Source organism: Triplophysa rosa, linkage group LG5 (assembly GCF_024868665.1).
Source record: "Triplophysa rosa linkage group LG5, Trosa_1v2, whole genome shotgun sequence".
In the NCBI taxonomy this organism is placed as follows: domain Eukaryota; kingdom Metazoa; phylum Chordata; class Actinopteri; order Cypriniformes; family Nemacheilidae; genus Triplophysa; species Triplophysa rosa.
The window spans coordinates 23,690,074-23,762,162 of NC_079894.1; the positions used below are offsets into that span (position 1 = coordinate 23,690,074).

General features: G+C 44.4%; 1 protein-coding gene across 5 annotated transcripts; it reads right to left on the bottom strand.

Annotated features, from left to right (window-relative positions):
- Positions 1 to 31,949: 31,949 nt before the first annotated feature.
- LOC130553787 (C-type mannose receptor 2-like) lies at positions 31,950 to 35,181 on the bottom strand. Of its 5 annotated transcripts, none has more exons than XM_057332934.1 (6): positions 35,097 to 35,181; positions 34,296 to 34,387; positions 33,961 to 34,219; positions 33,442 to 33,671; positions 33,166 to 33,266; positions 31,950 to 32,777 (listed from the first exon to the last, which is right to left on the bottom strand). In XM_057332934.1, exons 2-6 carry the CDS (start codon positions 34,366 to 34,368, stop codon positions 32,745 to 32,747), a joined length of 696 nt encoding a protein of 231 aa, XP_057188917.1. In that variant the 5' UTR covers positions 34,369 to 34,387; positions 35,097 to 35,181; the 3' UTR covers positions 31,950 to 32,744. The 5 variants fall into 5 exon arrangements, with proteins under 5 accessions (XP_057188917.1, XP_057188916.1, XP_057188915.1 ...); XM_057332933.1 differs by having other exon boundaries at positions 33,857 to 34,219; XM_057332932.1 differs by having other exon boundaries at positions 33,442 to 33,768; positions 33,857 to 34,219.
- Between the last annotated feature and the right edge of the window lie 36,908 nt (positions 35,182 to 72,089).

Consider the following 72,089-nt stretch of genomic DNA (forward strand, 5'->3'; position numbering starts at 1 on the left):
AGCCTAACTATTTCCCTGCAATTATCGCATATAAAACCCTCGCAGCTGACAGAGAAGGCTAAGCTAAACATATGACATGAGGTGCAACTAACAATAATAGGAATAGAAGCCATAACTCACCAGGGATGAAGAGCAATTCCAACTTACCAAGGTTGCTCGATGAATCGTAGTATATACGCTTAAAGAGAGAAACAGTTAGCACACAAGACAAACTAGAGGCAAGATGATATTCCACAAGTGTAAACAGACACAAACACGCTAATGCTATGCTAACGGCGTTAAGTTAACTATCAATTTTGGTTTAGAATCTTCAAGTAAATAACAAGAACAGGGTTATTGAGATATCAGGATAAGTTAGCAATGACAGTGATAAGTAACAATAATAAAATACACTAATATTAAAACGAAGTGCAAGTGCACGGATACAAACAAACCACCCACAGCGATGCAGACAGGAACCGGATGCGGACAGGCTCCAGAACTGTGGTTCTTTCCACGGCAGCTGAACGTCTTGCAAGGGTAATGTTGTCATTAAATAAAGATCTTGTTGTTTGAACAAGTACAGTGTTTTCTTTATTCAAGAAACATTATGTCTAAAATGTTAATTTTTATGTATTTGAGGTCTGAGATATTTGGACTAGCATTTGCCTGCACAATAGCCTGTGCACACAGTAGCATTTCATCTTTTATAAATTAGATTTTGGCCAAATGTATTTTACAACAGGAAAACTGAGCACCCATATACAACAACGTTGTATCCCGTTGATTAATATGGTGATGTCTGTGTTTTTATGATGACGGACAAAAAGCACATTTGCACACATTCTCTGGTCAAAAACCTTGTAACGTTAACTGCATTTGAGTTTGATACAAAGGCCACTGAGTGATCTTTGTGACCTTTGTAAAATATATCTAAGAAATTTCTTTTTTAATTTATGATTGATGATACACTTCATTTATGAATAAATCGTATTGTATGGTTGCATGGTTAATTCATGTTCACGCTGTAAAAACTTGGATTTGGAAGTAGCTTTTTTACATGTAATCAAAACTTGTAATATGTACAATTTTGCCATGTGATGGGTTTTCCCAGGGGCCCGTTTCAATAAGGAGGTTCAACCAACACCGGGTTAAAATGTGGACTCCGAGTTGTTTTAAACTGAGATGCGAAACTTTGAGTTTTTTGGTTTCAGAACAGGTGATTTGAGTTAGTTCTGTCAACTCTGGGTAGACTTACCTTGAGTTAAGCACTTGCACCACAATTACGAAAAGCCATGATCAATGGAGCGCCGATATTACGATTCACCATGGCAACGGCACCAAAAAGAAAATCAACATGGCGGCAGAAAGCACTTGAGAGCGAGGCGCTCTGCATACAGTGGATTTACTAATGTGCTTTAATGTGTAAATGACTTAAGTTTAAATTGATAAAAAGATAAATGTACCAATAAACAAACAAATTAATCAGTAAATGAATGAATAAATGAATGAAACAAAAGAAATAAATGCGAAATAATAAAAAAAATCTTATGTTCTCACTCGTCATGAGTACTCTCTAGTGAGGCTTCTCAGACATCATGGTGCATGGGACATTTGTTAGTGTGTCAGACTCTCGTGTCAAAATCAGAGTGATCATCGGTTTGAACCCTGCTCAGAGCAGTTTTGGGTAGGAATGCCTGCACGTCTAAATTAATTATTTATTACCTTTATCACTGCATTTGTCTGTATTTATTAATTTCTTTATTCATGCACTTTATTTGCACACTTTATTAAGTCATTTCTTATCCTCTATAGAAAACTAACATTTGTGAGGGCATGTAAGGGAAAGAATCTGCTCTGATGTAATACACGGCCACGATGGCTGATGTTATTGATGTAAGGATGGATGAGATATATTTTGATATATCTAATTCACTGTAAAGAAAAATGGTACAGTTTTAATAAAAATGCACAGGGAAATGACACAATTCCACTCGGGTCCTAAATTCTTCTCCTGAAATCAAAGATCATCCATATGAATTAATGCAGCCTCTTCACATACAGGATCTTAAATAAAAGCACATATGACATTTTAGTCACTGAGATGCTCTGTGTGATCAAAATGCATGCCATGAATGACTGTATTAATGAATGAGGTAAACCACTTGCGCTTTAAAAAGGGGGTGGAGATCGAAAGAAACTCTGGGTTTACCAAAGAAAACGTCTTGGCTACGGATGTAACCTCAGTTCCCTGATGGAGGGAACGAGACATTGTGTCGAGCCGACAGATGGGGTTCTTCCTTGAGAACCTATCGCTTCCAACTACTTTAGAAAAGGCCAATGAAATTGGCGAATGAAATTTGCATGCCGGACTCCGCCCCCGGATATCCGGGTATAAAAGGGAGACGGCGTGCTGCATTCATTCACCTTTGGTCTGAGGAGCCTGAGAACCTCTCACGACTGCTGCAGCGGGCAGCACGCGTTGTGGCATAAAGGACACAACGTCTTGTTCTCTCCATCAGGGAACTGAGGTTACATCCGTAACCAAGATGTTCCCTTTCTGTCGGTCTCTCGACGTTGTGTCGAGCCGACAGATGGGGTTCCTTAGTGAAAATGCCACGGCGCTGTGCCCTGTCACAATCTCTAGCGAAGCAACGGTGACTGGCCTGGGCGTGTCAGACGTGAGCGCTACTGCGAAATTTTAACCTACCAGTGGATAGGTAGGTATAAGCCGCCCGGTACCATAAGGCCACTGGGTAAGCGCTACTTCCTCAAATGGGGGATGCGTTACACAGACCACTTCCTTCCGTAGGGAGGAGTTTAGTGGAGATACCAACATGGTCTCGCCCTTTAGGTGAGAACTCATGGGAGAAATGTGCGGACTGAAGGAGTTTACCGCAAGGTGGAGGTCTACCTAGGGAAGGTCATGGGTTGCCAAGGTGGGAACCAATCATGAGGATACACCACCCGATTTGGGGGGGTTACAACATCCGGTAGCACTAGTTCTGGTTAGAACTATGTTGTGGATAACTCAGTTGGTGCCCGGCCTAAGGGGCAGGGCTGCTCTGCCCAGCCCGCCCGCAGGAGGTGCTTGCTTAGTGATGGATGGAGTGCCTGTTCTTCACCCAGTGGGGGAAGAAGAGAGGCTAAAATAGCACGCTGACCCACCTATAGAAAAGGGGGAAGGTGCTTTCGCAGGCGTACGCCCTACCGGCTGCCTGTCCTACATGTTGTCATGCAGGACGCGGGTTGATACCGGTTCTACATAGAGGTTGTAGAACCTCGCGAAGTTGTTGGGCGTAACCCAACCCCCAGCTCTGCAGATGTCTGCAAGAGATGCGCCCCGATCCAGTGCCCACGAGGAGGCTATACCCCTGGTGGAGTGAGCTCTCACTGTCAGTGGGCACGAGTGGTCTTGGGATCAGTACGCCGTCGTGACGGCGTCCACAATCCACTGCGCCAATCTCTGTTTGGAGACAGCCCTCCCCTTTTGCTGACCTCCAAAACAGACAAAGAGCTGATCAGAACTCCTGGGGCTCTGTGTGCGGTCTAAGTATAGGCGCAATGCGCGTACTGGACACAACACGGATGGGGTTTGGTCTTCCTCCCTGGTGGGGAGGGCCTGCAAGTTCACCACCTGGTCCCGAAAGGGAGTGGTGGGAACTTTGGGCACGTAGCCAGGCCAGGGTCTCAGGATAACGTGAGAATCACCGGGCCCGAATTCTAGGCAATCAGGGGACACGGAGAATGCTTGTAGGTCCCCTACCCTCTTGATGGAGGTGAGCGTCATCAGGAGAACCGTCTTCATCGTGAGATGATAAAGAGTGGCATCTCCCAGGGGCTCGAAGGGGGGCCTGTTGAGGTCCGCCAGGACCACATCAAGGTCCCAAGAGGGTATGGAGCGCGGACGAGGCGGATTCCGCCTTCTCGCGCCCCTTAGGAACCTGATGACCAGGTCGTGCTGTCCTAGAGACTTTCCAGCAACTGGGTCGTGATGAGCAGCAATGGCGGCTACATACACTTCCAGTGTGGATGGGGAGAGGGTGGTCTCAAGTCTCTCTTGTAGAAAGGACAGCACGTTCCAGATCGAGCAACTCCGCGGGTGTTCTCTTCGAGAAGAGCACCAGGACGAGACGAGGCGCCACTTATAGGCATATAGCCGCCTAGTGGCCGGGGCCCTAGCCTGAGTGATGGTCTCAACCACCGCAGGGGGTAGGCCACTCAGGATCTCCTCGTCCCGTTCAGGGGCCAGACATGGAGGTTCCAGAGGTCTGGCCTGGGATGCCACAACGTCCCTTTCCCCTGGGAAAGCAGGTCCTTCGTCAGGGGAATCGGCCAGGGGGAGCAGTTGTCAAGAGCATTAGCTCCGAGAACCAAGTCCGGTTGGGCCAGTACGGCGCAACTAGTAACACTTGATGCTCCTCTTCCCTGAACTTACACAGGATCTGTGCCATGAGGCTCACTGGGTGGAAGGCGTACTTCCGCTTGTCCCGTGGCCAGCTGTGCGCTAGAACATCCGTCCCGAGGGGAGCCTCGGACAGGGAGTACCAAAGCGGGCAATGGGTGGTCTCCAGGGAGGCAAACAGGTCTACCTGAGCCTGCCTGAACTGCACCCAAATGAGCTGGACTGCGCAGGGGTGGAGTCGCCACTCTCCGCAAGGCGTCAACTGACGAGAGAGCGCATCGGCTGTCTGGTTCAGGCCGCCTGGGATATGTGTGGCTCACAGGGAGTGGATCACTTGTGGACTCCACAGGAGGAGGCGTCGGGTGAGTCGTGTTAACTACCGTGAGCTAACGCCACCCTGGCAGTTGATATACGCTATGGCAGTTGTGCTGTCTGACCGGACCAGCACGTGCTTGTCCTGCACGAGAGGTTGTAGCCTCTTCAGTGCAAGTAGCAGTCCACAACTCTAGGCAATTGATATGCCAGCGCAGGCGGGGGCCCGTCCATCGCCCCGACACTGCGTGCCCGTTGCACACTGCACCCAAACCCTGCAGGGAGGCATCTGTCGTCACCTGCCCGAGAGGGACCCCTGCTCGTAGAAAGGTCATGGAAGACCAAGGGGTTAGGGTGTGTCGGCAGAGAGGCATAACTACCATCCGCCTGCTGCTGGTGTGCCACGCTCTCCAGGGAACTCGACTCTGTAGCCAGTGTTGGAGCGGTCTCATGTGCATCAACCCGAGGGGTATCACCCCCGCCGAGGATGTTATGTGTCCCAGGAGCCTCTGAAATTGTTTCAGGGGGACCGCTGACTGCTTGAAATGTTCCAGGCAGTTCAACACTGACTGGGCGCGCTCTGTAGTCAGTCGCGCTGTCATGGAGACAGAGTTGGGTTCCATACCAAGAAAGAGGATGCTCTGCACAGGGGAGAGCTTGCTCTTTTCTCGGTTGACCTGTAGTCCCAATCGATCTAGGTGCCGGAGCACTAGGTCCCTGTGTGTACACAAAAGATCTCGCGAGTGTGCCAAGATAAGCCAGTCGTCGAGATAGTTTAGTACCCGCACACCTCTCTCCCTGAGGGGAGTGAGGGTGGCTTCCACGATCTTCGTGAAGACTCGTGGGGACAGGGACAGACCGAAAGGGATGACTCTGTACTGATATGCCTGACCCTCGAAAGCGAACCGTAGGAACGGGCGATGACGAGGGAGAATCGAGACATGAAAGTAAGCGTCCTTCAGGTCGATTGCCATGAACCAATTTTGACATCTGATAGACGTCAGGATGCGCTTCTGCATGAGCATCCTGCACGGCATCTTGTGTAGGTGCCTGTTCAGGGTACGCAGGTCTTTTTTGGGGACAATGAAGTACGGGCTGTAAAACCCGTTGAATATCTCGGCTAGAGGGACGAGCTCGATCGCTTCCTTTGCCAGAAGGGTGGTGACCTCTGCCCGTAGTACGGGAACATCCTTGCCTCTGACCGAGGTTGAGAGGATGCCCCGAAACTTGGGCGGGCGTCTGGCAAATTGGATCACGTAGCCGAGACAGATTGTTTCCCGTAGCCACCGTGACGGTGTGGGAAGCTCGAGCCAAGCTCACAGGGACCGAGACAGGGGGACTAAGGGTACGATCTGCTTCATCGACCCCCCGGGGGTGGTTTGATGGCTGGCAGTGCGGACCCCTCGCCGCGGGGAGTCCCCCGGGGAGGAGACCGTCTCTGCTGGTTTTCCTGCCTGGCGATGCAGCTCAACGCACCGTTGATTTGAGAGTGCTAAGGGCTGCAGTGTATGTTCGACATTGCGTCTCGCCAAGACGCAACATTGAGTTGCCGAACACCGTCATGTAGAGGGTGAGAGCGGCTGTAAGAAACACCCAGGGAGATTGGCGCTAGGCCCCCGGAGTGTCGCCAAAAAGCCCATCTTGTGCGATGGGTGTGTAGAGAAAGCAACTAATGCAGAGCACAAATTCTGAGTTTGGGAAACGGTACTTGGCCACACGTCACTTCTAAGAAAGAAATAACTACATATTTATGGTAGAAAATGTCTACGATTAGTATTCCCAGTTGAGACCTCTATAGGATCTCTGTGTAACCCAAACAGTTGAAGCAACTTGTTGTCATGGTTCTGCCTCACCTAGTCTTGGATTTCCTGGTCCTGAGGCAGAGCCATGACAAAGCCTTTGGTTATGTGTGGAGAGAAACATATTATTGTCCTTTTGACAATAATATGCATTCTCTCCAGTGTGCCCCTCTCGTTTCATGTATTGCTTCCCTGCCGTTTCTATTGTTCCTCACCTGCCCTGTGTCATTATCCCTCGTTTGTCTTGCCTTTATATACCCTCATGATTCATTGTCTTGTTGCTCGTGCATTGTACATGGTGTCTTTGGTGTCGTTCCTCGTTGTTGGTGTATCCTGTGCTTACCTGTTTCCCCCATGCTCGTGTTCCCGTTTGGATTGTCTCGTCAAGTTTACTAAGTGTTTCGTTTAGTTTGTCAAGTAATGTTTTGCTTAGTTTAGTGTGAGTCAGTCTATGTCCTGTTTAGTATCCTGTTTGTTTAGTTATACCCCCTCGTGGGTTTTTGTTTTGATGTTCTGTGTTTCAATTGAATAAAAACCCTTGTTAACCCCTTCATCCCCTGCTGCCAGCATTTGGGTTCTTCCCACGTATACCGTGACAGAATGCACGAGCCCCATCGAACCCAGCAGGCGGCTCCCAAGGACGGCAAGGCGTCGTCCCCATGAGCCGGCCTAGCCCACTTGCTGCTGGGGTTCCGTCAGGGGAGTTATGGGGACCAGGAGTTCGCCAGAGCATTCTTGGCGGTGGCAGAGGCGACCGGGTTCAGTGAGGCGGAGTTGAAGACGATCTTCAACTGCTGCCTCACCCGGCGCATCACACCGTCGGAGAAGAGGCTGCCGGCTCCTCTCGGGTTCGCGGATATGGTCAGGTATGTGGCCAACCGGGATGATCCCGGTGGGGTTCCATTTTGAACTTCCGCTCCACGGTCGAGCATCCCGGGGGGTCTCGTCCTGGCTGCCGCTGCCCGGGGGGAGTCAGTACCCTCTGGCTGGAGCTCGACGGTTCCCGGTTCTCCTGGCGGCGACCGTGGCGAGTGGGGGAGGAAGGACTCGGGGACGACGTCTGGGGGTTCCCTCGACGCAGAACTACCTCCGGTCCCCACGGGTCCGCCAAAGATGGCTGCAGACCCGGCGGTGCGGAAAAAAAAGGGAGGAGCGTCATGGGGGAACGTACCACTCCGTGGCAGCCGGCATCCAGTCCGGTGCAACCGGAGGACCCAGCCGGTGATCCAGCCGGCGTCCAGTCCGGTGATCCAGTTGGCGTCCAGTCCGTTGATCCAGCCGGCGTCCCAGCCGGTGATCCAGCCGGTGTCCGGTCAGGTGCAGCCGGCATCCAGTCCGGTGCAACCGGAGGACCCAGCCGGTGTTCCAGCCGGCTTCCCAGCCGGTGATCCAGCCGGCGTCCAGTCCGGTGATCCAGCCAGCGTCCCAGCCGGTGATCCAGCCGGCGTCCCAGCCGGTGATCCAGCCGGCGTCCAGTCCGGTGATCCAGCCGGCGTCCCAGCCGGTGATCCAGCCGGCGTCCCAGCCGGTGATCCAGCCGGCGTCCAGTGCGGTGATCCAGCCGGCGTCCCAGCCGGTGATCCAGCCGGCGTCCAGTGCGGTGATCCAGCCGCCGTCCAGTCCGGTGATCCAGCCGGTGTCCAGTCCGGTGATCCAGCCAGCGTCCAGTCCGGTGCAGCCGGTGTCCAGTCCGGTTTCCAGTCCGGTGTCCAGTCCGGTGTCCAGTCCGGTGCAGCAGCCGATGTCCAGTCTGGTGCAGCCGGCATCCAGTCCGGTGCAGCCAACATCCCAGCCGGGGGTCCAGTCGGCGTCCCAGCCGGTGATCCAGCCGGCGTCCCAGCCGGTGGTGTGGCCGGCGTCCCAGCAGCCGGCCTTGCAGCCGGCCTTCCAGCCGGCTTTCCAGCCGATCACCAGCCCTGTGCGGCCGGCCTTCCAGCCGGTCTTCCAGCCGGTACAGCAGCCGGCCTTCCAGCCGGCGTCAAGCCCTGTCCAGCCGGCCTTCCAGCCGGCGTCAAGCCCTGTCCAGCCGGCCTTACAGCCAGGTCCCAGCCTTGTCCCGACTTAAGCGTCTGCGGTTCCCCCCAGGACTTCCCATAAGTCCCCCAGATCTCTGCGCCCTCAGGCGCACACGGGGGCTAGGACTGTTCCCCCCAGCCCCTTTGGACTGTCCCCTATGAACCCTTGTTTTGCCCCACCCTCCCTCCCATGTTTGTTATTTTTATTGTCCCATCCCAATCCTGTTATTGTCTTGTCATGTCTGCCCTTGATTTTATTTTCTTTGTTTTGCCTTGTTTGGTCTGTCACCCAGTCTGTCTTGTCTCGTCCATCTACCCCTTGGTGAGCACCTGGAGGTGCTCATTAAAGGGGGGGGTCTTCTGTCATGGTTCTGCCTCACCTAGTCTTGGATTTCCTGGTCCTGAGGCAGAGCCATGACAAAGCCTTTGGTTATTTGTGGAGAGAAACATATTATTGTCATTTTGACAATAATATGCGTTCTCTCCAGTGACTCGTCATTGGCCCCGCCCCTCTCGTTTCATGTATTGCTTCCCTGCCGTGTCTAATGTTCCTCACCTGCCCTGTGTCATTATCCCTCGTTTGTCTTGCCTTTGTATACCCTCATGTTTCATTGTCTTGTTGCTCGTGCATTGCACATGGTGTCTTTGGTGTCGTTCCTCGTTGTTGGTGTATCCTGTGCTTACCTGTTTCCCCCATGCTCGTGTTCCCATTTGGATTGTCTCGTCAAGATTAGTAAGTGTTTAGTTTAGTTTGTCAAGTAATGTTTTGCTTAGTTTAGTGTGAGTCAGTCTATGTCCTGTTTAGTATCCTGTTTGTTTAGTTATACCCCCTCGTGGGATTTTGTTTTGATGTTATGTGTTTCAATTGAATAAAAACCCTTGTTAACCCCTTCATCCCCTGCTGCCTGCATTTGGGTTCTTCCCACGTATACCGTGACACTTGTCCTATGCAGCAGCAGCACTGTGTTCTGTCATCTTGTGCATCATGCATTGTTTCACAGTGTAAAATGTAAATGGCTGAAATTACACTAATGCTGCTCTGACTCTGACAGTTAAAGAGCCATTCATCTGACTGAAAGGGTACATACAAATGATTGAGACCTCCATAATTTTCTCCTACAGTAATATTTTAACTTAATGGACTCCTCAAAGTTTGCTCTTTTATGCATCAGTGAGTGACAAACACCTCTGCACATAACCTGGGACAAAAATACAACACGATTATAGTTTTTCATGGCTCTAAATTATAAATGGAGGACAATTTATAGATTCGCTGGACGCATATGGGCCTGGCCCAAAGGCTGGTGTGTGTTTGTTAATCAGTCTGGCTAGTGGTATTGTTATTAAATTTATATTAACATTAATTAACATAATTTTTATTACATAAATCTTAGAAAAGATTATATTATACATATTTTATTAGAATAATCGATACCTGTGATAAAATATTACATTATTAATTGTGTAATCATATTTTAAGTATATATCTATTAAGTAAGTAATCAATCCACCCATCCATTCATCCATCCACGCATGCATCATGGGAAATCAGATATTATGAATCTGATATTTTAAAATGTAAGCTATCTTTTTAAAAGCATGGCGCGCAACGAACGTTTGTTTAATCCAAACGGCGCTTCAGTAGGTGAGTGTACAGAGCATGTTTTCTTATTTAGTATTATCTTCATGTGTTTTTTGCGATTAGTACTAAATTAAGATGCGACTGGATATTACATTACCTTATATTGACGTGTTTTGAAGTATATTTTACATTTAAATCTAGCATATAGACAGGGTAAGCATATTTCAGCTGAAATCTAAAAAGTATATTGATATTTTTTAACCTTCAGAAAGAGCAGTAAAATAAGTAAAAGTTTCATTATCGATTTCAGTCACTCTTTTCTTTTATTGAATACTTTGTTGAACTTGGAGCAGGGCACCAGTATATGAATTTGGTGATTCGTGCTCGCTGATAGCAGATCTGTTTGACCTGTTTGAAGAGTTTTATGTACTTTGTTGTTTGCGGTTTATGATATTCTAGAATTTGCATGGCATAGGAACATGTTTATGTTGATTATTTATCATTTTTGACTGATCATTTCCAGCTATTTTTTGTTTCTTTCCAGAACGTTCTGGGAACGTTCTGATAAGTTTAGACAGCAAAAATAATATTTCTTTTTGCTCCAACGGTGACAGCTTTGAAGGTGTAACGTTAGAAAAAATGGAGTCTGGCTTTGGTATGTTTAAAGTTTTTTACTTTAAGTTTTATGGGGGTGGTGACTGACAAAATGTCATTACAACAAAAATACAATACCCTTTGGAAGAGAGCTAAAAGAGACCAGGAAAATCAGCAAAAAGGTCTCGTGTGGAATCTGAGACAACCCCTAATAATCTGGAGACCAATAATAAACAGCCTCTTGGGGTAGCTCAGCATGTTGAGGTAGCACAGAATGCTGTTGAATTTGAGTGAGCAAAAGCAAATTGTGATTCCGATTCTGTTGATCTGCCTGATGATGAAAGTGTAGATGACATACTGCCCCTGAACGTTAGACTTGCACAATGGGTCAATAAATTTCAGGTAAAATACAATGCAGTTGATGGCCTTCTTAAGATTCTTGGAGAACATCACTCAGAACTTCCAAGGACTGCAAGAACATTGCTTGGAACTTATGAGACTCTGACTTTTGAAGTGAAATCTGGAATACAGTATTTCTATTTTGGCTGCAATGTACAGATGCTTAAATACTTCAAAATGTACCCCTATAGTATTGTCTCTCATTTGAAATGTCTGGACATCTCTTTAAATATTGATGCCTTGCCATTATTCAAAAGCAACAACCAATCACTGTGGCCAGTGTTATGCAAAATAAATTTGTCTCCATGCACTGTTTTTCCTCTTGCATTGTGTTTACGTGGGTCCAAACCAAAAAATCTAGATTTTTTGATGGATACAATGCGTGACCTTAATGACATATTACAGGATGGTTTAGAGACTGACAAGGGTCTTTTAAAAGTTGTTCTGCCATGTGTCAGTTGTGATGCCCCAGCAAAAGCACTTGTTAAGTGCACAAAGCAATATTCGGGCTATTATGGTGTAAGTGCACGCAAAAAGGTTTCTGGGATGGTTCTCATGTTGTCTACACAGAGAACACAAATCTGACTCTCAGAACAGATGTGTCTTTTCGTAATCAATTTCAGGAAGAGTACCATCAGCCTTCAGATCTATCTTCTTTTTGCGTGCTCCAAATGGACATGGTTCAGCAATTTACTGCAGACTATATGCACCAATGCTGTCTTGGTGTTATGCGGAAACTGATTCTGTTGTGGTTGCGTGGAAAGCTCAAAACCTGTTTGTTGTCTGCTCAGGAAAAGGAGATAAGTTCCAGACTTATTGACTTGAGGGCATTCATACCAGACCTTTTCGCTAGGAAGCCACGTGGCCTGGACGAAATAGATAGGTGGAATGCTACTGAATTGCGACAATTTGACCTTTACACAGGCAAAATTGTTTTGAAAGGCATTCTCTCTCACGATCTCTATGAACACTTTTTGTTGTTCAGTGTAGCATTGTCCCTTTTGGTATGCCCGTGTCTTGTAAAGGAATATAACTCATTTTCTGCAGATCTTTTGGTTCACTTTGTGGAGAATGCAGGGCTCTAGAGTGCGACCAATTTGGTCACACATGCGACCTAATTTCTCAATGGTGCGACTAAAAAATATCTGAGGTCGCACCGGTGCGACCAGCCGTTCGAGGGAAAAAAAGTCTCTGCGAAAGTCTCCCTGTGGTTCAACAACAGACACATTAGGCCCATATTGTGGTCTAAACCAATCAGAGATATGGAAGGGCGGACCCCCCTCTGATTGGCCGTGGTCCAGATATTCCTGTACCTGTGTGTACGTTTGAAAATGCTTTGCTGCAGTTAGACAGAGAGAGGTGAGTAGCCTAGGCCCATCAGATAAACAGAGTGGATGTAGCCGCGGATGATGAGAGAAGACGAAAAGAACGATTGACAACTTTTTCGTTAAGAATGTTAAGTTAAGGCCTGATCCGTCCGAAAATCATAACCAATGCTCTGACACGCTAGACTGCGACTAAATGGTCTCATTTTGCGACAAATTTTCCTGCCAGTGCGACAAGTTTTTCTTAATGGTCGCACCGGTGCGACTGTCAAACTGATCAATATATAATTTTTGCGTATTATAAATTTAATGCGCAGAAATGTTATATTGCGCAAGCTGCGCATTCAGTCACTCATTTTCGTCTCCCCTCCTTCAACCATTCACTTAACTATCAGTGGCCCCGCCCCCAAAGACGTAATTCACGGGTTACGGGTAAAGGTCTTTGCACATATAGTCCGAAATGTTCGTATGCGTTTTTCGTATTTGGCTCTTGTTTGTACGGTGTCTCTGAATTGTTAAAAAAGGCCACTCAAAATGCTTGACAGATGCGAAAAATGCATAAAATCGAACCCGGTCCGAATTTTTTATGAAAAACGAAAATATCGGAGGCAGTGTGTAAATGTGCTTGACACAACCTGAGGTCGTATTTATTTTTTAACGTGCGGAAATTTCGGACACAAATTTCGGACTCAATGTGCAATGGGCTTAAGAGGCGAAGGACCGAAAGAGCAGACGAGTGAAGCGCTCAATCTTGCAACTTAAATAAATATGCAGAATACAAGAATTTCCCCTGCTAAGGTACAAAACAGCAAAGATAACGAAATGTGTTGCGAGTATTGTATGCATGTGAAGCTAATGCAGGAAATGTGTTTAAACTTTATGCACTAAACTATTGTATAAAGATCTCTAACAATACTGCAAAGCATACAAAACGTTGTAAACTGCGGTGTTAAATGCGATGCGGTAGAAAATTTGGGTGCACCTAACTTTTGTGCTGCTGCACCTAAGAAAAAAAGTTATGCGCACCAGTGCAACCAGTGCAAAAAGTTAGTCTAGAGCCCTGGAATGGGAGAAAGTTGTATGGGGACTAGGGATGCAGCGATTACTGAGGTTCACTATTAACCGCGCTTAAAAATGTAACTGTTAATTAATCGTAAAGGATGTAAACGAAAACAGTGGGGAAATAAAAAGCATGTGATCCGTGCGTGCTAGCTCTTAAAGGGACAGCAGCATAATAAAACTATCTGTTTTAATGCTCATCAAACAACAAAAAACACACTCACTGCTCCTGACTGATCAACTTTAATAACTTTAATATGGTTTGATCTATATTTCAGTATACTGTGAACAGTGTGAAGACTATGAAGTGTTATTTTACATTTGACTCCTTTATTCAGTTTCTAATAACCACAGTTAGATCAACCCGAAACACCCAAAAAGAACTGTTAATTTTATTTGTGTGTTTGCTTTATTACATTTATCTGTGCTATTGCTCATAATTTGATCATTTGTTCTAATTTTATTACTAACTGATTGACTATTAATATTATCGTTTTATGGTATTATGAGCTTATTTATTAAGATCGCATAGGTAAAAAACAAACTAATAACTAGACATTGTTATTTATTTATTACTTTTTGTGGCGGGCAAGTACAATTTTTGTCAGGGCCAGTAAAAATGTAGAAATTAATGTACAGTATGCATAATAATCGTCATAATCGTGCAACCGTGATTATTCCTCAGACTATAATCATACCAACAAAATCTATAATCGTTGCATCCCTAATGGGGACGAGTTCTTGGTGTACAATGCGCACTCTTCGGTTCACCTTGCCACTGATGCATATGCATATGGTGGACTGGATGAATGTAGTGCTTATCCTTTTGAAAACTACCTTCATCAGCTGAAGAAGTTAGTCCGCTCTGGTACACACCGTCTGTCGCAAATTGTAAAAAGTCTCAGTGAAATTGAGAAGCACAAAGAACAGTTAAAAAAAACAGCCCAAACCTGTGGTTAATACTCAGAAACCCAACAATGCTTATGCTCTTAGTCATGTTCAGTGCTGTGAGGTAATATCTGTCATGGGTGAGAATGGAGACAAAGAAAGAATGGTGCTTTGTCGCATTTATGAGAAGCTTGAGCCATTCTTTATGCATCCTTGCGACTCTAGGTTGATTGGTGTTTTCAAGGCTCATGTAAGGCACACTAGAGTAAAAACAATGCCTGGACGGCAACTGGTGAGAAAGGCATTTTTAACTGAGGCTTGGGACGGTGCTTGCATTGTACTCTCAGTGCTTCATTCATACTGAGCTGTAATCTTTTTTTTCTTTTATTTCCCCCCCACCACCGCCTAGCATTTTTATCTGTTGTTCAAGAAATTAGCCAGTCAAATTAATTTGTCACTTTATCAGCACTGTCTGATATTTATTCATACCACTACATCCAACAATGCCTATCATGCGGATATGTGCCTGTTCCAACATCTATTTGCGTTGTCAATGGTTAAGTTAAAGTGTTTCTTATGTGTTTTAAAGTTTTTATGATGTGATCAGCATTTTAGACACAATTTTCTTTAGGATTACGTCTTTTTTCGATTGAATCCAAGGATTGGCCTTACATTTTTTACAGTTATAAGAGAACCATATTTTCGGAACACGGCCACAAAACGTCTTGGTTACGGATGTAACCTCGGTTCCCTGATGGAGGGAACGAGACGTTGTGTCGAACCGACAGAATGGGGTTTGTCTTGAGAACCTAACATCTTCTGAGTATTTAGAAAAGGCCAATGAAAATTGGCAAATGAAATTTGCATGCCGGGCTCCTCCCCAGATGTCCGGGTATAAGAGGGTAGCCGGCGTGCTCATTCATTCACCTTCGGTCTGAGGAGCCTAAAGCATCCTCCCCCGACCGCTGGGGTGGGCGGCCAGTGTTGTGGCATGAGGGACACAATGTCTCGTTCCCTCCATCAGGGAACCGAGGTTACATCCGTAACCAAGACGTTCCCTTTCTGTCGGTCTCTCGACGTTGTGTCGAACCGACAGAATGGGGTTCCTATGGAAAACGCCACAGCACTGAGCCGCGTCACAATCTCTGCGGAGCGACGTTGACTGGCCTGGGCGAGTCAGACGAACATGCTAACGCGAAATTATGACCTTCCAGTGGAGAGGAAGGGAGCCCAGAGCTTTCCACAAAAGTTGGGAAGCCCCCTAACGCCGGCCGTCACGGGCGGAGGCCTAATTCACTAAATGGTGAGAAGCCGCCCGGCAGCGTACGGGCCACTGGGTAAGCATTCCCCTGGGGGAAAAACGCTGCAGAGGCCACTACCTACCGTAGGGAGGAATTAGTGGAGACACCACATGGTCTCACCATCAGGGGAGAACTCTTGGGAAGAAAGTGCGGACAGGAGTTAACCGCAATGTGGGAGTCCACCTGGGGAGGTCATGGGTTGCCAAGGTGGGAACCATTCATGAGGATACATCAGACGGAACAGCCCACGGAGGGGGTGTTACCACGTCTGGAGCACTAGGTCCGGTTAGAGGTATGTGGGATAACTCAACTGTTCCCCGGCCTAAGGGGCCAGGTCTGCTCTGCCCAGCCTGTCCCCTGGAAGGGTGCTTAGTGATGGATGGAATGCCTGTTCTATACCCGAGGGGAAAGAAGTGAGGCGGGATCGCCCCTGCTCCCCCCGGAGGGGGAAGGGCTTCCGCAGGCGTACGCCCTACCGGCTGCCGGTCCCACACCTTGCCAAGATGCGGGCTGACACCGGTTCCGCGCGTAGGTATTAGAACCTCACGGAGTTGTAAGGCATAGCCCAACCCACAGCTCCGCAGATGTCTGCCAGAGAGGCGCCCTGAGCCAGTGCCCATGAGGGGTGTGCCTCACCCCCACGGGCAGGGACGAATAGAGATCGGTATGCACTAACGAGGGTATCCCCGATCCATTGCGCCAGCCTCTGTTTGGAGACAGCCCTCCCTTCTGCTGACCCCTGAAACAGACAAAGAGCTGCTCAGAGCTTCTGGGCTCTGCGTGCGGTCCAAGTAGAGGCGCCGTGCGCGTACTGGACACAACACGGATAGGTTGGGTCTTCCTCCCCGGTGGGGAGCGCCTGCAGGTTCACCACCTGGTCTCTCGGGAGAGTGGTGGGAACCTCGGGCACGTAGCCGGGGGGGGGTCTCAAGATAACGTGAGAATCCCGGCCCCGAGTTCTAGGCAATCTGTGGACACGGAGGGTGCTTGTAGATCCCCTACCCTCTTGGAGGTGAGAGCCCTGCGGAAAGCCGTCTTTATCAAGACTGAGAAAGAGCGGCAACCCCGAGAGGCTCGAAGGGGGCGGGTCCTCTTGAGGCCCGCCACCTAGGTTGCAAGAGGGTACGGAGCGCGGATAAGGTGGTCACCCTCTCGCGCCCCTTAGGAACCTAATGACCAGGTTGTGCTGTCCCAGAGGCTACCCAGCACTTGGGTCATGATGAGCGGCCGTAGCGGCTACATACATTCCCAGTGTGGAGGGGGAGAGGTTACTCCCCCGTCTCTCTTGAGGACGGGACAGCTCGTACCCGACCGAGCAACTCCGCGGGTCTTCTCAACGAGAAGAGCACCAGGACGAGAAGCGGCGCCACCTATGGGCGTATAGCTGCCCAGTGGCCGAAGCCCTAGCCTGAGTGACGTCCCAACCGCCCGGGGGTGGGTCACTCAGGATCTCCTCGTCCCGTCCAGACATGGAGCCAGGTTTTGCCTGGGATGCCGTAACGTGCCCCTTCCCCTGGGGAACCAGGGGGAGCGGCCAGAAGGGAGTTGATGTCAGAGCCTTAGCTCCGAGAACCAAGTCCTGGTTAGGCCAAAGGGGCGTAACTAGTACCACTTGATGCTCCTCTTCCCTGGCCTTGCACAGGACCTGTGCAATGAGGCTCACTGGGGGGAAGCGTACTTCCACTTGTCCCGCGGCCAGCTGTGCGCAAGGGCATCCGTGCCGAGGGGGCCTCGGACAGGGAGTACCAAAGCGGACAATGGGTGGAGTCCGGGGAGGCAACAGGACCACCTGTGCCTGGTCGAACTGCCCCAAATGAGCCGGCTGCGCGGGGAGGGAGTCGACACTCTCCGCGAGGCGTCGACTGACGAGAGAGCGCATCGGCTGTCTGGTTCAGGATGCCTGGGATGTGTGTGGCTCGCAGAGAGCTGATCACCTGCTGACTCCAGAGGAGGAGGTTCGGGCGAGTCATGTTAGCTGCTGTGAGTGCCACAGCAGCTGTGCTGTCCGACCGGACCAGCACGTGCTTCCCTGCACGAGAGGTAGTAGCCTCCTCAATGCAAGTAGCACAACCAACAACTCTAGGCAGTTGAAATGCCAACGCAGGCGGGGGCCCGTCCACTGCCCCGACACTGCTTGCCCGTTGCACACGGCACCCCAACCTTGCAGGGAGGCATCCCAAAGGGGACCCCTGTCCGCAAGAAGGTCATGGAGACCAGGGGGTTAGAAAATGACTCTGCAACCAGTGTTGGAGCGGTCGTATGTACATCGACCCGAGGGGGACCACCCCCGCCGACGATGCCATGTATCCCAGGAGCCTCTTGTTACAGGGGGACCGCTGACTGTCTGATCTTCAGGCAGTTCAACACTGATCGGGCGCGCAAGTCAGTCGCGCTGCCTCTGGGAGGCCACGAGGGTGCGGGCTTCCTCGTCACGGGTCTCGCGCCCCCAACCGGGGGGTGAGCGGGGCCGCTCGTGAGGACAGAGTCGAGTTCCATACCGAGAAAGAGGATGCTCTGCACCGGGGAGAGCTTGCTCCTTTCTCAGTTGACCTGTAGCCCCACCGATCTAGGTGCCAGAGCACCAGGTCCTTGTGTGTACACAACTGATCTCGAGAGTGTGCCAAACTTGAGCCAGTGGTCGAGATAGTTTAGTACCCACACACCTCCTTCCCTAAGGGGAAGGAGGGCAGCTTCCACGACCTTCGTAAAGACTCGTGGAGACAGGGACAGACCGAAGGGGAGGACCCTGTACTGATATGCCCGTCCCTCGAACACGAACCGTCGGAACGGCCGATGTCGAGGGAGGATCGAGACATGAAGTACGCGTCCTTCAGGTCGATTGCCATGAACCAGTCCTGACACCTGACGGACGTCAGGATGCGCTTCTGCGTGATCAACCTGAAAGGCAGCTACTGTGTAGGTGCCTGTTCAGAACACACAGACCCAAGATAGGGAGCAACCCCCCGCCTTTCTTGGGGACAATGAAGTACAGACTGTAAAACCCGCTGAACATCTCGGCTGGTGAGACGGGCTCGATCACTCCCTTCACCAGAAGGGTAGCAGCCTCGGCCCGAAGTACGGGAACATCCTAGCCTCTGACTGAGGTATATCGGATGCTGAACTTGGCGGGCGTGAGGCGACTGGATCGCGTAGCCGAGACGGATCGTCTTCCCTAGCCAGTCTGACAGCCTGGGAAGCCAGACAGGCTCCCAGAATGAGACGGGGACTAAGGTACGATCTTTTTCATCGTCCCGCCGGGGGGTGGTTCGATGGCTAGCAGTACGGATTCCTTGCCGGGGGAGGTCCCCCAGGGAGGAGATCGGCTCTGCTGTTTTTCCTGCCTGGCGACTGCGCAGCTCAACGCACTGTCTGACTGAGTGCTGAGGGCTGGTGTTTATACTCGACATTGCCGTTCACCGTCGTGCAGAGGGTGAGAGTTGCTGAGGTAACCCAGAGAGAGAGGAAACTCTCCTTTTTTTGAGAGTAAGTGGGGGGCCAGCAGATGGAGAGACGGGGCAGGATCTGTCCCTATCCGACTTCCCAGCGATGTGGCTGGGGTCGGGCCCAATGGTAGCCTCGATCCCCCTGAGGTCCTCCCATGACAGCCGCTTCGCCGTGGCTGCTGATGGGGCGATGGTCTCCTCTTCGCTGCTCCTCCAGGGGGCCGCCCCAGAGCTGGAGGGCGTCGAAGAGGACCAGGGCTGCTGGGAAGCAGACAGTGCACGGGACTCGACGGCCGAGGCGGCCGAGTTGAGGCACGGAGGACTGCTTCTTTCTGTCGAGAACCCTCCGGGAAGGCCGCGTGTGGGTCTCGCGCACCCCCCGACGGGCGGGGGGTAAGCGGGGCCGCTGCGGCTCGACAGTAACACCAACCAGCCCCCCCTTGCGAGACGGGTACGTCGAGAAAGCGGACCTTCTCAGCGTTACTCATCTGCGCAAGGATAGGCCAGAGGAGTTTCTCATGGACCACAAGTGTGGACATCGTCCGAACCAGGGCCCGCGTGGTCACCTTGGTCGCCCGTAGAGCGAGGTCGGTGGTGGCGCGGAGTTCCTGCATAAGCGCTGGGTCGGTCTTACCCTCGTGGAGCTCTCTCAACGCCCTGGCCTGGCAGGAGCCATAGCGTGGAGAGAGGAGGCAGCTTGGTCCGCCGCAATGTAAGCTCTCGACACCAGAGATGCCGAGACACCACATGCTTTGGACAGGAGTCTAGGTCGAGCCCCCACAGGTGTCCGCCACCTACGGGCACGAGTGCACCGCGGCGGCATACTCCACCTGGGGGACCAGACGTATCCTCCAGCCGTCTCAACCTCGAGGGAAGAGAGGGTGACAGAACTTTGTTTGACGTGAAACGTGCCGGGAAGGGGCGTTCCAGGTCTTACAAAGTTCCTCATGCACCTCCGGTAAACACGGCACTGGGGGCGGGCGCGGCTTGGAGCCGCGCTCAAACCCGAGGCGCCATGTAGCCAGCCGCGAGCGCCGGGAGAGGCAGTGCGGGCACTGCAACCCAACACTCACGGCGGCCCGGGAAAGCATGGCCGACATCTCGACATTCGCTTTTTCCTGGGCTCGACCCCCCGAGGGAGGGAGCCCGAAGAATCGTCGGAGTCGGATGGCAGTACGTCACCCCCCGATGCTGCAAGAGACATCTCATCATCACGCATCGTGTCAGAATACGTGATTGAGGAATAAGACGGCGGACCGTCTCCTGGGGAACGGTCAGATGAGCGAGACGAGGTGCGAACGGTCCGTGAGCCAGTGGCTGGCGTATTATCACTCACAGTAATCCTCATATCACCCTCGCTGCTTGCCGTAGAGGACGGCAGGGCCGTAGTCCTGCCGCCACGGAACGGGGAGCAAACGAGGTGGTGGCTGAGTCCCGTGGGAACACAGCCACCCGTGACGCAACGTCTGAATCGTCACCGCCCTCTGTGCGGGCAGGACGTATCCACAACGTCTGCCCCAGCGAACTGGAAGCAGGCATCGTGTCCGTCCCCCTCCTCGATGAGTGTGTTGCACCCATGAGAACAGCGGGACAAGCCACGCTGGAGAAATTTACTCATTTAGAAAAGGAAATTTGCTTGAACACCTCCGGAACTGCCGAGACGTGCAGGGGAGAGTCATTGCAGGAAGGGACCGTCTGCTGTACCACGTCGAAGATTCCAGCAGCAAAATGATCACCAAAGATCGTAGAGAAGCTCATCAGATGCGTAGGCTCTGAAGAACAAAAGGTGAATGAATGAGCACGCCGGCTTCCCTCTTATACCCGGACATCCGGGGAGGAGTCCGGCATGCAAATTTCATTTACCAATTTTCATTGGCCTTTTCTAAATACTCATAAGATGATAGGTTCTCAAGACAAACCCCATTCTGTCGGTTCGACACAACGTCGAGAGACCGACAGAAAGGGAACAAGTGTTACAGTGATTCCTTGCTTATGGTTAATTTCAAAATGGTTAAACTGGTGGTAACTCACTATTATACATGTTCTGCCCATAGCTAACCCTACCCATAGCACATATACAAACAAACCATATTGCACTACTAACATTCAAACGAAATAAGAGAGTTGAGCATCATAACATATTATATTTTATTATTTGAAATGTCTATAATGTAGGCTACATTTACTTACATGATTTATTTTTATTGTATAATAAATGCTATTTTAGAGGAGGACCAACACTTAGAAAATCGTGCTGACCAGGAAAAACTAAAGGATTATTTTTAGGTGTACAATTGCTTTAGAATTCAAATTAAAATACATTACATTTACATTAATGCTATTGGCAGATGCTTTTATCTAAAGCGACTAAAATTTCATTATACTACACATTTGTTTCTAAGTAGTGTCAATCCCCCACTCATGACCTCCGCGTTGCCAACGCCATGCTCTAACCACCAGAGGTGGGTAGTAACGCGCTACATTTACTTCGTTACATTTACTTGAGTAACATTTTGGAAAATATGTACTTTTTAAGTAAAATTAAAAGTGTGTACTTTTACTCTTACTTGAGTAAATTTCTAATAGAAAATCTGTACTTTTACTTCGTTACATAACTTATATTGCGTGACGTTCCTTCGTTCCTTCATTTTAAAATATGCTTTTTAAAACGCGTTGTTTATTTCAAGGTTGTCGTCTCTTTTTACGGGCATTCCCGAGTGATCGATTCGTTTGAGTCGATTCTTTTGAAAGCATTAATTGAACAATGAGCAAAACCATTTGAATAGGCTCACGAATCAGTTCAAATGATTTGTTCAGTTCGCAGCACGATCTGAATCATCTGAAGCAGGATTACTCACTCCTCGTAGCGCGAAACTTAAGAACACGCAGAACACAAAGAGCGTTGGATGAAGTGGATATTAATCTATATCTATACAATCAAAACTGCAAATGTGTCATATTGTTTGCCAGCAATGATAAATGCCCGCCATATGCGCGCACCCGCGCGACCTGTTCGTTAGACACAGCAACATGCGCGTTACCTGTCAGACACAGAGACGTGGGCCTGCAGAAATATACATTTGAAGAACAGAAGGAAGAAAACTTGTTGATGGGCGTGTGGTTCACTGTTTACTGTTTGTTTACAAGTAAGAGCGTTTCACAACACACATGTGACACAACACGAGAAAACATGAGCTTTGTTCAAAAATGTGTATTTCATTTAAGAGAGCACTGCAGATGTTCTAGATCATCTTAGGAAATGCTCTGAGTTTAGTTCATGATTTAGTTTGACATGGTCTATTATTCTAAATAAGTTGTGTAAACTACATTGACATCAGGACTAGATGAAATTTACAGAAATGCTTGTCTCTTCTGTGTTTGTCTATTCTTTAGTCTCTCTAGTATATTGCAAAGATACAACATATATTTCTGGTTGCATAATCTGAATGGTAATAATTTAGTTTTTTTTTGAAAAGCTAGTTTAATTTGAATCTAATTGGTCAAACTAGATCTTAAGACACAGCCTCATTTCAGCAGCTACAGTTTATTTATCCAACCTTCCGATGATGATTTTATATTCAAATACAGTAGCTCATTTTCATTGAAGAGTTGAGTTACATCACTGGTTGTTCTAGGGCTCTTGCTTTGTGTATTGAAATTGGTTGTTTTTAAAGACATCACTGCTGTCACGCAAGCGTGTCCATTAGACCAAAAAAACTTTCAAATAATCCTTTAATACTCCATGCCTGTAAATACCAAGCACAATCAAACCTCAATATTCACTGTCACATCTTTTACAGTATTTCCCAGCGGACACACATGCATATATCAATCTCATCAATAAAACTTCACACAACTAAGGGTTTATTTTAAGATAATGATATTCCCTTAAAACAGGCCACTTGTGTTAGTTTTAAAGGGTTTATGACTAGTACTTTATTAAGAGAATTATTATGCTCCCATGCACCGCATCCCTGAAATAACCATATGGGCAATACAATGCATGTTTATGCATTAGCCTATATGATTTAACAAAAGTCATATGGCTAATGCAAGGCTATGTGGTGTAGATAAGTCAAATTCCCCTCTCTGTGTTCTAATTTGTCTTAGTTGAATCTAAAGTTATTGCTCAGAATTTAAGTCACATTTACCTTACACTATCAGAAAACAATTGGGTCCTTTTATTGGCTGGTTGTGAGCATTAGAGGTGCGGCTTATGGCTTGACAGGGTTATCAGCCAATCACATGTGGCTATGGAAGCTGTCTCCTCTCATGTGACCACTAGCAATCTGGGCCTGTGCAAATACCCATATTTGTTGTATTTGCACTTGACCACTTGTCTACTCTCAAGGTGGACGTGAAGACCACAAGTGTGTAAACTTCATTATATGACACAACCAGCGATTGTTCAACAATAAGATAAATAAACAAGTCTTCAGTTGCAAATGTTCTAATAAATACATATCATATCTGCAGTCTGCACCAGATTATACGTTAAAATTACAAACGACCTGCTTATAGCATCAGATAAAGGTAACATCTCACTCCTAGTCCTGCTTGACCTTAGTGCTGCGTTCGATACTGTAGACCATAAAATACTTCTAGATCGCTTACACAATTATACCGGTATTCAGGGACAGGCACTACAATGGTTCAGATCTTACTTATCAGACAGACATCAATTTGTCCATTTAAATGGGGAATCATCAAATCTAACGCAAGTAAATTATGGATTACCTCAGGGATCGGTTTTAGGACCCTTGCTATTCTCCATATACATGCTGCCCCTTGGAAACATTATTAGAAAACATGGAATTAGCTTCCACTGTTATGCAGATGATACTCAGCTATATATCTCATCAAGACCAGATGATTCCTTCCAGCTATCCAAATTGGCAGAGTGCATCGAAGATATAAAACATTGGATGACTTGTAATTTCCTTCTTTTAAATTCTAATAAAACAGAAATATTACTTATCGGACCAAAGACACGTGAGCAGAATATTTCGGATTATGACCTGCAAATTGAAGGCTGCACTGTTACTCCAACAAATACAGTTAAAGACCTTGGCGTTATATTAGACAGCAACCTGTCATTTAAAAATCACATCTCAAATGTCACAAAAACAGCCTTCTTCCACCTTAGAAATGTTGCCAAATTGCGAAATATTTTATGTGTGGCTGATGCAGAGAAGCTTATTCATGCATTTGTGACCTCAAGACTTGACTACTGTAATGCACTGCTTAGTGGTTGTCCTGCAGCATCAATAAACAAACTACAGTTAGTTCAGAATGCAGCTGCCAGAGTTCTAACCAGGTCCAGAAAATACGATCACATAACCCCAATGTTATCAACCCTTCACTGGTTACCCATTAAGTATCGTATTGACTTTAAAGTTCTTTTAATTACTTATAAAGCCTTAAACGGTTTAGCCCCTACCTACATAACAGAGCTTCTACCACACTACAACCCATCACGCTCTCTAAGATCTCAAAACTCCAGACTTTTGATAACACCTAGAATAACTAAATCCACCAAAGGGGGTAGAGCTTTCTCATACGTAGCACCTAAACTCTGGAATAGCCTCCCCGATACTATTCGAGGGTCAGACACACTCTCCCAATTTAAATCTAGATTAAAGACACATCTTTTCAGCCAAGCATTCACTAATACATAGCTAATGAACAGCAGCTACGCTAATTATTCTCTTTCTGTTTCTGCCCTCGCCTCGGGATGCCCATCCCGAGGTAGGGAGAGATTCCGCCAGGCCCAGATGAACGTCATATGCCCATCCACAACTAGAGATTACGCCAGCTACATCGGAAAATCCCGTGCCATCCTCCTGCGAGAGCCTGCGGACTGACTGACCATCCAGCTCCATCCAAGGCAATTCCATCACCACCCAAGAAAAAGGCGACCATCTGGCCGGCCCAGCTCAGACAATTCCATCCCCAACCGAGAGCAAAGACGGACTACCTGTCACATAAATGCTAAATTTACAATACTTGGTATTTAATGCTAAACTTACATCACACGACAGCAGTTTGAAGTTATGGCTGCACTCAGTGACTTTGATTGGAGGTAGCTGGGTGGGTGTTGTAGGGAGTGGGGGGGCTTGTTGGTTGTGGTTCGGGGCGTTTCATTTGTTGGGACTGTGTGGATCTGGTCTGGTTGGTCTTGTTTTGTGGTCGATGTCGGACAACAGAGGAATAAAGTTAATTATGCCATTACTACTTTTCCCTGGTTGTTCCTCTGTTGTCTGTTGTTGATCGCGGAATGAGACCGGGTTGGACCTGCACGGTTTCGGCGGGTGGGGCTTCCTGGGTCGCGGCTCGTGGGCTCTCCCTGTTCTTCGTGGACGTTGCTCGGTGGCTTTGGTCGGGGTCACTGAGTGCAGCTATGACACGTCAGAGGAGATCTGGCCCTCCCGGCTGAGCCTGGTTTCTCCCGAGGTTTTTTTTTCTCCATTATTCAGCATTGGAGTTTGGGTTCCTCGCCACAGCAGAGCAGTGCAGTGTTGGCTTGCTCACCGGGAGACTGCATTTATTTATTTATTTATTTATTTATTTATTAGATATTATTTATTATAATGATCTTGCTTGGTCTATAAACACCATGCACTGTGCTGTGTTTTACCTTTCTGTGTTTTTCTTATTTGCTCCTGTAAAGCTGCTTTGGAACAATGCACATTGTGAAAAGCACTATATAAATAGAATTTAATTGAATTGAATATGTTATATGTGACATTCACTGGAAAGTTTTCCACAAAAGATTTGACATTCCTAACTATTTTTTCATGCGTTCTCTAGTGGCCAAGACTGCAAGTATGTGCAATTGGACAAGTCCTTTGTCAGTTACTTACAACAACTCATAGTACGCTTAAAGGAGCACTCAAGGCCCATGGGAAAGGCATTATTTATTGTGTCAGCATTTTTATTACCTTTGTTTTACATTAATATTCTATCAATTATCACAAACAATGCATAATTTCAAAGCTAAACACTGTCTGAACTTCTTTTTGCAATCAATAAAATGCTCAAAAATAGAGGCGCTTATTAAAAGGTTAACCCTTATGGAACAAAAATATATGGGAATATACTGCAAAATATAATGCGATATATTACATAATACATTTCCATAAATTGTAAAATGGTGCTAATATTTTTCAATATACAGTAATATATGCAATATATGGCTATATATGTAACATATAAATATATTTAAAAAACGAAGACAAAAATAAATCTAATATTCATCACATTTAATCTTGTATTGATTATATAATGCACATAGATGTTCCCATTTAAATGTGAATGTATGTTATACGCATATATGGACACAGAATGAGTTATAGCAGATTTCTAGATCCCAGCATGCTTTGCTTCTGACTGTTAAAGGAGAATAAAAATGTTTCAATTTAGGTGTTATTTGTCTTTTTGGTGAATATTAATATAGGGGGAGGGGAGATCTGTTAGTGTTTAATGTTGTATTACTTATTACTTAATTTAGAAGGGTTACCGTGTGTTGAAGAGTAGAGCCTGTGGTTAGCATTATAACGATTGGCCAAACACCATCAAGATACATGTTACATTATTTAAAAAGGAATGGCTGTGCACTTTTCAGTGCAGTGACTGTCTGTTCACTAAGTGCTTTAGTATGAGCAGGTGTGCTTATGCTATTGTAAATTAGCTATGTTTTAAAATATGAAACATGTATTTTGTAAATGGTTGTTAAACATAAGAAATACATATTTCAATATATGCGTGTGTTTATATATTGCATGAGTAAATATATTATGTTCAATATATTTTTACACATACAGTACCATATCTTATCACATGTACATCAAAATATTAAAAAGTATATTACTGAATATAAAATTACATATATTGTGACATATAAGTAAATATATTGTCATATATTTTTAAATATATGAAAAGCGGCAATTCCTTATGTATTATTCAATATATTGTAATATATTTACACAATATATTATTCTGTATATTTTACAATATACCATTATGTCATTTAATATATTTTTAATTAATACATTAGGAAATATATTTTCTTTCCGTAAAGGAAAGTTCATTGAAAGTTCTTATCACAGGTGTTATTTGAATTCACTGTGCGTTTGCTCAGATGAAACAGCTCTCCACCTTCATTCTTTCTCCAGCTCATGCTCTTATAGCCTCCCATCCCCAGAGACTTTAGCTTTTCACTTATCTAAGACCAGCGAGAAAGAATCAAACAAAACATGTATGGCAGACATGTAGGCTATATACTGTTAACAGTCCTAAATTATAGCCAAACAAGTCATTATTAAAAAAAAACAATGTTATTTATGCTCCTTCTGATTAAAAGTGGTTCTTGCCGAACTCCTACAATGCAATGGGATGTTGCTATGCAGTTTCTAATGTGTTGCTAAGGATTGTTCATTTTCCCTATTTAATAAAAATATTCCCAAAATGTGAATGGGGGGGGATGTAGTCGTGGCCTAATGGTTAGAAATTAATTTGTAACTGCAGTGATAGCTGCCCACTGGCCCGTGTGTGTGTGTTTACTACTCACTGGATGGGTTAAATAGATACGACACATTTCGAGTATAAGGTACCATATTTGACAAATGGAGCATCACATTCAAATCAAACTGGAAGAGTACAGAAACGTACCTTATTCAGGATGGCGGTCTGTTGAGAAGAATCAGTCAGACTGTATTCTCCATCACAGAAAAATAAAATCTGACAGTCTGTTTTTTTTAACAAACTTGGCCTCTAGAACAACGTAACGTAATAATAGTGAATACAGAAATACTATATAAGTTCATACAGGAGTATGGCGGAGAACTGCGAGGCAGGCGTTTTCAAAAGTGAGTATTACTAGCCAACAATGCGTTTCTTTGCGTTGCAGTCGCAAGTGCTGTAGCATAAAGTTAACCTGTAAGATGCTACATAGTAAAGTTTATTTGTGATTTTGCTGTTTAAATGCAATGTTTTAATATGTCTATCTTAAAGGGGCGTTCCACGCACACTCGCGTCTTCGAAGTAGACTTAACGGTACATATATTAAAACCATATGCATGTTAAAGACGCTTTTTAATGTCTGGGTAACATGTGACCTGTCATTTTCTCAAAAAGTATTGCAAACTGTCAGGATTTGGTGAGGTGCAAGGACAGAGGACCAAAACGCAGACAGCGGGTAGGGGGTTAACACAAGGCTTTAATAAATAATAACAAAAAGACAAAACAAAAACCCACGAGGGAGTAAAACAAGAACAAAGGTATAACAGGACATGAGAACAGGAACAAGGACTAACTACACCTAACAAGACTAAAAATAACATTCACCATATTTTATAAAAGACTAGACTAGACTAGACTAGACTAGACTAGACTAGACTAGACTAACAAGACAAGGACTCACCCACATGAATCAAATGACAATGAACCAGCACGGGACAGAAAACACAAGGGCATTATAAAGGGGATAAATCAAGAGGGGAACAGGTGAAGGGCATGAAACAATAAACGAGCAATAACGAGGAGACGAGAGGACGGGAACAGAGACGACACCGGAGAGAGTATGGCAAGCCAAAAGGGCCAAAATTTCCCCCCTCCACATGAAACACGGGGTTCCGTCATGGTTCTGCCTCTCTTGTCATATCTTTCTTGGTCTCGTGGCTGAACCATCACAGCAAGCACATCACAACATGACATACACATCACAATAATGTAGCTTACGTCTGTTAATATGTGGTACAAAGAATTGTTCACTGCTTGCATAGATACATATAAGTAATGTAAATAAACATATTTACTTAAGTAACTGAACATAATGTATGTACATATGTTATTTGTCCATTAGTACTGTTGATGAATTCAGGAAAATTTGAGATGAATAAACAGCGAGTTAACACATGTGCAACTACCTCCACATTTAAATGCAGTATTGAGCACAAATCACAGAGGTAACTTGAATCTTGTTTGACTGTTACAGGGACAGATGAGCACACTTTTAAAATCACGAAGGTGGCGACGGTGGTCAGCTGTGAGAAGGCAGTAGGATGTGGTAGATACAGGGTTACAGAAGGTTGCCGGTTCGATTCCCAGGGCTAGTGGGTAACGACTGAGGTGCCCTTGAGCAAGGCACAACCCCTACTTGCTCCCCGGGCGCTGCAGTGATAGCTGCCCACTGCTCCGGGTGTACGTGTGTTCACCACTTGCTGTGCGTGTGTTCACTACTCTCTGGATGGATTAAATGCAGAGGTCACATTTCGGGTATGGGTCACCATATCTGACTAATAGGACACTTTCACAATACAGGATAATTTGTTACAACAATAAATTGAAATGAAGCTTTCATTTATGTGATGTTTACTTGTATATGTATTAATAATTATTAAATACATTTATATTCTTACATCAAATTTACGTATTTTTCATTCATGTTTATTCTATAGTTTTCTGTAAATAAAACATATTACATTACTTCATGCATTATGTCATTGCTTCACTGAAAACGTATGCATCCACATTTTTGTAGTCTGCATTAATGCATAGATGGCATATGGCAATACAATTACATTTAGTAGCCTATTTTAATACAATATATCATTTTCAGAAAAAAAAAAAAAGTATTGGTCAGCACTTATATATTGTGCACAAGTGTAGTTGTGGGCTAGCAATGCATTTCTAGGGTAAACTTAATTTATAAGCAATAATACTTAAACAATAAAGACAATAAAATCAGCAGTGTTCTCCTAAGGCGAGATCGTCGAGCAGCTGCCCGACGTCTCCTTTGTGATGGCATTACAAACATGTTGCAAATGCTGGGAAAAATCATGGAAGGTAAAGTTAGCATTACTGATGTTAATGCACCTGTCTCTCATAACTTAAGTTGTTGATGCTTGTTATTACATCGCATGGTTAATCTCTGGCCCATGTACACTCCATTACAGTAGGTGGCGGATATGCACCACAAACGTAATTTGCTCCCCGCCATAAAAAAGGAAAAGAAGATCATCAATATGGCGGACAATGGCTGATCGCATTCTACACCCATTCAGGGAAAACAGTACGTACCCATTTAGCCCCGTTGAGTACGTACCTACTGAAATTGAGTACCTACTCATTGAGTATGCGATTTCGAACTCAGCCTCAGTTTCCGCTGACAGTGTCTGTTCCGTTTCAGGATCTTTTTTGATTTAGCCTATTGTTGGTTTTTAGGTTACTAATACCACCATCATCCACTCGAGGAACTTGATGGAAACACACCTATTTCACATCAGTTTTTACTTCGGTTATTGCGAAATTTTGGAAACCCGCCAGCTGGAAAACTTCTGGTGAACAGACACTCATTGGTCTAGGGGTTTCTTCAATTTTCTGAGGAAGCCTTAACAGCATCAGTGGTGTATTTTTTTGTTTATAATCAGAATCTAGTCAGATAAGCAGTCATGGCTTAACATTAATTTAGTCGTTTAAACGTAAAACGAGATTAAAAAATGTTTACATGTCAGCAGCATAAGGGGACAATGCATGAGCGCTGCTGCGTCTCTGTGTTTCTCCTCAGCAAATTTCCATTTAATCATTGCTTTTCACACTTTTTAAGGCAGTGAGTGCAAAATGACGTCCAATAGCTGTCAGTTCCCCGGACATGCCTGAGTCGCCTTACTGAAAACCAGGAAGTAACCGTGCATAAGGGCAATTAGTTTGAGAATGCTAACGTCCAAGCTGAATGGCTGGCTGATCCCAAGACTAGGAACTATCAGTCTCCGCCGGTTTCATATCTGCACTACAGTACATCATTTAATAATTACTACTTACCACTAAAGCACATAACTTTTTAAGACTAAATGTGGATTCTGGACTTTATAGCTGTTGTAAAACAATATTTGTTAACAAAGTCTAGTCCAGTGGTTCTCAAACTTTTTCATTGCATCGCTTTGCGGCCCACCAAATAAAGACTTATAATCTTAAATTTAACATTTTTATTTAAACAAAAACATATTCGGTTATACAATGCTGAAACATCAATTATTTTGTCTGGTGGTCTTATTTTTCTGATGTTTGATTGCATAAAATCTATGATCAATTTCTATATTTCATAAATTGCCACAAAATCTGTGGCCCCCTGGATCCATCTCGGGCCCCCCCCAGGGGCCACGGCCCCCAGTTTGAGAACTACTGGTCTAGTCACACCATGTCATAGTCAGTTTAAATACATTACCTTATATTACAATAAATACTTTATATTAAATTTACATTTTTAGGCAGGCTTTTATGTCGTTTTGATTTCTGTTTGTTGCTTAGACTGTACTGGCCTTTACTGTTTAATGTTTTATTGACTGCAAGGTGGCAAGAAAGGTTTAAAAAACATTTACATTTATGAATTATAGTGCTATAGAAAGGTTTGTGCATCAGTGCTTTGTTGTGTTATGTTATGTTGCGAGTTTTGTAGGCCGCTCCTGCTGAAGAAGTCCATAGCCACATTTTACTCCCAGCCCGCCCCTGGCTCTGCCCATGAATAAAAGATAACCCCACCCCTTCAAAACAACAAAACACATTGCACTACTGCTAACATTTACATTTAAGAACAAGTGAGATAAGAAAATGTCATTTTCTTAAGTCTTATTTATATGTTTACTTTTTTAGTAGGATTAAATGCTTTTATTTGAAAACAGGACCAACTTTATAAAACCGAGCTGATCAAAAAATACTAAAGGAGCATTTTGAGGAGTAAATATACTTTAGACTTGAACTCATTTACATGAAAAGGTAAATTGGTCTAATTAAATACTAATTGGTCAGACTAGATCTAGAGAAGACACAAACTCATTTCAGACGGTTGCATAATTTAATATTCAAATAGCTAATTTCCATAAAGAAATGCACATCACATGTCATACAGCACTAGGGCACTTGCTTTGAGTATTAAAATTGGTTGTATTATCAGAGCACCACTGCCGTCACGCCACACAAGCGTGTTCTTTTAACAACAAAAACATAATCATTGAATATAATTTAATTGTACAGTACATACTTGTAATTGTAAGCTATAAATATATTCATCGTCAGATATTTTGTCTAAAGCACACACACTCAAACGTTTTAATCTTATCATTAAGAGGACTAAGGTTTTTAAATTGAGTGAATGATATTGTCTACCTCCAAAACCTATATCCAGTCCACTTGTGGTTAGTAGAACGTTGTGAGTACTGTACATAAAAAAGCATTAATCTCACCCAGTCACCTGCCTAAAATAACCTTATGAACAATACAATGTCTGTTTACTATGCACCGTATTTGTGAATAATTTTTATATGCCTGATTGGAACTCATAGTATGCTTCAAGGAGCATATTTAAATCTCCTTCACAATTTATTACAGGCATGATATTATTCTCCTCTACACACCACATCATAATTCTGCATTGTATTCATAAAGACCTTAAGCTTGCTAGAAAATTATCTAGAAAAATATTTTGACGTTTCATCATGGTGAAATGATTAAAAGAGCATAAAAGATGTATCTCCATGCATGTTTTTAATAAAGTTCATTTAAAGTATTTATTACATGTATTATTTAAATTCACGGTGTGTTTGCTCAGAAACACCTCTCCGCCTTCATTCTTTCTCCAGCTTATGCTCTTATAGTATCCCAATGGACAGCTTTTCACTTATCTAGAAGACCAACAAGAAAGAATCAAACAAAACTTCAATCATGGCTAGTTATACGCTATATATTGTCAATAGTCTTAAAACCAACATATAATTATAAACATGATTTATGGTCTTTCTGATAAAAAAGTGATACTTGTCCATGCCAAACTCTCACAATGCTACAGCATGGACTTGTGTGGGGTTACTAAGATGCAGTTCACTGCCCAATTTGCCCTTTAAAAAACATTTATATTCTTGTACCAAAATGTGTTTGGGGCCTCCTGTTATTTTCTGTAGATCTGTGGCATGTTTTATTGTTCATGAATGGCAGCAAACTGCTGACTGTAAGGCGAATTTGCATGAGCAATTCAATACATAAATATGAAACTGACAGAGGACAGAGACGTACCTTATTGAAGATGGCAGTCTGTAGAGAAGAATCAGTCAGACTGTTTTCTCCATCATGGGAAAAATAAAATCTGACAGTCTGTTTTTTAACAAACTTGGCCTCTAGAACAACGTAACGTAATAATAGTGAATACAGAAATACAACAAGAAATGTTAGGCCATCAGTTAGGGAGATTGTTTGCTTGATGGTCTTCACATATGCATATTTTTCTTATCAATATGCGTTTTCCTGGGAATCGGACCCATGACCTTTGCCCTGCTAACTGGGAAAACTCACCTTCGTAGCAGATAAATGGATACTGAAGAACACAGCTGTTTTGAATCCATTTTCCAGAGTCAGTTGTTGACATGGCAACACAGTCACCAGATGCAGATGGTTGTCCCGCTGCCCAGTTTGTAAAGGAGAGACTCCATTGATCAGACCACTGCCAAGAGTCAGAAGACAGACCGATCCAGACCCATCGCGTATCTCCAGAGACAGAACATATCTGGTTCTGCTCCTCAAGGCTGTGGATGGAGGCCAGATCAGTGTGATACTGTCTGCAATAACTTTGAGCATCTCTCCAGTTTTTCCTATCTGTTATTAAAATGTATCCAGTAGTTTCTACTGAGAAATACAAAATTAGAATCATGTCTCAGCACTTTTTTGAGCTATAACTGAATATTAACACCCTTGATAACTTACTACTTACCATCATAGCACACAAAGTCTAAATTTGTTGCACATGAATAATCGTACCAAGCTGTATACACAAAAAAGACACAATCTCCACCACCACTAGGCTGTGATCCCCACCATGCACTGTACTCTGTGAGAGTTTCATTTCCCATAGACCAAGCCCAACTACGCTGTGTTGGTCTCTTCAGTCCAATCCACACTGATCCACTGTATCCATCATTCACTGTATTCATCATCTTGTTCACATCATTCATAGAGTCTACAGTAGCCAGATAATTGTAATTCTCTCTACAGTATCTCTGAGCGTCTGACCATGACATTTTAGTATTTACGTAGTAATACTCTCGCTGAAAACCAGAAGCGCTGCACAGAAGCCCTGTTAAAATGAACATGTTTAAATAAATGCATGTGCACATAAACTTGTGAAAACGGATTTAAATAAAGACACCGACCTGACAGCAGAAGCAGCACAAACAAACTCATGTCCATCACTGCTCTCACAGCTCCGCTCTGCAGTTTTAGCATCACTGCACGCTGAACTAATCTAACAAGAGAAAGCTTAGCAAAAAAATCTGCATTTTTAATATCAAAGTTTTGAAATGAAAGACTGTGGTGAATGAACACGATACATTGAAATGTACACGCATCATGTATGTACACTTCACTTTTTTTGTTAAACAATAGAAAATCAACAATTTTATTTCATCTAAAGTATATGCAGTAACATTTATGCCCGGTTTCACAGACAAGGCTCAAACTAGTCCCAGACTAAAATGAAAGTTTGAGCTGTCTTAATTGAAAATAAATTGTCCTGACATATCTTAAAATATGTCATTGCCATTGTATTGTCTCAAGATGCACACCAGTAATATTTGTATCTAAGGCATTTTAATAAAAGTGACTTAAATATCCTAATTTAACTAAACCATAATCCTGGTTTAAGATAAGACTTAAAATATCAAGCACTCATCTCTAGATGTGCTTTTGAACTTCGGGTTAGTAATATGAAAAAATTAAGATATTCAATTTTTGTTTAAAACAGATTAAAAGTTAATGTCCACATTTTTGCCTAATGTCTGTTCCCCATGTAGTCATTTTTTGACAAACAACATTTTTTTACATAAACAGGTGACTGATACAACATTATTTACTTAAGTCCGATCTCTTATTGTGTCAAAATGTATTTATTGATCATGGCCCTAAACTGCAACTCAAAAAAGCCACATTTAAAATAATTTATTGTATATTCTTACCTCAGTAATGGTTCTTGTCCTGTATGATTTATATTTCACACAAAGTCCCACAACTCAAGTATTGCACATCCTTGGTTAAACTGGTGGTAACTCGCTATTATAACACACTTCGGTCTGCCCATACAGTATATATATGGCAACCCCTCCCCTCCACAACACATCCCATACATACAAATAAACAAACCACATAGCACTTCTGCTCCCATTTAAAATCAAGACACTTACAGTACACTCATTACTTAAACTTATGGATCTCAAAATGAGAATGTTTACCCCTCATCTTACCCCATTTACCCCAAGATCTTTTCTTCTCCGAAAAGTCTATACTATCACATTTCCCTAAAAACCTAATTTATTATGAGTGTAACATTAAGTTCCACTATTTGCATGCAGGACTAACACTATAAAATAATGCTGATAAAGAAATATTAAAGGACTATCATCAGAACTAAAATTGCTGTAGAAAAAGAGTCATTAACAACAAGATGACATATTCAAATAGCTAATTTCCATTGACAAATTGCCTGACATCCCTGGTGACTGTTGAGCTTGTGCTTTGTGTATTAAAATTGGTTGTTTTTAACAGAGCATTACTCCACACAAGCGTGCCCATTAGGCCAAATAATGTAATAATCAGTGCTAGTGAATTACTGAGCACAATTGAAAAAAAAACAGAGTAAGTGACCCTAAACCTTAATTGTAGTGTACATTTTAGTTAGTGGAACTTTGCGTGTACTGTACATACACAAGCACTAATCCCAGTCCACCTACACTTCTTCTTGAATGATTAAATATGGATAATACAATGTCTGTCTATTTTGCATTATATTTGCATATCATTTTCATTTGCCTAATTTAGGGCCATAATGAAGCAAATTTCCCTTTTGTTTTTCATAGTTGAAAGCAAAATTGTTTCTTTCATTAGGTTTTGGCACAGACTCTATATAAACTTACACTAAAGGAAACAATAACATATTTTTTCCCTGGATTAAAAATGGTCTTAGATGCACTTTAAAAATGTTGTTTTTTTAATAACCCAACGTTGGGTCAACAATGGACAAACCCAACCGTTGGGTTATAAATTAACCAGCGCTGGGTTGTTTCAACTCAAAATGCTGGGTTGTTTTAACCCATTGTTGGGTCAAATATAACTATATTCTGGGTTAATTTAACCCAACAGCTGAGCTTGTTCATATTTGACCCAAAGATGGGTTGAAATAACCCAAGACATTTTTTAGAGTGTGGTGGCTGACGAACATTGCCATCCACACACACGTCTAAACCTAAACATGTCTAAAACATGTCTAGCCCTACCAAAAGATCATAGAAAACGTTTTGCATTTTTGGATTTAAAAATAATATTGTTCTGTACGATTTATAAGCTTTTTGCCCATGGGGACCTCAATTTTGCCACATACAGTAAAAAGTGCCCTACCTGCAAGACCCATTCTGAGTATAAATCCAACATTAATGAAAAGACACGTTTTTTCGTATAACCTTATTAGGGGCTAAGCTTCTGTTAGTATAATTATTCTTAACCAATGTTAGTCTATGGTAGCCCTATGAACCGTACACAGGAAAATGGTGAAACTTGGCACACTTGTAGAGGTCGTACTCATTAGTCATGTCACCAAGTATGGAGTCTCTAGCTCACTCTATAGCGCCACCAGCAGCTAAAATATGTTCTTTTCAAACGGCTGTAACTTTTGAACCCATTGATGTACAAAAATTCTACTCAACACATGTCATGCATTCGTCACGCTCATCGCATTCCATGCATTACACTAAGACTCCGCCCATTACAGAAGCGGCCATCTCGAAAAGTACAGTATTGTAATTTCTAGTCCTACAAATTGTTACCGATTGTCACGAAAATTGGCTCACCTGATCTTTGGACTGTGCCGCAAAGAAGTGATGCTCCAGGATTGAGATTTTCGCTGTTGCTCAAAAGTTACAACGCTGCAAACTTTTCAAAGTTGACCCAAAAATGGATCATAGGCCATATCTCAGCTATTTTTCGATATATCGGTACAAAGTAAAGCTTTGTACGCTTTATCGATACCTCGGACTAGGGGTCCTTGCCAAAATGGGGAACAGCGCCACCTATGGGTCACGATATTTGAAAAATGGATATTTTTGCTCGTAACTTTTGAAATGTTTGTCAGAAAACCAAGATCTCGCTGTCTACGGATTCCTCGCGTCATGCCGGATCGTACGATTACGATTCTGTAATGATTGGATGATCGGCCTGTCTGCCATTTAGAAATTTGTCATCAATCGTGATATCTTTTGAACTGTATAATATATCGGCACCAAATTTGACACGCGTCACCATCCCAAACGCACCCTTGAAGTTTCAAGACAGCGCCACCTAGCGGTCATAAGATACTGTATGACACTTTACATATATACAGTATATATACTGTATATATATATATATATATACACAGTATACGTATATATACTAACCTGTGAAAGCTCTCGTCGGGAACCTGGGTCAAGCACGTCAACTGAGTGGCACACCTGATTAACCGCAAGCCTCTGGTCCAAATGGTAGTGGGTTTGGACCTCGTGTTGCGCATTTCTGTACATTTCAATTTCAGTGCACTTTATTGGCATGACAAAATGTGCATTCGTATTGCCAAAGCATTTGCAGCTGGGCTGCGTACAAATAATGCAAGTATGTAAACATACAAAATGAAATGTCATTTTAGTAATGAAATAAAATAAAGTGCGATGTATGTAGTGCAACTTAAAGTGGTTTATAATTAGTGCTGTCAATCGGTTAAAAAAATTAATCAGATTAATCACACATTTTCTGTGATTAATCACGATTAATCACACATAATAACAATATTTTAAAATATACTTTTACATTTTAATAATTTCACATTTAATCTTCAAATTGATGTAGAAACAACATATTTCTTTAACAACGTCATTTTATGAATGAAAGAAAACATTTTGATATTAGTACTGTAACTGATGTCTCTATTAAATTGATTATTTTAACATTAATTATAGACATTCAACAATATAATTGAGAGCTATCATGAAATATACAGAAATTGAAGGAAGTTCTCAAACACTTTACAGTCTTTAATGCTAAATTATAAATTAAATGCAGAAGAATTCTCATTAAAGCTACAAAATCACATTGATTTCTTCTTTTATTTGTTCTTTGATTAACATTAGTGACAGGAGTCACAGCAGCACGTTTAAAAATGTGGCCCTTTAAGAGCTGTCTCAGTACGCAGATCTGACCGTCACCGCAGTCCCATTTTCACAACTCTTTGCATTCATTTAAGATTTTATTTTACACTTTGAAGTCTTGCTTAGGACCTGCCCAGGACACTGCCCAGGACCCTTCTGTCAGACTTATGAAGTTCACACACTCATTGGCCTCATCCAGGATGGTGATGAGTCTGCGTACAGAAAGGAGGCTGAGCAGCTGGCTGTCTGGTGCAGTCATATCAACTTGGAGCTGAACACACTTAAAACAGTGGAGATGATTGTGGACTTCAGGAGAAACCCCCCCCTGCACTCCCCCCTCTCACCATCATGAACAGCACTGTGGCAGCAGTGGAGTCATTCAGGTTCCTGGGCACCACCATCTCTCAGAACCTGAAGTGGGACAATCACATTGGCTCCATTGCTAAAAAAGCCCAGCAAAGGTTGAACTTCTTACATCAGCTGAAGAAGTTCAACCTACCACAAACTCTATTAAAACAGTTTTACTCAGCTGTCATGGAGTCTGTCCTCTGCACATCCATCACTGTCTGGTTTGGCTCAGCCACAAAGTCAGACATCAGAAGACTACAGAGGACGGTTCAGACTGCTGAGAAGATCATTGGTGCTCCCCTGCCCACCCTCCACGAACTGTATACATCCAGAGTGAGGAAAAGGGCTCAGAAAATCACCCTGGACCTCTCACATCCAAGCCATCATCTCTTCACAATGCTGCCGTCTGGTCGGCGCTACAGAGCACTGAGCACCAAAACAACCAGACACAAAAACAGCTTCTTCCCTCAGGCCATCTACCTCTTGAACAGTTAAATGTTTTTACACACCTTGCAATTAATAACTCTGTGCAATAATAATTAAGTGCAATATTAATTATATCCTCCAGATAATACACTATCTATTTTTATACAACTTTTTCTGTAAATTATATTTCATTCATTCTGCTGTATATAGCACATACCTTTTACTACAATAGTCTATTCTTATTTTTTACTTGTTCATATTTTCATACATACATAGCTTTACACTCTCTATATCTTTATCTTATGTTTATTGTATTGTATTTCTTAATTTTTTATACCCATAGGCCCTTATTTAAATCATTGTGTACTGTATTCTATTGTGTTATGGTCTCTGTGTACTGTTGTTGCTTTTTCTGTGTTCTGTATGCTCCTGTCACCAAAACAAATTCCTTGTATGTGCAAACATACTTGGCATTAAATCTCTTTCTGATTCTTAAGAAAATGCTACACAAAACGGGCTTTCTGACATAATCTTGTATCGTTTTATCCATTCAAGCATGAAAGAGAACTTAACACAGATGCGCTGTCTGACAGAGATTCGCCGACGCAGCCTTCAGCCCATGACTGTTTACACCAGACTGGACCTCGCGTTGCGTTTTGCCGCGTCCCACAGTTTAGAAGCTGTCTATCTTCATTGAACGCGTCAAAGCAACTGTTTAAAATTGCGCTTAAGTTGTTTAAAACCCTGTACACCAGGGGTCTTCAACTACTTTTCTTTGAGGGCCAGACTCCAAAAGTTTAAAAGGATGCGGGCCAGTTTTTTTACCATATCGTCATTTCTTCTGTTATTTTGTATTTCTGTTATTTATTTCGTTTTGTTCCTTTTATACTGTTTTTGTTGCTGTTACTTATAGGCCATATATTAAAACATGCACACAAATATTGCATCCAGTATTTGTGCCTTTTCATGATATTAAATTAAAAAGGAAATTGTCTTTTTAACTGTATTTTATATTCCTTAATGCATTACTTTACCCAAAAATTGCTACTAATTTACTCACCTACAGTTCTCCAGTACATCCAAGATGTGGGTGGCATTGTTTTTTCAAGAAGATATTTCTGAAGATATTTGGTTGAATTAATTAAAGTTAAATCAATAAAAGTAAAAAACGCAAATACATTCAACACAAAATAATCCCTGCCCCTTGTGATGTTAAATTAGCATCTTATAAAGCGAGTCAATTGATCTGTGCAAGAAACTGAACGTTATTATCACATCGTCGGGTGAATTCAAATCGCATTCATGTGCCCCACGCACGTATAGGGCAGAGCCTTTGTATAGTGCGAGTTCTGAAAGTGAAAGTGACCTATTAGTCAGATATGGTGACCCATACCCAAAATGTGACCTCTGCTTTTAACCCATCCAGAGAGTAGTGCACACACGCACAACAAGTCGTGAACACACGTACACCTGGAGCAGTGGGCAGCTATCACTGCAGTGCCCGGGGAGCAAGTAGGGGTAAGGTGACTTGCTCAAGGGCACCTCAGTCGTTACCCACCGGCCCTGGGAATCGAACCAGCAACCTTCTGGTCATGAGTCCGACTCTCTAACCATTAGGCCACGACTGCCCACTGGGGGAGATGAACAGCTGTTTTTCGTAAAGATAGCCATTATTCCTCATGAATGTAGTAATAAAAACAACACCGTTTTCCCCTTATCTGAGACAACCGTTCAAGTGGTGTACCCTTCCTACAGTTAGCCTACTTTCAAGGGCAGAAAACACATTTTAGAACACGACCTATCGCATGCGCAAACCGATTGCCTGTGGCTGTGCAATGCATTGCTGATTATAACGTTGTAAATAACATTAAGTTTCTTGGACTGACTGATCAAATCGCTTTATAAGACGTAAATCATTATGAGCCGCGGGAATTATGTAGCAGCGTTTTGGGCTTTTAAAGATGTGGCGTCTCAGGAGGACGTGCATTTAAAGCACACCGTTCTTAAAGTCTCTCCACTTATTTGAAATGTTAAGGCGGGCCAGGTAAAGATGATTGACGGGCTGCATTTGGCCCGCGGGCCGCCAGTTGACTAGTCCTACTGTACACGAATAAGAGCGTGATTACATAATGTAACGCTAGACAAAGAATGTCAAAACAAATGGATGCTGAGTTAATTGCGTTAAATATTTTTCACGCGTTAATTTGAAAACAATAATCGCATGCGTTAACGTTGACATCCCTATTTATAATATATGTAAATATATACAAACAGAAACAAGGTACAGTTGGGGAGAAAAATATTAGCCCCCTTGGTAGATATGATTTGCTGTGAAAATAAATCTGCATTGTTTCTCCTTTTGATCTTTTATTTAAAAAAAATCACAAAAATCCAATGTTTCATTGAAATAAAACAATTGAAAGTGGGGGTGTAACAAAAGGCTCAATAAAAGGGAAGGAAGGAGGCGGGAACCGGCGAACATTCACAATGAACTTTAATCAAAATAAACAAACAATAATAAAGAAGTAAAAGGGCCGACAGCCACCTCACGGTAGACTGCCGTCCACCCAAACATAAATAAAACTTAACATGTCCGGGCACGGTCCTCTCTCCTCAGTAGTCCTGTCGCTAGTCCTCTTATGCTCCCGATCTCCTCAGTGAGACATGCGGGACCGGTGTGCGAACAGCTGATTTCTACTATCACTCACGCCACCGGCCCCGCCTCGTTGCCCCACGGCTCTCATCCCGCCTTCCTCGCTACATACCCCCATCGCCCCTCACAGGCCGGGGGGTACCGCCGAGACTGTGCTTACTCCCCCCTGGGGAGCCAGTCTCTGCGTCCGCAGCCCCTGGGGGTATGCACCGACGAGAAGAGAGAACGGAGATGTCTCTGCAGTTCCAGAAGTGTTTGAGTTTTTTACTCTAAAAGAGCAAATTTCTCCAGCGTGGCATGTCCCGCTGTTCTCGTGGGTGCAACACACTCATCGAGGAGGGGGACAGACACGATGTCTGCTTCCAGCACGCTGGGGCATCCCTTGTGGATATGTCCTGCCCGCACTGCGGGCGGTTGACTATTCAGACGTTGCGTCACGGGTGGCTGTGTTCCCAAGGGACTCAGCCACCACCTCGTCTGCTTCCCGTTCCATGACAGCAGTGGCCATGGCCCTGCCGTCCTCTACGGCGAGCAGCGAGGGTGATATGAGGATTACTGTGAGCACTAATCCGTCAGCCACTGGCTCGCGGACCGTTCGCACCTCGTCTCGCTCGTCTGACCGTTCCCCATGAGACGGTCCCACCGTCTTGTTCCTCAACCAGGTATTCAGCGCTTATGCAGGAACTCCGCGCCATCACCGACCTCGCTCTACGGGCGACCAAGGTGACCGCGCGGGCCCTGGGTCGGGCGATGTCCACACTTGTGGTCCAGGAGAGACACCTCTGACTGAACCTTGCACAGATGAGTGATGCCGAGAAAGTCCGCTTTCTCGACGCACCCATCTCGCAAGGGGGGGCTGTTCGGTATTCTGTCGAGCAGCAGTTCTCGACAGCAAAGAAGTAGACAGAGGCTATCAAGCATATCCTCCCCGCCGCAATTCGGCCGCCCTCCAGCCGTCGAGATCTCGTGCACCATCTGCTCCCCAGCAGCCCTGGTCCTCTTCGACGCCCTCCGGCTCGTCGAAGAGACATCGAAGAGGAGACCACCACCCCGTCAGCAGCCACGGCAGAAGCCGAAGCGGCCCTCATGGGAAGACCCCAGGGAGATCGAGAATACCATCGGGCCCGACCCCAGCCATTCCATCGCTGGTAGGTCGAGCCGGGACGGTTCCTGCCCCGTTCCAACAGCCCACTTTTAAGAGTTTCCTCTCTCTCTGGGTGTTTATCACAGCCGCTCTCAGTCTCTACACGACGGTGTTCGGCAACTCGACGTTGCGTCACGGAGAGACCCAATGTCGAGGATAATCAGCAGCCCTCAGCACTCTCAATCGACGGTGCGTTGTGCTACATCATCGTCTGGGTGTTTATCACAGCCGCTCTCACCCTCTACACAACGGTGTTCGGCAAATCAACGTTGCGGCGAGACCCAATGTTGAGGATAATCAGCAGCCCTCAGCACTCTCAAGCGACGGTGCTACATCATTACCAGGCAGGTAAATCAGCAGAGCCGATCTCCTCTCCGGGGGCTTCCCCACGGCGAGGGATCCGCACTGCCAGCCATCGAACCACCCCCCGGGAGGTTGATGAAGCAGAACGTACCCCTAGCCTCCCTGTCTCGGTCCCTGGGAGCCTGACAAGAGCTTCCCAAACTGTCACGGTGACTACGGGATACGATCTGTTTTGGCTATGCAATCCAACTCCCCAGACGCCCGCCCGTTTCGGGGCATCCTCTCAAACCTCAGTCAGAGGCAAGGATGCTCCCGTGCTTCGGGCCGAGGTCGCCCGAGAGGACTTAAGCTGCCGTTCAGGATTCTCACGCAGAAGCGCATCCTGGCATCTATCAGATGTCAAGATTGGTTCATGGCAATCGACCTGAAGGACGCTTACTTTCATATCTCGATTCTCCCTCGTCATCGCCCGTTCCTACGGTTCGCTTTCGAGGGTAGGGCATATCAGTACAGAGTCCTCCCTTTCGTGTCTGTCCCTGTCCCCATGAGTCTTCACGAAGATCATGGACGTTGCCCTCACTGCCATCAGGGAGAAAGGTTTGTGGGTACTAAACTATCTCAACGACTGGCTCATCTTGACACACTCGCGAGATCTGTTATGTAAACACAGGGACCTAAAGCTTCGGCACCTAGATCGATTAGGACTACAGGTCAACCGAGAAAAGAGCAAGCTCTCCCCTGTGCAGAGTATCCTCTTTCTTGGTATGGAACTCAACTCTGTCTCCATTACAGCAAAACTGACTACAGAGCACGCTCAGTCAGTGTTGAACTGCCTGGCACATTTCAAGCAGTCAGCGGTCCCCCTGAAACAATTTCAGAGGCTCCTGGGCACATGGCATCCTCGGCGGGGGTGATACCCCTCGGGTTGATGCACATGAGACTGCTCCAACACTGGATACAGAGTCGAGTTCCCTGGAGAGCGTGGCACACCGGCAGCAGGCGGATGGCCGTTACGACTCTCTGCCGACGCATCCTAACCCCTGGTCTTCAATGACCTTTCTACGGATGGGGGTCCCTCTCGGGCAGGTCACGAGGCACGTCGTGGTGACGACAGATGCCTCCCTGCAGGGTTGAGGTGCCGTGTGCAACGGGCACGCAGTGTCGGGGCGATGGACGTGCCCCCACCTGCGCGGGCATATTAACTGTTAAGAATTGTTGGATGTGCTATTTGCACTGAAAGGGCACGTGCTGGTCCGGTCGGACAGCACAATTGCTGTAGTATATATCAACCGCCAGGGTGGCATTCGCTCACGGCAGCTAACACGACTCGCCCGAGGCCTCCTCCTGTGCAGTCCGCAGGTGATCAGCTCCCTGCGAGTCACACATACCCCCGGCTACCTGAACCAGACAGCCGATGCACTCTCTCGTCAGTTGACGCCTCCCTCGGCACGGATGCTCTAGCGCACAGCTGGCCGTAGGACAAGCGGAAGTATGCCTTCCCCCCAGTGAGCCTCATTGCACAGATCCGGTGCAAGGTCAGGGAAGAGGAGCATCAAGTGCTGCTAGTTGCGCCGTACTGACCCAACCGGACTTGGTTCTCGGAGCTAATGCTCTTGACGACAGCTCTCCCCTGGCCGATTCCCCTGACGAAGGACCTGCTTTCCCAGGGGAAGGGCACGTTATGGCATCCCAGGCCAGACCTCTGGAACCTCCATGTCTGGCCCCTGGATGGGACGAGGAGATCCTGAGTGGCCTACCCCCTGCGGCGGTTAAGACCTTCACTCAGGCTAGGGCCCTGGCCACTGTAAGTGGCGCCTCTTCTCTTCCAGGAGATGCTTGATCGGGAACGTGCTGTCCTTCCAAAAACTCGAGAGTAATCTCTCCCCTTCCACAGTGAACGTGTATGTAGACGCCATTGCCACTCATCACGACCCAGTTGCTGGTAAATCTCTAGGACAGCACAACCTGATCATTTGGTTCCTTAGGGGCGCGAGAAGGCTACCGCCTCGTCCGCGCTCCGTACCCTCTTGTGACCTTGATGCGGACCTGGCGGGCCTCAAGAGGCCCCCCTTTGAGCCCCTCGGAGATGCTGCTCTTTCTCACCTCACGATGAAGACGGCTCTCCTGATGGCGCTCAAGAGGTTAGGGGACCTGCAAGCATTCTCCGTGTCCACAGATTGCCTAGAACTCTGGCCCGGTGATTCTCACGCTATCCTGAGAGCCCGGCCCGGCTATGTGCCCAAAGTTCCCACCACTCCTCCTAAACACCAGGTGGTGAATTTACAGGTGATCCCCATCGGGGAGGAAGACCCATCCCCATCCGTGTTGTGTCCAGTACGTGCATTGCGCCTCTACTTGGACCGCACACACAGCCTCAGGAGCTCTGAGCAGCTCTTTGTCTGTTTTGGAGATCAGCAGAAGGGGGGGGCTGTCTCAAACAGAGATTGGCGGACTGGATCATGGACGCCGTCACTACGGCGTACCGGTCGTGCCCACTGGCAGTGAGAGCTCACTTCACTCGGAGTATAGCCTCCTCGTGGGCACTGGCTCAAGGCGCCTGTCTGGCAGACATCTGCAGAGCTGCGGGTTGGGCTACGCCCAACACCTTCACGAGGTTCTACAGCCTCCACATAAAACCGGTATAAGCTCAAGTCTCGCAGGGCATCAGGTAAGACCGGCGGCCGGTAGGGCGTACACCTGCGAAAGTACCTTCCCCCCTCCTCGGTGGGTCAGCGTGGTATTTTTTGCTCCCCTTCTTCCCCCACTGGGTGAAGAACAGGCATTCCATCCATCACTAAGCAAGCACCTCCTGCGGGCGGGCTGGGCAGAGCAGCCCTGCCCCTTAGGCCGGGTACCAACTGAGTTATCTACAACATAACTCTAACCGGACCTAGTGCTACTGTACGTTGTAACCCCCCAGCAGGGCGGTTCCATCTGATGTATCCTCATGATTGTTTCCCACCCTGGTAACCCATGACCTTCCCTAGGTGGACCTCCACCTCGCGGTAAACTACTTCAGTCCGCACATTTTTCCCATGAGTTCTCCCCTAAACGGCGAGACCATGTTGGTATCTCCACTAAAGCTCCTCCCTATGGTAGAAAGTGGTCTCTGTAGCGCGTCCCCCATTTGAGGAAGTAGCGCTTACCCAGTGGCCTTACAGTACCGGGTGGCCTCTCACTGTTAGAGAAACAAGGCCGCTGCCTGTGAGGGCCGAAGGCAGGGGCTTCCCACCTTTTCAAAAAGCTCTGGGACCCCCTACCTATCCACTGCTAGGTTACAATTTCGCGATAGCGCTCACGTCTGACACGCCCAGGTCAGTCACCATCGCTTTGCTAGAGATTTTGACAGGGCACAGTGCCGTGGCGTTTTCCATAGGAACATCATCTGTCAGTTCGACACAACGTTGAGAGACCGACAGAAAGGGAACGTCTTGGTTACGGATGTAACCTCAGTTCCCTGATGGAGGGAACGAGATGTTGTGTCCCTTATGCCACAACGCGTGCTGCCCGTATTGTGTAATTTCTGAGCACATATAAACACAAACAGGATATATTTTACATGTATTGTGTAATTTCTGAGCACATATACACAAACAGGATATATTTTACATGTATTGAGCACTGTTATTCACCACAGTTATAAATGCACTTGATAAAATACCTAAAAAGTATTAAGAAGTACCCATAGGAACATTAGTATATAGATGAGTTGATCTGAAATCACATTTAATAAGTATGATTACATATAAGTAGGTTTATGATAATGATTTGATTATTTGAAGATGAATTGATGATTTAATGACACAATCTGTACCTGTAACCAATGATTGTTCATATAAATGCACTTAATGTCACTTTAAGCATGTTTAAAGCACATTTAAGCACAATGTAACAAGGTAAAATCCAGTGATGTTTTTAGAGGCCTAAAGTTTGAAGCCTGTTGTGCTCTCTATGAAATCTGGGGATTTTCCACTGTTTAAAAGTAACCATGATTATGCACGTACGCCAAGGTGTGTTTGGTGGTCTCGTATGGAGACCATGGCTTGTTCGGTGGTCTCGTGTGGTAACCATTGTATGCAAATTATTTTAAAAATGATGTAATAGCCAGCGTACCACCATTAGATACGTACCTTGTTGCCTGGGACTTATTGGTGGCAGACAATTAAGAATTGGTTAATAAAAGTAAGAGATAACAGGAAAGTACCTGATTGGTTTTAGAAGAGACCACCTTTCAGAAGTTTTACTATAATTGTAGACTGGAAAACACTTGGTTTTTAGATGACTTGGAACATCTCACTTTGTTTGGCTCGAGAAAATAAAGTTAACTCCTTGACACCCGGACCTTCTTTGTCTGAGAGATTTTTTGAACTACAAGACTGATATTTTTCCACAACATATTTTGGTGCCGTGACCCGGATTGGAAAGAGACGGAAGATGTCAGGTGGCTGCCTAGGACGGAGCATCCGGCCTACTGCACAGATCAAGAGAAGGTGAGCATATTTTTGCTTTATAATTAAATTGTTAAAAAATATTATCTGTGCAGTTTGCCGGAGGTGAGTTTTGGTTAGCACTGATGTCTATAAGACTGAAAAGAAAAGAACTGCCTGTAGATTTAGCTTAAGAGATATAGATTACGCAGAGATGAATTGTGTTAAGAGACATTATTTATTACGCAGAGTTGAATTGCGTGCCTGAGAGGAAAGGCAGTCTCGAGATTGAGACATTATTTATTACGCAGAGAGGAATTGCGTGCCTGAGAGGAAAGGCAGTCTCGAGATTGAGACATTATTTATTACGCAGAGAGGAATTGCGTATAGATAAAAAATTAAAACCCGCGTCTTGTCTGTCTATACTGTCTGTGTAACGTTTTGTGTATCCAGCCTAGCTGAAGAACTTGTAAGGGAGGGATGGCCACTTTCCCAGAAAGTGTGTGTGAGTGTTTAACCAGGCGTGAAGAAGCACAGAGGAACAATGGGAGATTTTTGGTAGCAAATACAAGTTGCGTATCCTCTAAAAATGATATTTTCTTCTGAAAGAAATGAGTTTCAAAATTGTTTTGAGAAAGTTTTTTGAGTGTTTTTGCATTGAATAAAAATTGCATTATGGAAAATATTCAAAATGCTTATATTGCATGTTGAAACATTGTGACCACAGTAAAACAAAAAAAAAGGGTGTATATGGGACGACCAGGGCATTGCCTTGCGAGAGCTCACATAGGACAAACGCCCAGAAAAAGATGGTGATATATTAGGGACGATCACGGCTGAAAGGCTGTGTGAGAGCCAACACAGGAACAAATCACCCATGGTCACAATACGATGCATGTACTTTTAAGTCAATGCATACTAGAACCTTTTTTCTAAGGCATATTGGCTTAAAAAGGATACGATAGCTGATTTTTCTTTTAAACATAAGAGTAGTTTTAAGTTCATTTTTTAAACTTCTTTAGTGATTCTGACTTTAAGTCATTATTTAGTTTATTGTTTTAAGGCTTGTTTCTTAGCATTGGTTTTATAAGATTAATTATTCCAGCCTCATGCTTTGAGACCTCCCCTCTCCAAAAGCAACCCTATTTTTGCTGTTTTATTTTTTAGATCATTTCAGCATGTTGAGTTTTAAATAGTGAAGTTTTCAGATTTTTCTTTTATTCTATTTTACTATATTGGATCATTGATTTTAACTTTGGAGTTTTTAAAGACTTTTATTTTATTATTTTTATTATTTCAGCCACACGAGTTATTCAAGTTTTTGAAACTTTTATTTTATTTTATTATTTCGGTATATTGAAGCTTATTGACCTTTCAAGTTTGAAGTCAAGACCCTGTTTAGTTGGTTATTAAATTATTGTTTTACATATGGAAATGTTGACTTACGGCCTTGAGGCTTTTTAAAACTCTTATTTTTTATGGTTTCAGTTTATTGAGTTACTAATTTTTAACTATGCTATTTTGACTTTGATGTGGCTCTATTCCAAATTAGTGAAATAACGATTGTTAAGTTTGGTATTCTGAGATTTTTTATTTGTTGACTTTATTTCTATTTCAGTTTATTCAATTATTAACTTTGAAGTTTTAAAATATTATTTTCATTATAGATAATGAAAGATTGATTGTTTAAAGAGTTATGATTTTGAAAATATGATTCTCATTATTGATATTATTATCATAAATTAGTATTTGAGTTTCATGTTTAAGACTTATTTCCCCATTAGTGATTTATGCCTTATCTTGTATTGTTTCAGTTCACTGAATTACCATTTGCATGGCTGAAGAGGTGCCAGGTCTCGCTTATGAGAGAAGCATAGCCATTCAGGCTAAAATACAGACCATAGGAAGAGTTCTGTCAGAAACTAAGGGAATTAGAAATCATTTTTGGGAGGAGGCGACATACATTGATGCAGAAGGGGTAGAACAAATTCTGACAGAAGAAAGAAAAGACTGGTACCTGAACCAACTGACAGAGATTCGCAATTTAGACCCAGCCCAGTGGGAGTGGCCTTACATTAAGTGGGGGGAGATTGTACAGAGCTGCTGTAGAGTTGGAGTGTTGAAACAATACCTGAACGAAGTCTGCACATACCAAAGTAACAAACCTAACAATCCCCCAGGCCTGACGGCAAGAACATCACTTATTCAAAGAATTCCCATAGATAGACTGGTAGGCTCTTATTTTGATAGAGGACAGGTCCAGGGGTTTCCATTGGGACAGGGACACACTGGACGGCTAATTAGCCATCTGAGCTGAGAGTCTTTGCAGAAACTCGATATGTAAACTGGACAAGCAGAGTATTGTGTAATTGCAATGAATTTGGAGGAGTGGTTCCTCAACAGTTTGTGGCAGTGACTTTGAAAAAATTAACAATGGAGATAGCCCCAGAAAACTCCAGAGCTTGGTTTGCATCCTCTTATTAAACAATGCTTTAATAAACAAATGAATTAAAAATTGAAATCTGTGTACTTTTTTGAAAAATTGTTGAAAACACATTGCTTTAACTATGTCATCCACTCCTGTAGATCTGTTGGGATCCAGATACCCAGTATGTAAGGAATCAATAGAAAAAACATCTAAAAAATGGGCTGCGAGAACCAAAAATTTAAGAACCATATGGCCAGAAAGTGGTACTTTTGATGTGACAGTGTGTGAGGAGATGGAGGGATTAATTAAGAATTATAAACCAAGAGATAAAACCAAGAAGCGAGAAGAAAAGAGAAGAATTGAACAGGAAGTATTAAACCTGTTCAAAAATGAAGGAATTAATTTCCTGAAAAATATGAGAAAAATTAGAGAGGTGTTGAATAAAGATGGTGAAAATGAAGAAAAATGTGAGAAAATGACTCCGCCACCTCTCTACGAACCCCCCAGAAGCCAAAAGCAAACACCAAAACAAATGCCATTGGTAGCATTATCAGGAGATGTCTCAACAGAGGGACTGGTAGAGTTAGATCCCGAACCAGAAAGTAGTCTTAGGAAATAAATCCTCTCAAAAGCAGAAAAAAGTAAGGGAGGCAGGGCCAATCAAAAATCCCCAGTCTGTGAGAAAAATCAATCAGATAGAGCAGAAGAAGACACTATACATGGTCCTGGTCCTTATAAACCTTATAAACTTCTGGAAGAAGCATTAGGAGAATTATCAAAAAATCATGAAGAAATTTACGATAAGGCAACAGACCTTTTGAGAGAGATACATTCTGAATCTTCTAATGCTCTGAGAGATGTTTCAGGCAGCAGCTCCCAAGAAGAGAGCGACGAAGAAGATCACACATCTGAAACCAGCAGTGGAAAGAGACGCCAAGATAAGACACAACACACACCAGTCAACAAAGAGGTCACATCAGAAGCAACCTTAAAGGCCCTCCAGAAAGGAAAACTAAAGTTCGTAACGGGCAAACTATATCTCCAGGACTCAGAGTTCGAGCAAGGGCAGGAACACTGGAGGAGAGACTCAGAAGGAAGACTGAGAAAAACTAACAGCATGATTCACATCCCCAGGGAGGAGCTACAGGAACACCTGAGGGCTGGGGAAGGAAAACAATGCCCAATTCTGATAAAAGGGAGACAAGCGCACTATGTGCCGTGGGCTTCTCAAGATCTGGATGGAATAGTTGCTCGCCTGCCTGACCTACACGAAGGAGCCGGCAAATGGATCTTACGAGTGGAGGAAGAGTCGACAGGAAAACTACTGGCATTGGGAGACGTCAAAGCACTCCTAGCCAAATGTGTGGGAAGCTCCAAGATGAATGAACTCTTAAGGGCAGCTGATGTCCCAGCAATAGATACACCAATCCTGGATGGAGACTCGTTTGACAGATATAGGAGGCTGATGTGGCAGGAGTTGAGGAAGGAATTTCCCAACCGCATTGATCCTCGAACACTCAAGGGAGAACAGATGGGAGAGGATGAGAACCCAGCCACCTACGTACAAAGACAACTAAGAAAATGGAAGCAAGAACTGGAAAGAGATCCTGAAGGGGACCTGGTGATGGCAGCGCTGTTCAGAAATGCCATGATTGACTCTATGCCACCTCCGGTAAAAGCAAGATTGGAGGACGTAGTGGGTCTGAACTCGAAGTCACACAAGGAGTTCTGTGATCATGTGACCCATGCTGTAGAACAGTACAGAAAGAGCGAGCAGAAACTGAAAAACCAAGAGAAAGACCTTCAAAGAAAGCTGGTACAGCTGCAGCTTGAGGAACTGGCCAGAAAGAAGAAGACGCAAGCCGTGGTCAAAGACAAAGACAAAGAAGAAGACTATGCAGCAATGATGGCTCCAGTAAATGCTCCAGCACTTATGACACAGCAACCTGGCATAGGAGCCACTGCACAACAAGCACCCGGAAGTGGACCACAACAGCCAGCGCCTATTGTCATCTACGTAAAGCCAGAACAGCAAAACAGATTTGGGCCAAGGCCTATGCAAAGAGTACAAGGAAGACCGAACCAGGGAAGAAACTCATGCTGGGGGTGTGGGAAACCAGGACACAACAGGAGGGAGTGTACTACAAACCCTTGGAACATAAACCAACAACAAGGCTCTCAATGGCAAGCAGGCCAGCAACAGCGAACACAATGGCAAGGTCAAGGACAACAAGGACAACAACAACAAGAACAACAAGGACCTCATTGGCAAGAACAGCAGAATCAACCCTGGCAGAATCAACAGCAGCAGGGACCAGTCAATCCATGGCGGGGTCCAGATGTTGGCTACTAGGGCTGCCCAGAAGATCCTACTGGGAGGGGTCAGCATCCAATGATAACTGAGAATGCTGATACAGAACCTATGCTGCAGGTTAAGATTGAAGGCAAGATCACACCAATGATGATAGACACTGGAGCAACATACACATGTATAAATTCAGAATATGCCTCACACCTCCCAATGTCTGGAAAGTTCACAAAGACAGTAGGATTTTCGGGAAAAACGCAGCTAATTCCAATAACAGCTCCAGTTTGTCTAAGGACCAAGGACAAAGAAGTAACATTACCCATCTTAGTATCAGAACAAACCCCTGTTAATCTGTTAGGAAGAGATGCCCTCTGCAAGTTAAAGATACAAATACTATGTTCCCCAGAAGGTATTTACATTGAAAGTAAGGGAGTCAGACAAATGGTAATCACAACCCCCCAAGCTAATGCTTACTGGTTAGGAAATTTAGAGGAAGAGGTAGGGAAGACATTACAAAAATGGGAAAAGTTTATTAAGGAACAAATCGAAGAGCCCAAATTACCCGAATTAGAACCCCACTGTACCATGATCTATGACCCATTACGCAGAGTAGACATAGAAAAAAGATGGTTACAAGAAACCAAAGACATGGAAGTTCCCCTTGTTTCACAGCATATAATCATAGGCCCACAAGGAGCAGCATTACAAGTTGATGACAATGATTTTATTAAGAAATGGTTTCAGGTCCCAAACTCAGTTCCCCATATCACACTATATTTAGAGAAGGATAGTGAGTCTAAGGAAATAGGCCCAATGATGAAAAAAGCTAAAAAACTACAATGGAAAAACACAGATAACCCCTTAATATTTTTATCAACAGACAAACGATTTATGAAGATTGCATGTGCCACAATTATGCAGGGAACTCCTAGAGAGGTGGAAGTCAATGGTCAAAGTAAAATGAATTTGGAAACCATCTTAGAAAAAGAGATAAAACAAACAGAGCTTCTCAAAGAAATGGAGCAACTGGTTCCTGATCAATTGTGGTCAAAACATGACACAGATGTAGGGCTGATAAAATCTGCCAGCCCTATAGTTATCAAAGCAAAACCAGGAACTAAGCTACCTAACAAATACCAATATCCATTGAAACCTGAAGCAATAAATGGCATCAGGGAAACCATAGATGGACTGATTACAGCAGGAGTGCTGTTCAAAACATCTAGTCCTTGTAATACTCCTATACTGCCCGTTATCAAAGCAGACAAGGCAAAATGGCGTTTGGTACATGACTTAAGGGCAGTCAATGAAATAGTGGAAGATTGGCCAGTAGAAGTTCCGAATCCTCACACCCTGCTCACAAATGTGCCGCCTGATGCAAAATATTTTACAGTAATTGATCTTTGTTCTGCTTTTTTCAGCATTCCATTGGCTGAGAGCAGCAGGCACTTGTTTGCCTTCACGTATGAGGGAACTCAGGTATCCTACACTAGAGTCCCTCAAGGGTTCCGCCATAGCCCCCACATATTCAATCAGCTGTTAAAAGCTGACTTGGAAGATCTGGTATTGGATAGCACTCTTCTGCAGTATGTTGATGATTTGTTAATTTGCGCCCCTACACTTGAACAATGTCACAGAGATTCTATTAAGGTACTAACCAAACTAGCAGAGGGAGGACATAAAGCCTCTAAGGCAAAGTTACCGTATTGCCTTCCCCAAGTAGAGTACTTGGGAATATTGATTGCATAAAAACCAAGGCAATATCACAAAGTCAATTAGAGGGAATTAGCAAGGTTCCACTGCCACAGACTGTTGGTCATATGATGACATTCCTGGGCATGACTGGGTTCAGCTCAGACTGGATAGAGGACTATGCTATAAAAACTGCACCCTTGAGAGCCCTGATGAAGCAGGCAGGACAACAAAATTTAAGAGCCCCACTAACATGGAATAGTGATGCAACAATAGCATTTGAGTCAATTAAAAGAGAACTGCAAAGTGCTCCAGCTCTGACCAGCCCTGACTATATGAAACCTTTTCACCTGTATGTAGCTAACAAAAAAGAGGGATATGCCTCTGCAGTGTTGATGCAAGAAACTTGTAAGGGAAGAGGAAAACAGCCCATTGCCTTTTATAGCACAAAACTGGATAGTGTAGCACAGGGATATCCCCCTTATTATCAAGGACTCGCTGCTGTATATTATGCTTATGAGAAAGCTTCTACTTTGACTATGGGGTACCCTGTGACTATATATGCGCATCACAAGGTGGTTGAAATGTTGGAGCAGGGAAGATTTGTTTTGACACAGGCCAGAAGCCTGGCATATTCAACTCTTTTGACATATCCAGATGTAACGATAAAACATTGTACTACTGTAAATCCAGCGAACTACATACCTTTGGAAAATGAGGGCACTCCACATGATTGTGTTGCAGAATCACTAGCATTTACCCGTCTTAGACCAGACTTAGAGTCTACACCAATAATGCATGCTGAAGCTGATTATTTCGTGGATGGATCTTGTTTCAGAGACCATCTGGGAAATCATGCTGGTTTTTCTGTGGTTAAGAGAAAGGATGATGGATTTGTACCTGTGATTTCTCAACATTGTGAGCAACCGTGTTCCGCACAACTGGCTGAGCTAAAAGCTATGACCACAGCTTGCCAGTTGGCAAAGGGACGAATTGTAAATATTTATACAGATTCTGCATATGCACATGGAGTGTGCCATTTATATGGGGCCGTCTGAAAACAAAGAGGATTTAAAAAGAGTGACGGTACCCCAATACAACATAAAGAACAAATTGTACAGTTAATTTCTGCAATGATGCAACCAAAACTTTTAGCCGTTGTTAAGTGTCAAGCACACAAAAAGGGAAATGATTTTGTAATTGTTGGGAACAATGCTGCAGATGCTGAGGCTAAAAGAGCTTCAGGGTGCCTAACTGCTGTAATGGCTCCCATGGTATTAGTACAAACTGAGCCACCACGAATTACAGACCTTGCTCGCATACAGGAGCAGGCAAGTGCTGTCGAACAGTTGGTGTGGCAGCAAAGGGGGGCCACAAGAGATGCAAATGGAGTATGCGCTCTCATGAAGGACTTATAATTGCACCGCATGCCCTATTGACTGTATTAATTTCAGAGACACATGGGTTTGATTATTGCGGTCAAAATGAGATACTTCAAAAGATCAAGCAACAAGGATATTGGTCACCTTATTTGCAAGCAACAGTGGATGATTACCTAACAGGATGTGACATTTGTGCTCAGAACAATGTTAGGAAAGGGACTTCAGCACCCATAGGACACATACCTGTACCTGAGGGACCTTTTAAACATTTAGTAATGGATTATGTTGACATGATCAAATCAGTCAGAGGAAAAAGATACATGTTGGTGATTATAGACAGATTCAGCAGATGGGTGGAAGCTGTGCCATCAGCAGACCAGGGCTCTGGGACTGTGATTAAGTTCTTGACAAGAGAAGTGATTCCTAGATTTGGAATTCCATTTGAGATCAGTTCGGACGACGGCTCCTCTTTTATTCAACGAGCTGTAAAGACTGTCTTGCAACAGTTGCGAATAAAACAGCGGCTAGGCTGCGTTTACAGACCTCAATCTCAAGGAATGGTTGAGAAAGCGAATGGGACTTTAAAAGCAAAGATAAATAAGATCTGTGCAGATACCAAATTGAACTGGGTAGATGCTTTACCGTTGGCACTAATGAACTATCACATGCAAACTAACAGAACCACGAATTTAACCTCACATGAAATGATCACGGGCAGACCTATGCCAGTGCCATACTTAAGGGGCACTTATGATGGACCGCCCTTGGAACAATTGCAAGTTGAATTAAGAACTTACATGAGACAATTAACTGGTATAGTATAGTATGCAGGAGCATCGCCGAGGGCCCAGAGAGGACGAAGAAGCTCCATGTGCAATCGTTCCTGGAGACCAAGTCTATCTGAGGGTCTTCAGAATGAGATGGAATGAGCCACGGAGAGAAGGGCTTTACACAGTCGTACGAGCAACACCAACAGCAGTACAAGTGGAAGGAAGCAACACCTGGTACCACTTGAACCATTGTACCAGAGTACCACAACTCCGTCGACGAGATCCTGAACAAGCCGACGAGGAACTATCAGAGACTTCAGGCGAAGCACAGCACCAAGATGATAGTCAGGGGACCCCCGAGAGAGCTCCCGACCCTGCTCCAGAATCACCTAGGGCAGCTGCGAGACAACCGGAGAAGCTCCCACAGCACGAGCCAGAGCAGAGGGCACAGCAGGAGAGACTCGACCAGGAGCAGGAGCAGGAGCAGACACAGCACGAGCCGCCGTATGAGCCAGAACAGAGGCCATGACCAGAACGAACGGGGTAGGAGCCAGGCCAGAGCACAGAATACAGACAACCGACGGAGCATGCTGGCAGGCCTGTATACGATCCTGACATACATGGAGAACATAGTGCAACTCGAGATAGCCGCCATAGACAGGAACCAGACACCGCTCCGACCCCGGCAAGCGACAGGGAATTACGCCCAGGCCCAAGTCGGGAGGGAGATGCAGGACATTCTGATCACCGAGGGGTACCTGACCCAGAATTATCCCTTGAACGACTACTGGCAGAAGAATTCCCAACAATCGAGGTGTCAGACCTCAGTTGGTCACCCCCAGACTTCGATTTGTGATGAACTACCACAGTATGAGAGACTTTGGGACATTGCTATACACAATGAGTGGTATAGGTGGGCACGTTTCACAGTGGAACAGTCATACATGGACAGTTGTGTGTTTTGCACCCCATCACCATTAAGCAAACTCATCGTTGTGCCAAACCCATATGACTATAGACATTGTGCTGAACATTACACAAAACAGTGTGATAAAAATAGAAACACTGTTCCTTTTTGCCATGCAGAGTGCTTAGCTTTGGCAGGACGAAAAAACGGGGAAAAATACTACACTCACCCGTTATGGGGAGAGGAATGTATGGACATTGATGTAAATCTGACAGCAAACATGATTGAAGTTCCAGCCGTTTATGACATAGATTATACATTACAATATGAATGCTTTAATGGTACAAACAAAGAAGGTGGAAATAATGTGGGATTTTTTGAAGGTAATTGTATAACTGTTTGGCATTTGGATAATAGCATGCGAGGTCAAAAGAATATTAAAAGACATTGGAGTAATAAGTGTTTCAGCCACATTTACAGATAACTTCACAGTTATAGGTCCAGAAAACTGCCAAAATATGACAACATGATGGCCATTAATTGAATCTTACCAAACTCAAGCAAATGCTATTGCTGACTATTTCTGGTTGTGTGGAGGAAGCAAACTAAGGCCAACATTGCCAGAAAAATGGGAAGGTTTATGTGCAAGAGTAAAACTAATACAAGATGTTACTATCATTACATGGGACCCAAATGAAAATGTAAAAAGCAAGCCCAAACATAACATAATTAAGAGAACATACCAGAGTGACCCTAATGTTTATTTGGATGCTATTGGCCAACCTAGAAATATTCCACACCAATTTAACGCAAGAGATGAGGTTAGATCTGGATTTGAATCTATTCTTGTATGGATAACCCCAAATAAGAACACAGAATGGATTAACTATCTGTATTACAATCAGCAGAGGTTTATTAATTTTACAAATGATGCACTTGAAGCCCTTGGAGAACAATTAGCCCCAACGAGTAAAATGGCCTGGCAAAACAGACAAGCCCTGAACTGGTTATTAGCTGAAAAAGGAGGGGTTTGTGTAATGTTTGGAGAAGATTGTTGTACTTATATTCCTAATAATACCTCCCCTGATGGGTCTTTCACTCATGCTATGGAAAAATTGAAAAATCTGAGGGATGAAGTAACGGCCAATGCTGGAACAGATAGGGCATTTGAAACATGGTTTGAGTCAATGTTTGGGTCCTGGAGAAAATGGCTAACTCAAGTGGGAATGATAATTGTTGCTGTTCTAATGATTTCTGCAGTATTATTTTGTTGTGTTCTCCCTATGATAAGGTCTTTGTTGGTTAGAGCCACAGCAAAACAAATGTCACTACATGCAAAGTTACATATGCACAATGACTCTGAGGCATTTATGTTAACCATGGTCACAGCAATGGAAAAATGTGAAGAATATGATGACATTCCATAGTTGTCTAATGCAAAACCAAAACAAGGGGTGCCACTTTTGTTTTACCATTATAGTTTTGTTTTTGAATAATAAGGGAGATAGCTTAGAATTGTTTTCCTTTTGGGACATGTAGTATAGTTATATTCTTTTAAGACACTTATAGGCAGGAAGATAGCTCATGTTTTGTTTATTGTTTTGGCAGTGAACCCCTTCCCCTTTTGAAACTGCACATGTAAAAAACAAATTGATTTATTTAATTATAACCCCAAAAGAAATAACAGAGAGGGCTATGTATTATGTGTTCTCTCTTTCTTTCTCTCCATTTTTCTTTCTTTATCTACCTCACTCTTATCACAACCCTTGAGCAGGACAAGATTGGGGGTGTTTCAAAGCAGGACTGCAGATAGGAGTTTCTGGTCAGAGTGACATCACGGACGCAGACTACCTATTACGACGAGAGGAAATTAAATTACCATGGAAACGATGTATGCCACTGACGGAAGAAGAATATTCACGGAACCGAGAACAATCCTGGTATGAGAGAGCGGTACTACACCCTTCACGATCTTGGTACTCCAGACGAATACTGGGACCAGCAGCACGACAGATACTGAAACAGGATCCAGCAGTCCTAGCTGTGGGGCGTTCAGTTGCTGTACCAGCCTATTACGACACCGATTGTGGAATAACTATTTTCTTTTTCTTCACACAACCTGGACAACGACCAGTTATATATCGAGGAAAGAAAGCCTTAACAACTACAGGTCATAACTTACCTATCACGGAGTGGGAATACGTGTGTGCGCATTATCCAAGGAACTAGAACTGTGAGTAGGAGCACGAGGGCAAAGTGCCAGTGGAAGAACTGCCCTCATTTAGAGAGGGTGGGGGCCACCCACTGGACGAACATAGTTAGTTTAAAGAAATTAGTTACCCTGAAGTGACTCCTTTAGTGACCTCACCCATTTCAAAGACTTTTCCACATGTGGCATCACGTTGTACCATTGACAACCCAAGATCGTTTATTACTTAATTTAAAGACACCTCATTCCAGATATTTTCCATTTAATCCAACTAACTTTTGGCCGGGAAGAGACAACAACAGAACCTACTCAACGCACGTTGATAGAAGACTCCTGCAACAGGACGAGAGTATATTAGCAGTCTTTGTAACAGCTGCAGAAAAATCTACAGATAACACAACACAATTAGGAAGAACATATATTGTTGGCGAAACAAGACAAAACTTTAGACCAGTATTGGACAGAGCAACTGGCCATTTAACTTTGGAATATACGGACATCACTACGCAGCTTTGGAAATATTATACGGATTATTACCCAAATAATTGACTTATAAACATTGTATGTGACGAATGTCATCTGCCTTTAGACAATTTGCTGAAAAATTCAAACCTGATCATACGGATGACACCCCACACCGAAAACCACCTGCAGACAGAATAAGAGGAACATCGCTCTATTTTCCAACCAGGGAGGAAGGTACTGAGAGACCGTGTTATCAAGAACTGGTAAATTCTGGTTACGTGTCTGTATTTCAAGAACAAAGACAACTGGAACTGCTAGAGCCTCTGAAATTGCTGTCACAAGACAATGCTATATTGGCTGTAGGTTTTACTTCAACACAGGATGATTCATGGACTGAAAGAAGGCCAAGTTGGACTTTAACTGTGTGCACTCAATATTTGTTTTGGCCCTCAATTAACCTGAACACAGGGACTTTGAAATTTAAACCACATAATTGTCATACACGATTTAGAGCAGAAGCCAGATTAAAACCAGGTCAGTGGATGATTTTTACTTATCACACTGAAGGATATGAATTAAATTGAATCTTACTAAAATTGAACTTTGCAAATAACAATATGGAGAGCTCACGACACCCATGCCATCCCATGAGACTCCGAAAGTTGTTTGGACAGCGAGACATAGCATCTGTTTTGATCATTTTGACATGTGTGATCATAATACCAATACTTATGAGACAATTCCCAGATGGCGAGGAACTTCCAGATACCCTTTTCAAGGATAACATAACTCTGCGCAAAGACATGGATATGGATTTGAACCACACAGACTTTATGAATTCTACCTTGGAACAGGCTGACTTTGGAGTAAATGCTACTACAGATGAACATTTGTCCCCAGGTCAGTTGGTTCCAGAGTCTGCACCAAAACATCGAAATAAACGACAGAGTATCAACAACACAGACCAACTTGATTCATGGATGGATCACCCTAATCCCCCTCATCCTTATGCTACTAACATGTGGTGGAGATTCACCAATCATACAGTCAAAATGTATGCTTCCAGAAACTGTTATGTTTGTTCTCAGTTCCCTCATAGCACCACTGGAGGAGACTGGTGGCCACATCAGGATCATAACACAACATTTGAGATGACTATGGTTGCAATAGCAGCTGCAGGACTACAAAGGAAACCAAATGGAGATACTGTTATGATGACTCAAATGGACAGCACGTGGAAATCAATCACTCTCCCCAAAAGACTTTTTGCTCAGATTGCAACAGTCAAGCATTTACCTAGTAAACTCATCTGTCATGAACGATCTTCAGGAGGACATTTCTTGGGAAAATTACCAGAGAAGAAATGTTCACATATCTACAAGCAAACAAATGAATCTATGAGACAAAGTTGTATGTCATGTCTTCGCATAGCAGACTATGTGCATCCTCCACCTCGCCTTGTTACAACTACACATAAAGCTCCACAAACAGTTGTGGCCTACCAATACCTTGTGACTTCCGAGAGAGGACGAGCAAAATGTCCTTCATGTTTGACTGTGCATGTTCCCGATCTAGATGGAACAGGTGTCGTTGAAGGACACTACTGGCTGTGTGGATATCGAGTATACTTATCCTTACCAAAGAACTGGACAGGACTATGTGCTTTAGTCCAACTACATGGAGGGGCCATCATCTTGCCCGATCGAGCAATGGACAGTCAACAACGAACAAGAAGAGACCTATTCAATTTCCTGAGAGAAAGCCCAGTGCCAAAGAACCATCACATATGGACAGTTGCTGAGAAACTTGTGGCTGCTTTCAGCCCAGCACTGGGTGTAGAATCACTGATGCATGAAGTGGAAATCACCAGATATGAGCTAGCCTCATTTATCAATACAACGAAAATCATGATGGAAGGAATCAGAGAGGAACTTCGAGGAATACGGCTTACCGCACTCCAGAACAGAGTGGTCCTGGACCAACTCACCGCAGCACGCGGAGGTGTTTGTGCTATGATTGGAGAGACTTGTTGCACGTACATTCCAGACAATGACGCGGATGGACATCTTATCGAACAAGGAATACATAACATCACCATGTTATCCACAATGATCACAAAAGAAGAAGTAAATTCAGAATCTTCCATTTGGGACTGGTTCAATAATATTTTCCCAAATCTACATAACATATTGATGTTGGCAGCCTGCATTCTCTTGCCCATTTTGTTATTGTTATGTTTTTGGCCATGTGTCATGCAGGCTATTAAGAGAGCTAACACGTCTGCTCCTCAACAACAGATGGTTGTTTATTCAGTTAATACTGAACGTATCTATGAAAATGAATAGATATGTCTTTGTTCTATAGAGGGTTATAAGCAGGTGTTGTCCGTGTAAGAGATAACCAAGAAGGATAAGATGGATTTTTATTAGCTTGCATACTTCGAGTAATTACTTAAGGATTTCGCCCACGTATATACTTACACATTTCTTATTATGGTTTTGATGGCATTTGCCTGCACTCATTCCCTTTGTAGTATATATTTCTCGTCAGAACTTAATCATGTGTGGGACTCTTTGAGTCCCAAAGGGGGGAATATATTGTGTAATTTCTGGACACATATAGATGTTTTTTACATGTATTGAGCACTGTTTTAAGGGTTTTAAGCACTGTTTTTCACCACAGTTATAACTGCACTTGATAAAATACCTAAACAGTATTCAGAAGTATTCATAGGAACATTAGTACATAGATGGGTTGATCTGAAATCATACTCAATAAGAATAATTACATATAAATAGGTTTATGATGATAATTTGATTATTTGAAGAAGAATTGATGATTTAATGACACAATCTGTACCTGTAACCAATGATTGTTCATCTAAATGCACTTAATGTCACTTTATGAATGTTTAAAGCACATCTGAGCACAATGTAACAAGGTAAAATCCAGTGATGTTTTTAGAGGCCTAAAGTTTGAAGCCACGCCACGCCGTCTCGTATGGAGACCATGGCTTGTTTGGTGGTCTCGTGTAGTAACCATTGTATGCAAATTATTTTAAAAATGATGTAATAACCAGCGTACCACCATTAGATACGTACCTTGTTACCTGGGACTTATTGGTGGCAGACAATTAACAATTGGTTAATAAAAATAAGAGATAACGGGAAAATACCTGATTGGTTTTAGAGAGGACCACCTTTCAGAAGTTTTACTATAACTGTAGACTGAAAACACTTGATTTTTAGATGACTTTGAACATCTCACTTTGTTTGGCTCAAGCAAATAAAGTTAACTCCTCGACATCCGGACCTTCTCTGAGAGATTTTTTGAACTACAAGACTGAAATTTTTCCACAACACTAACCACGCTCTCTTTTATACATTGTTCATTAAACAAAAAAAGAAGATTAGTCACTTAATAAACAGTTACCCTCTAACAGTGTTCATCTTTATGTCACATATATAGTTTACAGTTACCTGCAATGAGGAGAAGATTAGTGAAAAGAACAAGCCGGACGCATTGCTTCCTCACCAGTGTTCTTACTGTGAATGAAGCGCGTCACGACCGCACTTCCCCATCACGTGCGATGACGCCATCACGCAGGTATGCAAACTTGCTACGCGACATACTAAACCGAATTACTTTTCTTAAACTATAAACCAGATGAATAAATATATAAACAACATTATTTTAATAAACTACATGAACTTAAATTGACAATCGACTTCCAGTATACCACACGTGCACAAAAAAGCGCGGTGTTCATCGACACAATGTTTTCTCACATCTGCGATTCACTCGAAGGGTCCAAAATTAGGCAGACAGAGTAAGACCCCTGTCAGTGGTCTCGTTTGCTTTGGCAAAGATTTATCCAGCTTAAACCAACAGTAGAGTGTATAAGAGGAACAGCCTTTCACAATGACGTGCATTAACGCTCATAGATGTGCTCCAGAGGCTTAAAAATGGTGTGTACATTAGCTACCTATGGGAGTCGTGCCAAAAGTGTTACATGTGGCATGTACATTCGTAACTTATTTAATGGGACCCTCATAGGTAAATAATGGACAAAGTCTATTAACGGTCATTATAAGCCTAAGTATGGAGTTATATAGCTTTAACCAACAGTAGAGTGTATGAGAGGCTTAGCCCTTCACAATGACGTGCATTAAGGCTCATAGATGTGCTCCAGAGGCTTAAAAATGGTGTGTACATTAGCTACCTATGGGAGCCGCGCCAAAAGTGTTACGTGTGGGACTTCCTGTGACCACAGAAAGTCCCAGTCGTAACTTATCTAATGGGGCCCTCATAGGTAAATAATGGACAAAGCCTATTAAGGGTCATTATTAGCCTAAGTAAGGAGTTATATAGCTTAATCCTACAGTAGAGTGTATGAGAGTCACAGCCCTTCACCATGACGTGAATTAAAGCTCAAAGATGTGCTCCAGGAGCATAAAAATGGTGTGTACATTAGCTACCTATGAGGACCCATCAAATAAGTTACGACTGGCACTTCCTGTGACTAGGCAAAACCACAGGAAGTACCAGTCATAACTTATTTGACAGTAGCCTCGTAGGCTTACAGTGGACAATACTGTAAACGGTCAATTTTTTAGACTGTAAACAACTTTCTTATGACAAACCTACAGATGTGTATCCTAGAAGCACCCCGCATTGGTATATTGCACACCTCAGGCTATAAAAATGCTTATTTTGCATACAAACGCACATTTCACAGAAATTAGTCTCTCACCAGTTTTTTAAGCAAAAAACTGCATTATTCTTGTACAAAAATCTCGGGGCTTCGAATGCTAGTTCAACGCACCCTCACGCACCACATATCCGAAGCCCGTACCCCTCGCTGTACGGCAAGTGCTAGAAAAAAAATCACAAAAAATATTCCCAAAAAATAAACGGACAACAAACTCCCCAAACAGGGTCAATAGAGTACAAAACGAGGTCGTACCGACTTCAAACTCTGGGAACCGAATGAGGGGGCCGCTAGGAGCTATAGATTTTGAATCGGGGTCATTCGAAGTCCCCGGGGCCGTTCCGGGCTCATCGTACGATAGCCACCCATGAAAATAATGGGATAGGTTGCATGTGTCAGAGGCTCCTGTACGGCCTGCAGAGGCCACAGGAGCCCGAAACCTAACAGAAATGACAAACCGACAGGGCTAGGTCGGGCTATGAAATTAAGTATTTTTTATTATTTTTCATACGTCTCTCTCTCTCGCATTGATCTCTATGGACCATGTGACTGTAAAAGGTCAATTTTTAAGACTGTAAACAGCTTTTGTGTGACAAACCTATGTATCCTAGAAGCACCCCATATTGGTATATTGCACACTTCAGGCTATTAAAATGCTTATTTTGCTTACAAATGCACTTTTCACAGAAATACATCTCTGAACAGCATTTTCAGCTAAATTCTGCTTTATTCTTGTACAGAAACCTTGGGGCTTCGAATGCTGGTTCTTCACACACCACATATTTGAAGGCAAGTGATCGAAAAAAATTCACGAAAAATATTCCAGAAAAATAAACGGCCCACAACGTCCCCAAAACATGCTATATAGTACATGACGAGGCCGTACCGACATCAAACTTTGGGAACCGAATGAGGGGGCGGCGAGCAGCTACAGAATTTGAATCGGGGTCATTCGGAGTCCCCGTGGCCGTTCGAAGGTCTCTGTACGATAGGCACCTATGAAAATAATAGGATAGATTGCAGGTGTCAGAGGCTCCCGTACGGGCCGCAGAGGCAGCGGAGGCCCCAGGAGCCCGAAAAATTACAGAAAGTTGCGTCACGTGACTCTAGACGGCATACCGATAGGGATTGGTCAGGAAGTGAAATTAAATATTTTTTCTTATTTTACACACATCTTCCTGCCTCTAGCGGTTCTCTATGGGCCCTCTAGAGGGCGCAACGGCCGTGAGGGAGAGAAAAAAGAAAGAAGGGCAGCGAGCGAGACGTTTTGGCTTCTTTTGGATGTCTACGATGGTATACGAGCCCTTCGTCTACCTAGTCGACCAATGGAAATCTATATGAATGGACAATTGACCCACAATTTACCTAGCTTCATGTTGCATAGAAAGTCCCTACTTGTCTTACACTTGCACCGCTGACTTTCAAAACCAATACAAGTAGTTTCTTAGAGTTTAAGGCTCATTTCATTTAATCTTTCAAAGCAGGCAAACGTATTATGATGACTAAGAGCGATGCTGTCAGATGAGGATCCCCTGTCCTCAACGAGAAAAGAAAAAGATGGGGGCCGAGACTTCAAACCACCAACCTGCCTATCGCAAGCCCAAAGCACTAATCACTACAGCAGTTGGCCGATTTACCCTCCTCCCTGAAAAAATATTCTGTCACGTGTAACATTTAGTGTGTGTGGTCATGAAATTTTATAATGTCTATGTAAATATGAATAAATGCTTCATGAGACACACAGTGTTGCTGGTGCTTAATTTGTAAATTCTGAGGTGCTGGAACAAGGGGGCATTGCAGATCTGGCAAGTTAGTGGGGTGTGGAGCAGTAACGGGATGGGCAATTTTTGTGGGGCTTTCTATACAACTATTTACGTTTTGAAAATGCGCATAAGAAAGCCTAAATGGAAACGGAAATGCGAAAATAATCTCAGAATTACCAAAGAAATCGAACGTGCTAGACGCAGATTTTATCTCGAGTTTACCTTAGTTCAAATGCCCGTTACGGCGATGGAAACAGTTAATTGTCATATTTAAATTATTATTAATAAATGTTGTGCTTGTAAAACACCGAAAACACAGCCCTCAATATTTGTGTACAATTCAGAAGTTGAATGCGATGTGCAAGCCTATGCATCAGAAGACTTCCCTCATTTCAGAAGTGCATCAACGTTTATAGGCTATGTATTCGTGGAATTCTCCGAGTATTTGACAATTAACAGATTAACACAACGAAAGGGAAAAAATGGTGACAATATGCTGCTGAAATTGGTTCAGTTTGTGAGGTGTAGCGCTCCACAAATGAGATCAAGGAAAGGAGATGACAGAGCACATCCTGTAAATTTTCTCTCTTTTGCAAAAGCACAAAGTATTGTCTTTAGTTCAAGTGTGCAGCATTCCTATCGAATGACATACATACACAGTCATATCTGTTTGACCATGAATATCCCTGGAGTTTTTTTGAGTTGTTCCTGCCGTTGTAAGTAACAGCTCAAGCGATTACGCTGGTGCCCGCACAATAATTTCACCTCGCAGAAACATGACAGCCTGTTCATTATCAAAATAGTTATTGCCATTATAATTTTTATAAGTGCTTTTTAATTTAATATATGCACGCAACAGGTCAGCACGAACGTTTTCCACTAGCGCTTGAGGAGTGGGATCTGCCAAATGAGGTATCGGATCGGAGTTCGGAAGTACCGGATCCGCCTGTTCCGGCAAAAATTAAGCCCTGATTGTTGCTTGTGTGCATGCATCATACTAATTGTACTGGACTATGTATGCAGCCATGCATACGTTTTTAGGAAATAGAATCCTGGCAGTTGAGTAAAACAGATCCAGCCCCAACACCTTCTAAAAATAATCCTGTCATGTGTAACATGTAGTGTGTGTGTGCTTGGAATTTTAGCATGCCTGTGTAAAAAATGAATGATTGCGTTATGAGACATACAGTCTTGCTTGTGAGCATGCATCAAACTTATTGTTTCTGGATATATATGCATCCATGCCTTAGTTCACGAGGGTAGGAACGTGACAGGTAAGAAAAACTGATCCTGTCCCAAAATGACCTCCAACCCCCATTAAATATTATCCTGTCATGTGTAACATGTAGTGTGTGTGGCCTTGACATTTTTGCATGTCTCTGTAAATAGGAATAAATGCTTGATGAGACAAACAGTGTTGCTTGTGAGCATGCATCAACCTTATTGTGTCTGGCTATATAGGCATCCATGCATAAATGTACGGGGTAGAAACGTGACGGGTAGTAAAAACAGATCCTGTACCAAAATTACCTCCATCCCCCTTTGAATATTATCGTGTCACGTGTAACACGTAGTGTGTGTTGCCTTGACATTTTTGCATGTCTCTGTAAATAGAAATAAGTGCTCGATGAGACAAACAGTGTTGCTTGTGAGCAGGGATCAAACTAATTGTTTTTCACTATATGTGCATCCATGACAACTAAGAATGTTGCTGTCACGGGAGGTTCCCCTATGTTCAAGAAGAATCAAAGTCAAAGAGGAACGGGGCTTCACACCACCAACCTGCCAATGTCAAACCCAAAGCACTAACCACTTCACCAGTTGGACTGATGTAAGTCTGCGCCTGAAAGTGAAGCTCATCAAGGTTAATATTTGCCAGCTATTGCAGGGGAACTGTCTCTCACAGCTGAGAATTCTCCTGTCACATCCTGTTCCACCTGTGTTCCATGAGATAGAAAGTCCCTAATTGTCTCAAAGTTGCACTGATGACTTTCAAAACCAACACAAGTAGGTTCTTAGAGTTTAAGGATCAAATCATTTAATCTTTCAAAGCAGGAAAACGTATTATGACAACTAACAACGTTGCTGTCAGATAGGGTTCCCCATTGTTCAATGAGAAAAAAAGGAAGGGGACCAGAGATTCAAACCATCAACCTGCGAATCTCAAGCCGACAGCACTAAATACTACACCAGTTTTGAGAATTATGCTGTCACATAGGGGTTCCCCTGTGTTCAATGAGAAATAAGAAGGGGGACCGGGCTTCAACTCACCCAACTGCCTATCTCCCTATCCCAAACCCGAAACAATGTGAAGGCAGGCAAGGTAGTAACGTGGCAGATCCTGCCCCCAATTGTTCCCAAACCCTTTCAAATATTATCCTGTCATGTGTAACATGTAGTTTGTGTGGCCTTGACATTTTAACATGTCTATGTAAATATGAATAAATGCTTGATGAGACAATCAGTGTTGCTTGTGTGCAGGCATCAAAGTCAATGTTTTTGACTATATGTGCACCTATGAATGTTGCTGTCAAGTGAGGTTCCTCTGTTCAATGAGGAAAAAAGAAAGGGGACCGGGGCATCCCCCCCAACCTGCCCATGTCAAACCCAAAGCACTGACCACTACACCAGTTGGCCTATTGTACTCACCCGCTTGAAAGGGAAAACAGTCAAGGGTAAAATATGCCAGCTTTAATGGAGGAACGGTATCGCAAAGCTGAGAATTGTCCTGTCACATACTGTTCCAGCTGTGTTCCATGAATTAGAAAGTCCCTACTTGTCTTACACTTGCACAGCTGACTTTCAAAACCAATACAAGTAGGTTCTTAGAGTTTAAGGTTCATTTCATTTAATCTTTCAAAGCAAGGAAACGTATTATGATGACTAAGAGCGATGCTGTCAGATGAGGATCCCCTGTGCTCAACGAGAAAAGAAAAACATGGGGGCCGGGACTTCAAACCACCAACCTGCCTATCGCAAGCCCAAAGCACTAATCACTACAGCAGTTGGCCGATTTATCGTCCTCCCTGAAAAAATATTCTGTCACGTGTAACATTTAGTGTGTGTGGCCATGAAATTTTAGAATGTCTATGTAAATATGAATAAATGTTTCATGAGACACACAGTGTTGCCGGTGCTTAATTTGTAAATTCTGAGGTGCCGGAACAAGGGGGCGATGCAAATTTGGCAAGTTAGTGGGGTGTGGAGCAGTAACGGGATGGGCAATTTTCGTGGGGCTTTCTATCCAACTATTTACGTTTTGAAAATGAGCATGAGAAAGCCTAAATGGAAACGGAAATGCGAAAATAATCTCAGAATTACCAAAGAAATCGAACGTGCTAGACGCAGTTTTTATCTCGAGTTTACCTTAGTTCAAATGCCCGTTACGGTGATGGAAACAGTTAATTGTCATTGTAGCGAATCGTAGAGTCGGGGCAAGGAAGAGGACGAGGTTAGCGTGACAGACACCGGCTATTATTTAAGTTACACACAAACTTTAATTTACTCAACACAAAATACAACGGACGCTTCCAAAGCGTTCCAAGCCTCTCCATAGGTGCAGTATTAATGCGAATCGATGTCCTCTCGCTGATCGTTCTAATGGCCCGATGAGGTCCATACCAATTCTGTCGAAGGGGACCTGCATTAACGGTAATGTGCGCAATGGCGCTTTTGGAGAGGCCGTGGGTTTACCAGCTGGCATTCACGACACGCGGCACACCACCTGCGCACGTTCTCGTGAATGCCTGGCCAAAAGAATCAGGTCATTAGACGATTTAGTGTCGATGCCTGCCCTAGATGACCCGCCATCGGGTTACAATGAGCCGCCTGGAAAAGCATTTCCCGGCGGCTTCGTGGAACTAGCAACTGGGTTGAATCTTCCTTTGTCTGAGTATCTTGGGTTACTCGATACAACCGGTCTCTTACAATCGCAAAATAAGGATAGGAAAGTGCTCGTGCGGGCTGGAGAGGCTGTCTGTCAATACAGCGGACCTGTTCAAATGCAAATTTAGGGACTCGTCTCGGGACTGCTCCAGGGGAAAGTCATCGCGATCCGAGAGGATTAGCCTCTCGATAGCGCTTGGTTCCCCGGATGCAGCCACCGGCGCTCCGGGTTCAGCCTCGCCTACCTGCACGAGCGCTCCGTCTCCCTGCGTCTTTGGTCCCCAAGCGACACCCGCACACAAATACCCCAATAATTCGGTAAAACGTGGCCAATTGGTCCCCAAGATCAGCGGGTGTCGGAGGTGCAGATTAACGGCCACCTCTACACTATGCGTTTGTCCCCGGAATTGGATAACAGCGGTCACCAAAGGGTATTTTGCCACATCCCCGTGTACACACCGCACCCGAACCTGGCGGCTATTATCCAATGCCCCCGGCTGAACCAGGCTTTGATGGATAGAGGTTTGGTTGCAGCCTGATTCCACCAGAGCCGGGTATGTACCCCCCTTATACTCACAGGTATTTGGTATCCGCCGGTTTGACCGAGGGCAACCTGCGGGGCGTCCGGGACCCGGATCATTGTGCCTATGTCCATGGCCGGGCAACGATCGACGAAATGGTCCAGGTCGCCGCAACGCCAGCAGGCCGGCCCAGGCGCCCCCGCCATCCCGGCGGCAGGAAATGGAGCACGTGCTGGACGCAGAGATAGTGACGGCCCGGCGGAGTCATGGTATCCCCGGGACGGTGCTCGTGGTCCCGCGGTGTAGTCCGAGGTTTGCCCGGTTCTCCCTCGGGGCGGTGGACGAGGTGGACCGGGTGGACGGGACCTTGGGAAAGGGACAGGTCGAGAGGGGAGAGAAGAAGAGGGAGATAATGCCTCCGAAGAGGTGTGAGAGACAGCTGAAGGGGGTTCAGCCAACCCAGGGGCACACCACCATCTGGTCCTCTGCAAGCTGTATGGCCGAGTCCAGCGACGCCGGGCGGTGGCACTGGACCCACTCGGCCGTCTTTTTGGGCAGCCGGGTGATAAACCGCTCCAGCACCACTCGATTGATTATGTCCTCGACGTCGCCTTTCCCAGCTAACAGCCATTTGCGGCAGGAGTCCCGGAGCTGCTGGGCCATCACAAAGGGTCGGCCGCTTTCCGCGAGCCCCAATGATTGGAATCGCTGCCGATGTTCCTCTGGGCTGCGGCCAACCCGCTGCAAGATGGCCTTCTTGAGGTCGTCGAATACCAGGAGGTTTGGCAACGGCAGTGATCGAGCGGCCAGCTGCACCTCCCCCGTGAGCAGTGGTAATAAGTGCAACGCCCAGTCCTCCCGTGGCCAAGCGCAGGTATCAGCAGATATCTCGAACAGTTCTAGGAACGCCTCTGGATCATCTTGGGGTCCCATCTTGGTCATGGGGAGGAGTGTCGCGAGGGAGGGAGGCGCTGCCGCGGCTGCCGAAACCCCCTGGCCGACCCAGCTCCGGAACCTCTCACGGTCTTCTAGCTGGGACTGGAGGATTGCCTGGAAGCAGCGCTCTTTGTCCGTGCAAAGATTCAGCAACGCCTGATGGTGCTCCCGGTGGAGGACCGCGAGGGATGTGATGACATCCGCAAATGGCGTCTCTGCTGAGGACTTCATGCTGGCGGTAGCCCTCCTTCTTTTTCCCGGGTTTCGGCACCAGTGTAGTGAATCGTAGAGTCGGGACAAGGAAGAGGACAAGGTTAGCGTGACAGGCACGGGCTTTTATTTAAGTTACACACAAACTTTAATTTACTCAACACAAAATACAACGGACGCTTCCACAGCGTTCCAAGCCTCTCCCCGTCCGGGTTAAAGTCCTCTGAAGTCTCGGCTTCCCGACTTAGGTCCTTTCAGCAACCGCCCGTGTCTGTCCGTGTGTCTCTCACTC

Bases quoted from the DNA above. Each gene is read 5' to 3' on its own strand.
- LOC130553787 (XM_057332930.1), bottom strand. From the start codon at position 34,368: ATGCTAAAACTGCAGAGCGGAGCTGTGAGAGCAGTGATGGACATGAGT. The intron at 33,772-33,856 runs GTAAGTAGTAAG...TGTATTTCTCAG, and splicing joins AGACTTTGTGTGCTATGATG to TAGAAACTACTGGATACATT. The intron at 33,267-33,441 runs GTGAGTTTTCCC...ACGTTGTTCTAG, and splicing joins TCCATTTATCTGCTACGAAG to AGGCCAAGTTTGTTAAAAAA.